This window comes from Erpetoichthys calabaricus, chromosome 5, assembly GCF_900747795.2.
Source record: "Erpetoichthys calabaricus chromosome 5, fErpCal1.3, whole genome shotgun sequence".
Taxonomy (NCBI): domain Eukaryota; kingdom Metazoa; phylum Chordata; class Cladistia; order Polypteriformes; family Polypteridae; genus Erpetoichthys; species Erpetoichthys calabaricus.
The window spans coordinates 47280124-47352212 of record NC_041398.2 but is presented as its reverse complement, the minus strand read 5'-3'; the positions used below and the strand labels follow the sequence as shown (position 1 = coordinate 47352212).

The following is a 72089-nucleotide window of genomic DNA, read 5'->3' as shown; positions in this document are numbered from 1 at the left end:
CAGAGTCATTCCCACCTTAATTTTATTCTACACTTGCTGCCAGGCTGCCCAGTCTTATGCAAGTTTGCCGCGTTTACCTCACCTGGTCACTAATTCACATTGTAAGAGCCACAGACCCCCACATCTTAAAATATAACTTGCCCTACAACCTATCTTGTACTACATCCACAGGACAAGTCCAAATTATAAATATTATTCTGCCTTTATGATCAGATACCCAGATTTCCTTGAACATAAATTTTGCCTTCCTTTCCTTCAGGCATGAAAGTTTTTCAGTTACTTTCTCATTAAACTGAGTCATGCCAAAAAAAATGTATCCTCATATTATTGTCTACATCAATTTTTCACAACCTTTTTTGCTCAACTGCCTGAAAGGGTGGGAGAAGCCAGTAAAAAAAGGAGCCCTGAGATCAGCATTTGCAGACATGGCACTTAGTGAGCTGCTTCACCCCTTTGCCCGCCAGGAGACACATCTGAAGTGCTATATCCTCCTCAGACAGGTCTCGACCACTTGCAGAACATGTGCGGGAGAAAGTCTGTGTGTGAGCTTGTCCTTGATCACTTGCCTGCTGCTGAATTCTTAAGTCAGGTTGGTCTGGTCGAAGCTTCTTTATCTTCTTTTTTTTCTTCAAGTGAACGATTTATGAAGGGATGTTTCATTAAAGAAATAACCAAATTTTCATTGATTTCTAAAGTTCCACTTGAAGTTGCCATCTCTCTAAAGTTGTGTTCGCACAGCTCTAGTTACATTAATGACGGGTGTGAACTTTGAACCATTGTCATGAACATGAAATAGTGTGTCAATGATTGTCCAATCACTTTAGATTAAAAAACCTAAAACAATACTAATTTGCTGCCAATAAATGTGGGAGTGTCCAGGACACAGACAACTTCGTCAAGGGAAAGCAACCAATTAAACAGCAGCCTTAGGTCACCTGCTTGCCAAAAGATATCCCTCCCTTTAGTCATTATTTTTGCTAAACAGAGAAGACTCTTCTTCTCTGCTGCCCAATCTTTAAAAGATGCAACCTTTTCCTGACTCAGAGATCCATTAGGTGTGTTTGAAACCCTACTGCTCTTCAGGCTTCCCTGATCACACAAGAATTGTCCATAGAGCCCCCACTTTTCCATTCAAGGGTAATGTTGCAGGCATTTACTAGTGGTGAGTTCTTGTGATTTTATAGCCCCTTTAAGTGGTCTCTCTGTAGTCATGCAGCCTGGGATTGATCAACTGGCCTGTAGTATCTTGCAAACATTACAGGTTTCCTCCCAGGCTGCTTTTATTTCAGAACCTCCTATATGTCTGTTGTATTTTCCAACAAACCAGCACTTAGGCAGGCTCCATCGACCATCATTGTGTATACCTTCTCAAACTGGCATTTCTATCTGATCCCAACCAGTAGGAGAATTCAAACATAACTTTCACCTCCTTGAGGGTGTTTGGAGGTACCTTTTCTGCACCCCTTCACATTTTTAATCAATCATTTTTCAGGTGCTTAAATGGCCAGTCATTATATACCGCTATTTTTGGAATAGGTTTAAGTACCGCAAACTTATCGTTTAGTTTGGATTTTATCATGTAACACATATCGACAGTGGGTATTTTTATAAATGGGTTACACAATATTGGTAACACATTGACAAGAAACACGTTGCTCTCCCTACAGCACTTGGTTTAAAGACTCATCTGGCACTGTTAGATAATTCTGAGTTATTTTTTTAAATTTCTGACTCATTTTAGAAAATAAAAAGATCAAAGTTTAAACTTGGTTTCAATGCCAAATTTTTAAAGGGGATTTTTGATTCGTCTGATTCAAAATTTGTACAGATTTCCAAAAACAAATGATATACAGTAACAAATTGGAAAGGAATGAATGCATAGCAATATAATATAGTAAGTACTGAGCTGTTCGATTTGTAAAGCAAAAGGTGGTAAGAGGTCCTCAAGTGAAACATTATGAATCTAAGTCAATCTGACCAGCTAGGTATATAAAATTGGAAACATTTGTGATGCATCATGGGATAGATTTTACATTGAAAAGATTTTATACAAATTATCATTTTGCAGCAGTATGACTATATGAATACTGGTGTAATAAAAACTGTCTCACTCTAAATGTAAAAAAGACCAAAGAAAAGATACAGTACTTGATTTCAAGAGACATAGGGAGGACGTAGAAATAGTGAATGAATATAAATACTTAAGAACTAACTTAGATGACAATCGTAACTGGAATGTAAAAAACTGGAAATAATCTCAACTGATGAGACATCCATTATATGTAGAACTTAACTTCATTAAATCAGGGAGGATAGTCACTTTGAAAATCCACACAAATCTCTCCAGAAATTCATTTTTTCCTAGTGCTGAAAAAATGATTTTTTAATATGGAATATTGGAGAAAATGATTATAGTTTGATATGTGTTATGTAACGATTTTTGTGTAAATATTACTATCAAACAGCATTACCTTGATCTGTCTTGTCTCTCTTTGTTTTGTTTCATTTTTTTCTGTCTTGTTATTAGATGCAGCTGAGAAGGGAAATTGCATGTTTTCTTGTGTAAACATGACTAAAGAAAGAAAAGCTGAACCTTAACGATAAACTGAAATGTAAGACTTGAGAAAAATCAGAGGACTAGTGATTGAATGATGTGGATTTATGAAATACAGTGGAAATGGCCATGGATTGGGCACTCTATTAGCAGAGGCAGAATAAGATTTGGATTGGACTTATGTTATTGATGTGTTATAGGACAGACAGAAGTCCATGTTATTGGAGGATTACGGAGGTGGATGTGCGGACATTATGGTGTGGGTTTTGGCAGAATAGAAAACTGGGTAAGTTGGCAGAGGATTGGGCAATTTAGAGACAGGTGTAGAATAAAATTAGGGGGCAGGTGCACCTGCTCCTTTCCACATCTATAGGGAAAGTTATGGGAAGAATAAGAGGACTGTGGGTGTCAAAGACTGCAGTTTTGAAGCATAGTAGAAATGGGAAAGCTGACATTAGATTGGGCAGCATGGTGGAAAGGGTAGAATACATTTTTGGATTTGTTCTATTGGTCTGGTACTGGACAGGCCAAGATATGCATTGACACTATGATAAGGACCACAAGAGCATCTGGAATGACCAGATAGATGTGAAAGGCACTATATATCTATCTGATAGATAACTGCTGCTTTTGTTTGTCCCCCTCGAAAACTGCACACCTGCCCAAATTTATTTCACCAGCTGCCATTGTATTTGGCTGGAGGTTTAAATAGAGACCTAGATGATTCATCATTGTAGTTTAAGTGGTAATATTATCCAGCGAATGAATAATTAAAGCCTGCTAACACAGCCCAATTCCTACTTGTTTTCTGAAATGCATCCCTCAGTAGTGTATTTTTCGGAGACAGTCTTGTGAACAGACAATACTGTAAGTAATCGCCTGGCGCACCAAAAATTCTAGAGCCGGCTCTGATTAAAAGGAGTCTGTGAGGAAATGTGTCACTGCCTGGAGGAATAGGGCAGGTTTGTGAAAGAAAGATATAGCAAGTGAGAATTGATTTTGAGCTGGGTAGGGGAATGCTGGGAAATCAAAACTTTAAGACCAACGTAGGCCCAGCGAGGCATCAGGGTTTTCATTTCCTTTTAATTTGTGCTCTCTCTTTTGCATATCTCGGTCTTGTATGCACAGTCAAATAAACACAACCTTTGTATACTTTTGGCCACATTGATGTTATTCTGGATGTGCAAGGCCACTTCGAAAAATTTCCATTTTTTATCTCATTCAGTGTTTTGGACTATTAAAACGCATTATATAAACACTATAAAGTCCATCCCTCTGTCATGTAATCCACTTGATCCAGCTTAATGTTAAAGTGAGCATCACAAAAAAACTTGTCAAAACATTCAAAATAAATCTGTATTGAATAAGTTATCTCTAGCATTAAAACAGTAGAAGTTTTCAAAGTAATGGTACAAGTGTCACATGTTCTTGAGAAAGAAAATATCAAGAATTAATATGTTTGCTCTAACTCATAAACGTCTGCAGCATAAGTAATCTAGAGTACCCCCTAGTTTGGAGTCATGCAGTCGGAGTGTTCCATGTGCTTTGTGGAAGTAACCCCCGAGGAAGACAGGAATAGTTCAAGCAATCAGTCTTTATTCAGTCACAGATGAGTACGTGGATTCATGCTTTGCAAAGCAGAAGAGCAAAATTTTCCGGTTTCAGTTGGCTTCCCCCTTACTTATGAAACAGCATCTTAGCATTTCCCCAAGTCGGCCAACCGTTTCTTTTTTATATACGATTTCAGGAGAGGCCCCAAAGATGGAAAGGTCATCTTTCCTGTGTCTAACGGATGCATTCCTTTAAAGGAAGTTAAAAAAGTTCAGCTTACTTCACCTGACCTTATGACAGATGCCTGTATGAATAACCTGCCATTATAATAAAACAGCTTTTAACACTTAGCGGCTTGCAAGCAGTTACATTTTCTTTCACAGCTTTTATTGTTACTGCCACACTGACCAAGTCCTGGTACTGCATGCTCTGTTTTTTTTTTCATTCTCTGATTTTTAGAATTCTTCAGCAGTTTTGACAACTTGTTTTTACTTGCCTGAAGGTGCTTACGTGTCATAATGTAATACAAATTTCAAAATACAACAACTTCTAGAACTGTAACTCAGACTGAAAACAGGAATCATAGCTGCCTTGTCTACATTGATACATAATTATCTTTAAAGGAATATGCCATCCAAAAATGATGTTTCTTTAAATGTTATCCAATATGGTTTGTTGTGAAGAAAAAAATGTTCATGAAAAATATCTCACTTTACTTATGTCACATAATCAACATCAAGTCATCCAATTGTGCAAAATGTGCAAACTGCATGTATTTTTTGCTAAAATATTATTACATAATTCCTCTGGTAAAACAAACGTAGCCAAAAGTCTTTTCACACAGGGCCGCAATTTTGAATTGAAGGCCTCTCTCGTTATGAACTGATGCTGATATTCCTTTAATTCTTTTACTCTTCTTTGTGACCTTCTGCATTGCCAAGCTACCTCTGCCCAAAAGAAGTGACATTAGACATTAGAGACTGGGAGCTTTATGGTTCAACAATAAAAGGAGCTAATCTGCTCTTTTATTTTTCAGTTGTTTTTCAGTTGGTCTAAGCAATCATAGTTTGATTGACTTTGTCTCTTATAGTCAAATGTGGAACACCCAGGTTTAATGTCTTCAGAACTGTTGCTGCTTAGACTTTTGGTTCTCCTCTCTTCTGTTGTCTACTGACCTTATCTCATACATATATAATATACAGTAAATGTACTTTACATTTTCATGATTTGTTTACATTAGCAATTTCAATTATTATTTTAAGGTATATTTAATGTAATTTGAGTGCATATAGACAGATAGATAGATAGATAGATAGATAGATAGATAGATAGATAGATAGATAGATAGAGTGTATAATTTACTGTTAACTCATTTGTAATTGTAGTTATGTGCCAAAGCACTGAGCTTGTGTAGTTTGGGAAGCATTGTTTCTATGAATTGTCCCACTGGGAAAACTCAATTCCCCTTCTTTGTCTCATGAATAATTAAAACTATGAATTAGTTTAAGTCTGCTTTTCTTTCCTGGCATCAGTTGCAGCTCCATTTTTCTTTTCTTGTAATACACAGTAACTACCTGGTTGGGGACCTGAAAACCTAAAAGAATGCAAAACAAACAGAAAAAAAATACCAGTAAAGTGCAACGTACACAATAGAAACATAATACTACAAACTCATTATATAACTTGAGAACCAGTAAAAGATGCCTTAACTGTTCATTTCTGCACTAAAAGAGTGTGTGCTTTTCTTTGTAGGACTGTTGCTCATACAAAACTGAAGGAAAACATAATACATAATTTACAGCTCTGTTCCTTTGGGGTGATGTAAATGATTAAGAAAAAAGAAAAATTCTGTTTTATAAATACATAGCTTTATTGAGAATGATTCCAGATTTGGCTTCAACCAGTTATACGTGTGCAAAGGTTGTGTGGAGATATTCCTGTAAGCAAATAAGATATTGTAAAGAATATTATTGTATCTCTAAATTATGATCAGAGTTATGTATTTTCAAGATAAACTGATTCTATCTAATAAGACATTGTCTAGCTGTGGTTAAACCGAAGGCACCCTGGAAAACTAGTGAGGCAAGTGTGGTGGATCAATCTAAATTGCGCTCAGATAGCGGCATAGTCTGTGAATGAGTTCTGGGATAGGTGGAAAGAGATTATTAAGTAAATACCGGGTTAAAGGTAGAAGGAAATGAGAAACTTTTTTGTGGATGTTTATGTGAATGTATTACTTCCAAAAATGAATCTGTTGATAAATAAACATGTGTATGATTGGCCAAGTGCAATGAACATTGAAAAAGAACATAATTGCTGAAAACTGTTATAGTTAAGTGAAGGATAAGAAAATGAAAGCAAAAGAAAAGCTCTTGAATGTATTTAGGCAATGAATTCCACAGACAAGGTGCAGCAGATGCAAAGGCCCTGTCCCCCTTAGTTTTACACTTAGTACGAGGGAAAACAAGAGACAACTGACTGGTAGATCTATCCTCTCTGGATGGCTGGTGTAAAAGACATCATTCAGACAAACAGACAGCAGCCTACCCATGTAATGATTTAAAACTAGCAACAAAATTTTAAAATCAATTCTGAAACTAACAGGCAGCCAGTGTAAAGAGGCTAAAATTGGAGAAACAGATTCAAATTTTCTTGCCCCAACCGAAAAATGAGCAGCAGCATTCCGGAACCGACTGCAACCTGCATATCAGGGATTTGCTAAAGCCATATTAAAATGAGTTGCAGTAATCAAGCTGATAAGAAATAAAAGCATGAGTAACTTTCTCAAGATCCCCTGGAGATAAAGAAGGCTTAACCTTGGCTAAAAGAAGGAGCTGGAAAAAACAACTCTTGACCATAGAATTAATCTGTTTCTCAAAAGAGAGGTTACTGCCAAAAGTAACCCCAAGATTACACACTTGAGGTTTGCTAAAATCCATGAAAGAGCCAAGAAGTTTAAAACCAATTTGAGCTTTGGCTGCAGGACCAGCTATCAACACTTACATTTTATTTTGATTAAAATCGATAAAATTTTCAGCCATCCAGGATCTTAGTTCTATAAGACAATTGTGCAGCCGATACATTGCAGAGTTACACACAGGAATACAAACCTGTGTGTCATCAGCATAACAGTGAAAGGAAATATTAAACTACCTAAAAATAGCTCCTATAGGATGAAGATATACAGTATAGAAAATAAAATAGAAGACCCAAAATGTTATCCCTGGGGAACACCACATTTAACAGGAGTTGTAGACGAAAAAGAGGAATTGAAAGTCAAAGTGTCTACCAGTAAGATATGACCTGAACCAATTAAGAGCAGCCCCTTTGAGCCCCACCAGATGCTCAAACCACAAAAGCAGGATCTCATGGTCAATAATGTCAAAAGCTGCAGAAAGTTCTAGGAGTCACCTTCAACTGAACTGTTTAAAACTAGACTGAAGACGCATTTCTATTCCCTTGCTTTCTGTGATTTTCAGTGATACTGATGGTTCCCTACTCTTAGTCATTTGTTTGTTTCAGTTTCCTTCTGATTGTATTGTGCTTTATGGTATTTAATTCTATTTATTTTATTAATGTTTATTGTATGCTTTATTGTAAAGCACTTTGGCTATAGCATTACTGATGTTGTTTTAAATGAACTTTATAATGGAGTTCAGCTTAAAGGCTTAAGTGGTGGTAATTCTCCGCCGAGACAGGATACAGCACTGTATGATAACACTCTCTCTTCTCCTCACTCTGCAGAAAGGAAGATTGACACCATTCCCTCTCCGACATTACTTATTGGGTTCTGTGCATCTAGACAGGCCTCTTCCTCCTAGAGTGCGTGAAATTGAGGAGCCGCCATCTTGGATAGTGTACCTAAGACGAAAGTAGGGACTACTCATTTTTGCACTATAACACATTTTTTTCCCATTCTATTGTTAAAATCATACGGGGTTGGCCGCAAGGTGCCCCAAAACTTTGACATTGTTCTGTTTATTCTTTACAGTGACAGAGTCAGCAGGATTCTTATGGGCGGAAAGAATGACTGAACCTCAGGACATACTGTAGTAGCAATCATCCAGACTATGGCCGCTGTGATCCATGCATTAAATGTCCAGGAGTGAAAGCAACAGACCCTACTCGCTGAAGCGGAAGTACGTGGACAAGCTCATGCTGCTCTCCAGTGGGACATCCAGATGGGACCATCCTAGGTTGTACTGCCACTCCAATCCCGATGCCAACATTGAGGTGTACCTGTTGGTATTTGAAAGAACTGCCACACGGCATCACTGGAAGGATTCAGAATGGGTGCATATACTTGTGCCGTTCTTGTGGGGATGGTAAAAAATGGGAAGCCTAGTCAGTAAGTGCCACTCCAGCAAGAAATATAAAGCCTGAGAACAAATTTGTTATAGCTGATGACATCTACAATTCAGGAAGCCCTAGTATGGTATCTCTAAGACAGTGTTTCCCAAACTTGGCCCTGGGGATCCCCTGTGGCTGCAGATTTTTGTTCCAACCAGATTCCTAATCAGTGACAACACCTGATAACACTGATCTCATTTAATTAGCTGGTATTTTTTTTTCTTTTATTTGACATTCAGAAAAGCACAGCAGCATGATTTTTACTTTTATAAGACATTTAGAAATACTTCTGCTTTTGCTATAAATTTAAATGCTTAACTCTCTTTTGTTGATTTCATTATACTTTTCCCTTTCTCTGTGCAATTTTTCCCCCCTCGTTGTATCTTATTAATGACAATTAAAACCTAGCAGAGCAGACATGCAGGCAAACAACACGGAATAATCAAAGGCTGCAAGTACTTTAGCGTTAGACCCACTAATTAGTAAATAACGGGTTAATTAAACAATTAGAACACCTTGAAAAGTAGAATGAAAATCAAGATGAAAATACTGTTAAACAGAAAAAAAATACATTATTCCTATATAACTGCTTGGTACATTTTAATATTTTTTTAGCAAACTTAGTTTTCTAATTTTTATATTGTTCCCTAAACACAGAACTTGGGAAATATCAATTCACTTAATTAGCCCAGGAGTCCAATTAAAAACAGAAGCTGGTTGGAACAAAAACCTGCAGCTACAGGGGGTTCCCAGGACCGAGTTTGGGAAACACTGCTCTAAGAGAAGCCACAGCTGTATGGGTAACATGGTCCTTTGAAAGGCTATTTTCCACTCTTGGAATCCCAAAATATTTGAAATTAGATAACAGAATCCATTTTAAGAAAAAAAACGTTTGTCAGAGCTTTGCAGTCATGAAGGACTATTCACTACTGCATGTGCCTTAAACAATGCATCAGAAGAAAGACCAACTGGACTAGTAAAAATATTGGATAGCTAAGAATGCTAAGGACGAACATTGTACAGTCAAACTCACTGAGTTATTAGCTACTGTTAATGATAGTCTGAGAAAAATGGGGCTTAGCCCAGCAGAAATATGTAATAAACCCTGTATATCTTTGGAGGATGGAAGAATATTTGATGAACCACACCAATGCCCTCTTAATGTAGGCAAAATTATCCAGCTGACCAATAACACCAAACAAGGAGACGAGGTGGTGAAACCCAAATATGACGTAAATAGATCAAGTAGATAAAATAATAGAGTGCAAATGAAAGAAAATGGCATCCAGGGGGTATCAAGACTTAAGAACTTTAGACAATAATGACATACCACAAATTGCACTTAATGGCAGATGAACTAGGAGACAGATAGCCATATATAGCACATCATAAGTTTAGGAGCTCTTGATAAAAACAGGGATGTAGGAAACCCATATATAAACATTTTGTGCTATGACATCATTCTCTTTGTAAAGCAACTAGATATGGCAGAAGTACTAAAATGTATGTATCAACAGAATAGTCAAAAGCAGGAACATAAAAACCGCTATCCATCCATTATCCAACCCACTATATCCTAACTACAGGGTCACGGGGGGTCTGCTGGAGCCAATCCCAGCCAACAACAGGGCGCAAGGCAAGAAACAAACCCTGGGCAGGGCGCCAGCCCACCACAGGGCACACTCACACACCAAGCACACACTAGGGACAATTTAGGATCGCCAATCCACCTAACCTGCATGTCTTTTGATTGTGGATTAGTACACTATATAAAGTATTATGTATTATTGAAGTGCATATTGTATTATGCATGGATCTACTACTTTTAGCCCCTGTAAAGCAGTTACAAAATAAACTATATGGGAGTGGCAATGGTAAAAATATCAAGTGCTTGGCTTAATTCCAAGTAAGGATGAAACATCCCCCACACCCTGTTTATTAAGTAAACAATGGTGTAAATGCAAGGGAAATGAGAAAGACTAATGGATCTTTGTTGGTCACAGAATACAGCCATAGTTAGTAGAAGGAAAAGTGTGTTACAGTAATCCCTCGCTATATCGCGCTTCGACTTTCGCGGCTTCACTCTATCGCGGATTTTATATGTAAGCATATTTAAATATATATCGCGGATTTTTTGCTGGTTCGCGGATTTCTGTGGACAATGGGTCTTTTAATTTCTGGTACATGCTTCCTCAGTTGGTTTGCCCAGTTGATTTCATACAAGGGACGCTATTGGCAGATGGCTGAGAAGCTACCCAACCAGAGCGCGTATTATGTATTAAATAAAACTCCTCAACTATATTGTGAGCACGGGGGCTGTTCGCACCCCTAGAGGATACGGCCGCTCCTCAAAAAATGTTGAAAGATTACCTTCACATTGCTCTCATCCTTGCTGGGCTTACATATGGCTACTTTGTCAAGCGATATGCTTCGCGCACTGTGCTTCACATACTTAAAAGATCAAACAGCACGTATTGATTTTTGATTGTTTGCTTTTCTCTCTCTCTCTCGCTCTGACATTCTCTGCTCCTGACGGAGGGGGTGTGAGCAGGGGGGCTGTTCGCACCCCTAGACGATACGGACACTCGTTTAAAAATGCTGAAAGATTACCTTCACGTTGCTCCCATCTGTGCAGCTGCTTTGTCAAGCGACATGCTTCCCGCACGGTGCTTCGCATACTTAAAAGCTCGAAGAGCACGTATTGATTTTTGATTGTTTGTTTTTCTCTGTCTCTCTCACTCTCTCTGACATTCTCTGCACCTGACGGAGGGGGTGTGAGCAGAGGGGCTGTTCGCACACTGGCCTAGAGGATACGGACGCTCCTCTAAAAAATGCTGAAAGACTACCTTTACATTGTACATCCTTGCAGCTGCTTTGTCCGGCAGTGCTTCGCATACTTAAAAGCCAAACAGCCCTATTGATTTTTGTTTGCTTTTTTCTCTCTCTCTCTCTGACATTCTCTGCTCCCGACGCGCACTCCTTTGAAGAGGAAGATATGTTTGCATTCTTTTAATTGTCAGACGGAACTGTCATCTCTGTCTTGTCATGGAGCACAGTTTAAACTTTTGAAAAAGAGACAAATGTTTGTTTGCAGTGTTTGAATAAAGTTCCTGTCTCTCTACAACCTCCTGTGTTTCTGTGCAAATCTGTGACCCAAGCATGACAATATAAAAATAACCATATAACCATATGGTTTCTACTTCATGGATTTTCACCTTTCGCGGGGGGTTCTGGAACGCAACCCCCGTGATCGAGGAGGGATTACTGTACTTGTTATTAAGTAAAAACCTATTTGATGCACAGATATTGTATTAAATCAGAATGAGTGTAGACGTCGGAGTGTAAGGTGAATTCAAACACGGGTAAAACACGTGTCAAAAAAAATTTCTCAGTCTAAAAGTTCGTTTAAAAATATTTAGTGAAAATTCAGAGCAAATAATCCACACAAGAATAAAGAAAAAAGGTGTTACACACGTAGAATAAAATGCAAAAAAAAAGGAAAAATGTGTGTTCCCTAAACTTGGCTTTTCTTGAAAAACTTTAGTCATTTCTGTACATAAAACTTCTTTACTTCTTCTTCTATACTTAAAGATTCTTAACTTCTTCTTCTTCTGTACACTTTAAACGTATAGCGCAGCACTTACAATTAAGCACCTTGTCTTACATGTTAGTTGACACACAAAACACGCACACAAGGTACGCAATTCTTAAAAGGTTCATAAGGCACGGTTTAAAACCATGTACCCTCTACACCTTACACATGGCAAGGCTGATCACTAACTGAGAATAATGTTTAGTCAGAGCAGATAGAAATAGCTAGAATATACCAATTCAATTAATAATAATAATAATAATTCTTTGCATTTATATAGCACTTTTCTCACTACTCAAAGCGCTCAGCAATTGCAGGTTAAGGGCCTTACTCAAGGGCCCAATAGAGTAGAGTCCCTTTTGGCACTTACGGGATTCGAACCGGCAACCTTCCGATTGCTGTGCAGATCCCTAGCCTCAAAGGCACCACTCCGCCTTTAATTGTATTTATAGGGGTTATAGGAACCTCCCATAGATTATACACTATCATTTAGTAAAACATTTATGAATCTTGTGTAGCTAGAAAATGACTCTTACAAGGAGAAAAAGAAAATAGTTCACATTCATGAGAGAAATACCTATCTGAGTAATGGGAAAAACAGCTATGTTCAGATCAAACAAATTAAATGGGTACCAAATATAATCAGACTTTCAGAGCTTTCTCTTTATGGGTCACTATTGCTGTATTTACCAGGAGTTAGGAGTAGTTACTAAATAGATGGTCTTTTTTTAAATGCAACTTAAATTGAAAGAATATAGGAGGAAAAAAGAAAGGCAACAAATTTTGTGAGTAAATCAGTATTATGGTGGAATGGCATAAACCAACAGGAATAAGGTTCAGAGTGGTTTTATTATTAAAAGCAATTACTATAATAATATATTTTTAAAGTCGCTCTCAGACCTTGGTGTTCAAAGATTTGTCAATCAGCTCACCCGCAAACAGGATTCTTTTAGCAATACTAACCATACTAATGGAAACCAAGAGCCAAAATTGGAAAGGAGAAGTTAAGAAAGAAAGAGAATAAAAGACCTGGGGCCTCATGTATAATGCTGTGTGTAGAATTCACACTAAAACATGATGTATGAACAAAACTGGAAATGTGCATATGCACAAAACAATTCAGATGCATAAAACTGTGCGTAAGCAAGGTTCCATGCACTTTCCTTTTATAAATCCCAATCAAAGTAAATTTTAATGCACATGCATTCACCTACAGCCCCACCCTGACTCCTCAATGAATTTCACATATTTGAATATGCAAATCAATATAAACTGCCCCTTCTGTTCAGTGTTTTGTTAAAAGACAGTGGCAAAAGCATGGAAAAAAGAAGAATTTCTGTGAATGCAAAGTGGAAGCAAGGAAAAACATTGTTGGCTTAAGCAGTGGTATAGGGTATAAGCAACAAATTAAAATTGATGGAGTGATACAACGTGGCAGAGACAAGTCACACAGTGCCCTAAATAAAATAAAGAAGTGGTCAGATATCAAAGTTGACATGAAAAGGCAAGTTACAGCCCACCTTCTGCTTATTCTGTTTCTGACAATACTACAAATGCTGACCCCTATGTGCTGGCTGCACACACACCTTTTCCTTGGAAACTTCAGGGCGACCATCTGGCCGTATGCTGTCGGACGCTGTTCTGGAGTCACAAAATGCAATAATGGATGCTTTAAGAGATGTGGCCAATGAACTAAGGAATATAAGGGCTGTACTATGTGATATTGACCACAAATTAAATGAATTGGTTTAAAAATAAATATTGCATCTGATTACCTTGTAATGTTGTCAGAATTGGCTCATCATTTGGTGGGTCAGGTTCATCCTACCGTGTCTCTTCAGGTACGGGCAAGCCAGGATTGTGAGCCACATTATGCAACAAACACATTACATTACACATTACACATTTCTGTGGACTATAAAGCAGCACATTGACAGAGTGGACATGTTTTCTATTTACATAAACATACTGTATTCATTCTCTGAAGGCATCTTTAGGGCTCGTTTATACTTTACACTCAGAACAAAAATGCGCATGCATCATGGCTGCCACGCGTTCCCAATGTTCATTTGATGCGTCCTCTGTGCACGTCCTCAGAAATTAACATGATGCGTGCACAAGCTGCAGTACCAGCAAAATGTCGGGGGGTGCAATGTGATAAAAGTCGGAATGTGACGTCAGAGTCTCTGTTTACTATCTACATATCACAGAAAGCTGCTATGCGGATCCTCCGGGATCGTTGTGTGTGCTTCCATGTTTGATGAACAGTTCAATGTTTTGAAGCAAAATGCCGACATACAAATGCATTCATGGTGCTTTTATATTCAAGCGTTCCCCAACGTAATGACATGATACATTTTAAAGATCTCACATACCATATTCTGTGCCATCTTTTTTTTGCACCTTCACAACATCATCAGAATGTATGGCAGCGTATTTGAGTCACAGAGAAAAAAATTAAGGGCATGGTGAAAAGGTCTATTTTGTGATTAAAGTGGAAATTTTGGTTTTAATCTCGAAATGTCCACTTTAACCTTGTAGTTTACTTTATCATTAAAGTAGACCGTCGTAAATATCAACTTAAAACCGACCTAGTTGTTAATCGCTACGTGCTTCTGGGGTTTCCTCCTGAACTGACAGCAGTAATTGCCACAAACAGAATGCATTATATTTATGATATTCCAGCTCTCTGCACATTTAGAATCCTTAGATTTATATTTGATGTCACTTTCGTGATGAAATGCATTAAAATATGTATGTTACATTTTACAGATAAGTCGTTAACTTCATTTAAATAATGAATACTGATAATAATGACACATGTTGTGGTGGCACGGTGGCAGAGCGGTAGCATTTTGCAGTTTGCATGTTTTCCTGGTTGGTTTCCACAGTGTGCTCTGGTTTCTTTCCAAAGACATGATGTTTTAGGGATTTGGTGAAGCTAAAATGATGCTAATGTATGTGTATGCTTGTGTTCACCTTGCGATGAGCTGATGCCCTGTCCAGGGATTTTATCTCTTTCTCGTGCCCGATGCTTGCTGGAATGGGCGCATCCCTAGATTGATGGCTGTAATCACTAAACATCCAGTGCTATCTCGCACTGCCACCTGGTGAAATCTTCCAGATTTACTTAAAGTATGCACGCAAGTATAAACAGTAAAATGCTTGTGTAGCAGTAGCGTCTGCTGGAGCATGCTTTGTGTCATGTGAAGTATAAACCTGGCCTTACAGTGTAGCATTGGCACGAAGCACCACAATGGCTAGATTCTCTGCTCTTTACACAGCAAGTTAACGCTTAAAAGCTCCCGTGGCTAAAAACCTGGTATAGTTTGGCCATTCCATGCACCATTATATTGTTACAAAATAATTACAATCAAGTGAATTAACTTTATAAATGATATGCAACTAATTTTGGTATATTTGATAAATCCAGCATCATGGATTAAAATCTTAAAAAGAAAGGGACACCGCACAGAAACAGTAGTACTGCTTAGATGCTGGGTGCCGACCGTTTGCAAAACCAAGCAGAAACTTGCGTATGTATGGTGAGGCTGCTGTGAAAATGTGCGTGGCTTTAGGCCAAGTTTAGTTTTTATACATCTCAAAGTGAGCGTGGCAAAGGGCATACACAACATTTTTGTGCGTATGCACCATTTAGAAATGAGGCCCGGAGCTAAAAAAGTACAAGCATTGTAAAGGTTAAAATTCTTAAAAGTACACAAGAGCAGTTAGCATAAAGATTAATTGTTCTGAGACTTTCTGACTGAACAAGGTAAACCAACATTTATGGAATTATTTAAGATATCAACTGACAGTAAAGGAACACATGACAAGAATTGCTATCTTCAGGGCAAGTACAGTAGTTGAAGTAGGGCGTTGAGTAGGTTTAAGGATTTTCTTTTCATTGGTTTGGTTAGTTAAAGTTTTACATTTGGTGGTAAAATGATAAAAATGAAAAGCAAAGTAATTATGTGTTAGGAATTGTAATCTGTGTTGTATAAAATCTATACCTTATGGTTTTATAATGAAGCAAGAGAAAAGTTGTGTTTAACAGAGGATAAAAAAAAATCATACTGAAAGAAAAATCACACATTGACACCATATAGAAGTGGGAACAGATTGAGAGGAAGCAGAAGAAAACTGGGTGAGAAAAGGTCTAAAATTAGGTCAAAATATACTTTGAAAGGATTTGTCTCCAACAATGTAAGTGGAAGTTTAACGTACAAATGACCCATTGGAGAATATGGGGCTGTAGAAAACATTGGAATTTATCCACATTGGACTCAGAAACAGGAAAATGATACTAAAATTACACTTACTGTGAAACAGAAGAATGTACCAAAGGAGAATACTGTTTAGTGCAGATTACAGAATATGCCAAATGGTATCCTGAGTGTTCCAGCCCATGGAGAACACGTCAAGAAAAAACACCATTCTAGCCCACCAAAAAAAGCTCAGGCTATGAACCAGATTAGGTCAGAAATGGACTAGAGGAACCCAGATATCAAAACACTGAAAAATTGAAAATTAAGTAATGAGCTGAACACGAGAATAAGGCTGTCAGTTAAAACCAGCTCCTCTGTCAAGTGTTGTGTAATAAATTAAATGTTTGAGCCATGTAGTTATCAAATGAAACAGTTTACATGTTAGTTAATCATAACAGGTTGGCACGGTGGTCCAGTGGTAGCACTGCTGCAATGCAGCAAGGAGACCAGGGTCCATAGTGTTATGGAGTTTGCATTCCTACAGTTTCCTCCCACAATCTAAAGGCACAAAGGTTGGCATTGTTAAATTGGCCCCAGTAAGTGTGTTCACCCTGTGATTAGGGCTGATGCCCTCTCCAGGTGTTGTTTCTGCCTTGTGCCTGATGCATGGATACACTTAACCAAAATGCATGCCTTTTTGCAAGCCTCTTTCATTATTGTCCCTGTCTCGCTTCTCACAAATGTACATCTTACTGGGCCATTCACTAAGGAATAGCTCAGGCACAGCCCCCCAAAACTTCACCTCAAGTAATTTTGTTTGCTTCAAACAAACAACCAAGAAAGGAAATGCAAGTCATTAAGCAATAAAACTACCCTCTCTGTCACGGGTGACCAGCAATTCAGTCATAAAAATCAGCATTGCTAAACTTTTGGAGGTAGAGAAAAACTGGTTTGTCCATTTTCCTTGCTCTTTAAACATTATAACAAGTAAAATTCTAATTCTACAAATAAAGACATACAAAATATTTACCAACTGTAACCAGCATGATGTACCACCAAGCCTCACAACTCAGACCCAATAATTTCCAACACAGTATGACCAATATACGGGGCATTGCAGCCTCCCAAACCTCAGACACCACCACACAAACACAAGTTCCATGTTCAAATAAGTGACTTTTTATTTTCAATTACCTTACAAAAAGGATTTTTTTACTACAGAACAACAAAAATCTTTTCTCTTTTCTTCCTCTCCTCCACACTTCCAGGCAAGCTTTGTTCTCCTTACTCCCAACTCCAACTTGCCTGGATGTGGCACAGTGGTTCCTTTTAGCTTGGACCTGGGAGTACTTTCAGTGCCAAGGCATAGTCCATAGGAAGCATTTCCAGGTGAAATGGAAGTTCCAAAGAATAGGGATCACATATCCCTGCAGCACACCCTGGTGGCACCTAGAGAACATGACAAGGCTACCCTAAAGGACTCCAGTTCCCAACATGCCTTGCAGGTGTCTACACTGGTAACGTTGCCCAGGGAGGCTGCCATCTATTGCTTTAAGGGGACCAGAAGCCTTGCCAGGGTGTCTCCACCTCTCCTTTCATCCTACTGGCCCCCTGGCCGGGTAAGGGATCAAAACCCATGCCCGGTCATGCGTGCTGTTCATCACAACAGTCACGGGTTCAAATAATGAATTTCTTAATCCAGCAAGCACTAAATATTATAAAGTACAGTGAGATGCAACCAATAAACATTTTCTTTTCTTTCCATCTCCAGTTCAGTGTTGCTTGCTGCCTAACCGTGGGGAGTCAGAGTCAGGCTCCTTTTATGCTGGACCCAGAATGGATTCTGGTGACTTGGCATTACTTGTGGGGATTACTTCCTGGTTGTTTGAGAACCAGGATAGTCCTCAAATAGACATATATAGATAGACGCCGCATTCACTGTGTTGCCCAGTCGACACGATACGTCAGCGCGTCTGCCATATTGCGAGTGGCAAAAGTGCCATTTAAACTAATACAGGTAGACGTGGAAACCGGGTTTTCTGATGAAAAAACAATAACGTTTAAAACAGTATCGTTTACATACAACAGATTTTGGTGAATCGTTTAAATGCAATTATTTATATCCATTTATATACTAATAATGGCAATTATTAAAGTAATAATAATAATAATTATTATTATTATTAAATAATTCCTTCCATATAAGTAACATTTCTCAGAACTGCCTTCTTCCATCTCTGGGACATTTCTAGACTTCGCCCTGTTCTTATGCAACACAGTATTGAAGTATTGGTTAATGCCCTAGTCACCTCACGTATAGATTACTATAATGCTATTCTATCTGGCATCCCACAAAAACTTATCCATCACTTACAACTTCTTCAAAATTCTCCTGCCAGGATAATAACCTGCTGTTCTAAATCCACTGAACATATTATACCTATTATCTCTCAACTTCACTGGCTCCCTATTAACTACAGAATACAATACAAAATACAGCTCTTAAAATTTAAAGCTCTCCACAGCCTTGCTCCCCCCTACCTCGCTGATCTCCTACAGACTTACACTCCCTCTCGCTCACTCAGATCTTCATCTGCAGCTCTACTTTCTGTACTGCACATCAAACTCTGTTCTATGGGAGCTCAAGCGTCAGTCGTAGTGCTCCTCAACTCTGGAATTCTCTTCCCTCTCATATACGTCAGCTCAATTCAATAACACATTTTAAAACTACCCTCAAAACTTATCTTTCAAACTGGCATACCAATTGTGAATTTTGCACTGTTACTGCCAGATATCTTTGTTTGTCTTTCTTTTAACAGAGAAATGATACACTCAATGACAAAAATAAACAATTTTATTGTATACAAATTGGCTTAATAATTTCTGAAAATATTTCACTCATTCCTCTCTCAATCTCTCTCTCACACACACACAATGTGGTTACTTAAATATATACAGGAAAGGATCTAAAATCCATGAAACAGAACTGTCTTTCATAGCTTTTTCCGTGTGTTGCCACTCTGTAATTTGAGAATTCAGTCTGGCAATATGGTGCAGCCTTAGTTTGTGGAAGACAGACACAACTGAAGACATGAGCATAAAATGATGGTTGTCAATTTCAAACTGTGTTTCCTCAATGTACTCCTTGAGAAAAAACACATCCTTCTGAACCAAACTCAGCCTGAACAAACTGATTGATCAAAGATACACTGACAGCTTGTCCTAATGTCGACTGTCGGATAACACGCTCAGCGACTTTGACCACCTTGACTATACCCTCAGAAGGAATCATCAAACCTCCTTTGTTTTTTAATGTGAGCAAGTGGTAGCTTTGATCATATGATGCTGGTACAGCATCTGTTACCAAACTAGCACAGCACACATCACAGGACAGCTTTCTCAAAATCCTGTCTAAGAGCTATCTCCCACTGCTTCCTGAGGTGGATTTCTTTGGGAAACCTTCAAAGTTTGAGAAAAGTTAACAGCTAACAACAATCTACATAGTGACTAAATACGTTTAGCCAAAACGTTGTTTGGAGGCTCACTTGAGCACATAAATGCATAGCTTTGCTATCTTAGCCTGGAGTAGCTAAAGTTAAGATTATAAAACGGGATTTTCTAATGGCCAAATATAACCAAAACAATTGTTCAGCCTTACCTATGAAATGTAATCCCCTGGGATCTGGTTTGGAGCGTACAGCGGTTTGTACAATCCCAAGCAGCACATGCGTGAGGCATCTTTATCCATTACTTCACTCCACAGCAGTGCCACTCGCAATATGGCGGCAACGTTGACGTACGATGCTGCTGGTCATGCGGCGTCTAGTAATTCTATGTCTATGAGTCCTCCCCTGACAGCGCCCCCTTGCAGCACACAGGAATCCCGACACGGCTGCACTTCTGGACAACAGTTCCCATGAACCCCTGCGGGTTTCTAAGCTGGGATGCCTTCGGCAAACCACTGCCACCTAATGTATGGGGGATGGAACAGCTCCTGGCCTCCAGCTTCTGCTTGTCCATTCCCTGGCACCTTTTACTTTGTCCAGAGGGCATGCTGTTTTCTAAATGGGATGCCCATCTGTTCTCTGTGACACTCACAACTTATATGCAGCATATCACTCCACCGCAAATGTACATTTTAATTATATGTGCTAAGGATTGGTAACACTTAAATATAGGTGCTGCAAAAATACATAATTTACTCATTTACTATTATGTAACAAGATCTTAACAAAGGCTTCATAACACAAACCATCAGTAAAGTGTTTATTCATATCTACAATGTGACCTACTAACACAACTTCACACTGGAGTGGTCTGAGGTGGCTTAACTGAGACATATTTGTCTTGATATGCCATATTTATAAGACCTGTGAATCTTTCATATTAACAAGTCATTTTACCAGCATGTCAATATGCCACTCTGCACAGAACTGAATAACCGATCTACTGGTGTTTTATAAGTGTTATGAAGACCAAAAGAAGCCTTTGTTAAGCGCTTGTTAAAGAGTAAATGAGTAATAGATGCATTTTTGCAGTAAATGAAAACTAAAGTGGTACCGAAGTTTTACAGCAGGGAAAGTACTTAGTGATACAAAGATTAAGTAAGATGTAGGAGTTTCCAGACACATTTAAGAATACATTTTTGATAAAAACTGAAATTTGAAAGAAGATCAAAAGGGAAGTCTGAATATGTGTTATTGCTGTTAAATTGTTTTGATATTAATATTAAAGAGAAAGGCAATTTCCAAAGCCATTCAGAATCAGACATCTCTTTGACAGGCCTTCCTTTTTCTGTTATGAATGTGCTGATTTCAAAGCGCAATTCAAAGCATCTCTTCAGCACTCGGCCTCTGCTCGGCCACCTCACTTCAGTATGATATGGTACCACACGTGTAAACGATTTCTTTGTCCGCAATTAGCTTTGAAAATTATGCCATTTACATTGTTACTTGTGCAAATTTTAAGAGGAAAATGTTCTTTGATAATTATAAAATACAAAGGGGACACTTTCTGTAAAGAATAATAATGCTGCAAGTTGTGGTGTGTGCTTCAGAATGGTTATTTTGTTTTCAAACTATAGATGTTCTTGTTTTATTTAAGTGCACATTACATGTAAAGTACGTATTGTGACAGAATAAGGAGCGCCAGCATGCCCCAAAACCTAGACACAGATAACACAAATGCAATCACAGATTCAAAAGAGAGATTTTTATTATCGAAATACCTCACAAAGGTTTCTTCTAAGGTTGCACAAACACAATAACAAGCAATTTATTTCTTCTTTCCTTCTCTTTCCTCTCTGTTCACCTCCCTCTAGTGAGTGTTGTCTTCACTCCTCCCGACTCTGACTCAACTGGAGGAGGATGGATAGTTTCCTTTTATGTCAGACCCAGGAGTCCTTCCAGTGCCAGGGCATAGCTCGATGGAAGCACTTTGGTGTTGAACGGAAACTCTAAGAAACAGGGATCATGAATCCCTGAAGCATCCTCTGACAGCACCCATGGTACCCAGCAGGGCTGACTCACAGCACTACAACTCTCATCATGTCCTGCAGGTATCCACATGGTTACTGAGGTTATGGAATGCTGCCATCTAGTGGATTGGGGATAAATACATTCCAAGAGCCTTCTCCCAATGCTCCACTGTTTTATCCTCCTGTCCAGGTAAAGGTCCCATACCCATCCCGAATGGGATGACAGTCCATCACTGTCTTTCCATTCTGGCTGCTCTTCTCGGCATGGGTTCCTCTTTACTCCAGGGCATGATGCTGGATAATACTGCCTGGTGCTTACAGTATAAAGACACTGTTTAATTGACTAAATTTTAGATACATTTTTTAGGAGTCAGATTAATGTTATAGAGTAGATATACTGTGAATGCATAGATATAGTGCTGGGTAATTTGACAAAAGGTTTAACATGTTGTAAAATTTGGAATGAAAGGTGGTAAGGGACACAGTGAATAGCGCTGTTACCTTACAATAAGAAAGTTTAAGTTTGAATATTTCTGTGTAGAGTTTGCATATTCTCCCCGTGTCTGTGTGGGTTCTCCAGGTGCTGGATTGGCTCTGGGGCGTGTTTGTGTGCTCATTCTGTGATGCAATGGCCTCCAGTCTAGGTATTGTTCCGTAACGAGAAATGCTGTGCCAATAAGAATATTGAATAAATAATGTAAGAGAAATTTTTTAATCAACAAAAAAGTAGACTCTGCTTTTTCTACAGAACACTCTGAAAAAAATGCAAGGAAAAATTTCAGATATTAATGAAAAAGCTTGCATGAACAACTAGCCTTAACAAGAAGTTATAGGTAAAGAAATCAATGTTGTTAAGCATATATACATTTTATATACTGTATTAGAATATTTTCTTAGTTTAAAGAACTGTACTGGTTAACTGACAAAGGAACAGAATCTCCATTCTAAATATGTAATAGTGTGATGCACTAACTATTCTGAAGGCATTCTGAATACAAATAAGATTTTGAATTATAAAGCATTTAATGCATGTATTGATATATTGATTTCTTTATCCATTCACTCATTCTATTATAATTAATTTGTACATTTTAACTATGAAATAGAATAGAATGTTAACATTTGCATGACTGCACATCTGATGGAAAGTTTTAGTTTTATTATAATTTGATGTTCTAATGAAACATTCTGGGCAATTAGTTAAAATGCTAAAGCCCAAGATAGAAATGTATGTGTTAATTAATTAGTAAAAAAATAATAGCTTAAAGAAACTGTTTCAACTTTCAGATGACATGTTAAAAGATGTTAATGGATATATTTCAAAATAATGTATTCTGATCTAAATAACCTTTGAAATAATTAAAGGGATTTTATGTAGGAAAAGATGATACTATATTTTGTATGAACTACCTTTTTCCCTTAGACACAATGAAATATCTGTCACTTTTGTAAAAGATTTAAAAGCGGAGACTGAAATACAAGGGCAGCAAGGTGGCGCAGTTGGCAGCACTGCTGCCTTGCAGTTAGGAGACCTGGGTTCGCTTCCCAGGGTCCTCCCTGCGTGGAGTTTGCATGTTCTCCCTGTGTCTGCGTGGTTTTCCTCCGGATACTCCGGTTTCCTCCCACAGTCCAAAGACATGCAGGTTAGGTGCATTGGTGATTCTAAATTGTGCTTTGTGTGTGTGTGTGCGCCCTGCCCGGGGTTTGTTTCCTGCCTTGTGCTTGTGTTGGCTGGGTTTTGCTCCAGCAGACCCCCGTGAACCTGTAGTTAGGATGTAGCGGGTTGGATGAGGGATGGACTAAAATACAAATAAAAAGGTGCACGTACCTGACCAATACTATACAATTATAAAAATGGAAAATGGGAATGCAGAGCCTAACTGTTCTAAAACTGATTAGACAGCGGATTAGTTCCTTGACTTCTACTTCTTCTGCTGACTGAAAGATATTTTCTGGAGGTGCTACACTGCCTTCCATTAACTCCTAGCTCCCTGGCCTGCATTCACTGCCCATTTCTCATCTTCAAAGGGTGCACTGAACATAAAGACAAACATATTTGTAATTTAGAATAATGGACTAGAATCTCCCTAATTTCTACAGGAGCCACCATAGAACACGGCTCTTTACCTAAAAACCTCCACATGCCTGCCTTCTCTTTTCTTTTGATCTTTACTTCTAACCTTGAATATATTTGTTATCTCTAGGTGAGTTATAACATTTGGCTCTTATCAACCGTTACATTAATGGGACTGGTCTCAGGGTTTTCCCTGCCCAATACACTCTTGCTCCCCATTCAGTCTAATAAGATACAGCAAAATTGACACAGGTGTGAGAAAGGGGGGTGGTTGATTTAATTGAGCCTTTGTGTTATAGCAAGTGAATTTTAGGTTACAAAATTACTTTTATTGCAGCAAAGGTTATGTGCCAACTGTCTGAATATTGTGAGACCAACTTGAATGCCTCTTCCCTTGGTATATATTCAGATTGACTTTATTTTACATTGTGTTTATTTACTTGTTGTGATGGATATTGAGTACAGTCCACAACAACAGCTAAATTGATACAACTACAGGTGCTGGTCATAAAATTAGAATATCATGACAAAGTTGATTTATTTCAGTAATTCCATTCAAAAAGTGAAACTTGTATATTAGATTCATTCATTACACACAGACTGATGTATTTCAAATGTTTATTTCTTTTAATGTTGATGATTATAACTGACAACTAATGAAAGTCCCAAATTCAGTATCTCGGAAAATTAGAATATCAATTAAGACCAATGCAAAAAAAGGATTTTTAGAAATGTTGGCCAACTGAAAGGTATGAACATGAAAAGTATGAGCATGTACAGCACTCAATACTTAGTTGGGGCTCCTTTGGCCTGGATTACTGCAGCAATGCGGCGTGGCATGGAGTCGATCAGTCTGTGGCACTGCTCAGGTGTTATGAGAGCTCATGTTGCTCTGATAGTGGCCTTCAGCTCTTCTGAATTGTTGGGTCTGGCGTATTGCATCTTCCTCTTCACAATACCCCATAGATTTTCTATGGGGTTAAGGTCAGGCGAGTTTGCTGGCCAATCAAGAACAGGGATACCATGGTCCTTAAACCAGGTACTGGTAGCTTTGGCACTGTGTGCAGGTGCCAGGTCCTGTTGGAAAATGAAATCTGCATCTCCATAAAGTTCGTCAGCAGCAGGAAGCATGAAGTGCTCTAAAACTTCCTGGTAGACGGCTGCGTTGACCTTGGACCAACACCAGCAGATGACATGGCACCCCAAACCATCACTGACTGTGGAAACTTTACACTGGACCTCACACAACGTGGATTCTGTGCCTCTCCTCTCTTCCTTCAGACTCTGGGACCTTGATTTCCAAAGGAAATGCTAAATTTACTTTCATCAGAGAACATAACTATGGACCACTCAGCAGCAGTCCAGTCCTTTTTGTCTTTAGCCCAGGTGAGACGCTTCTGACGCTGTCTCTTGTTCAAGAGTGGCTTGACACAAGGAATGCGACAGCTGAAACCCATGTCTTGCATACATCTGTGTGTGGTGGTTCTTGAAGCACTGACTCCAGCTGCAGTCCACTCTTTATGAATCTCCCCCACATTTTTGAATGGGTTTTGTTTCACAATCCTTTCCAGGGTGCGGTTATCCCCATTGCTTGTACACTTTTTCCTACATCTTGTCCTTCCCTTCGCCTCTCTATTAATGTGCTTGGACACAGAGCTCTGTGAACAGCCAGCCTCTTTAGCAATGACCTTTTGTGTCTTGCCCTCCTTGTGCAAGGTGTCAGTGGTCGTCTTTTGGACAACTGTCAAGTCAGCAGTCTTCCCCATGATTGTGTAGCCTACAGAACTAGACTGAGAGACCATTTAAAGGCTTTTGCAGGTGTTTTGAGTTAATTAGCTGATTAGAGTGTGGCACCAGGTGTCTTCAATATTGAACCTTTTCACAATATTCTAATTTTCCGAGATACTGATTTGGGACTTTCATTAGTTGTCAGTTATCATCATCAACATTAAAAGAAATAAACATTTGAAATACATCAGTCTGTGTGTAATGAATAAATCTAATATACAAGTTTCACTTTTTGAATGGAATTACTGAAATAAATCAACTTTGTCATGATATTCTAATTTTATGACCAGCACCTGTATAGATGATAAGTTTTTATTGAAGGATCTGTTTTGAACACAAGAAATAAAATACAAAATTAAAGTAAACTTGTACATTGCTTTTACCACCTACACAATTCACTTTGACTATTAAAAACCAATTGGCCAAGATACTTTCCGAAACTGGATTAAAACGACCATCTGCCTTACTGCTGGTGTCATTGTTAATAATGGGATGTCCCCAGTGAAACAGGCCTAATACCTCCTGAAATATTAAGGGCAGACCAGCACAATGGCTGACATCTTCTCCTCCTTTATGGGATCCCAAAGAAACTTACAGATGGAAGTATTGCAGCACTGACTAAATATTGAGCAAAACTCTTAAGTCTTTATACCTGCAGGTAAAAGCTGCTCCTCCTAAGCCCATCAGCGATAACAGCAGTTCAGTTTGAACCCAGAGATTGAGCCGTAATAAAAGTATGCAAACAAAGAAACATTTTGACTCCATGGAGAAATAAGTCATACCAGAAGGGGGATCAAGCCATGGATCAGACCATCGACCGATTGACTACTGAACTTTTGTTTGTTGCAACGTATTCAAGTTCCAGTTAAAGGGATCATGGGTTCCTAATGCAAACAAGTCAACTAAAAGTTTAATGTGTTTTGTGCCAGTAACAAAGTAAATAATCTCCATGGTCCCAAATTGTAGAAGGCATCAATCTACATCAGGTCTCAAGTTTTACATATTAATATCCTCAGAGTAACAAGGATAGACAGGATTAAGAATGAGTATATTAGAGGGACAACATGGGTATGACAGTTTGGTGACAAAGTGAGAGAGGCAAGATTGGGCATGTGCAGAGGAGAGATGAGGGGTACATCTGGAAAAGAATGTTGAGATTGGCACTGCCAGGCAAGAGGAAAAGAGAAAGGCTAAAGAGGAGGATAACGGATGTGGCAAGGTAGGACATGAAGGCAGTTGGTGACCGAAAATAAAGCAAAACACAGGAATAGATAGATAGATAGATAGATAGATAGATAGATAGATAGATAGATAGATAGATAGATAGATAGATAGATAGATAGATAGATAGATAGATAGATAGATAGATAGATAGATAGATAGATAGATAGATAGATAGATACTTTATTAATCCCAATGGGAAATTCACAATAGATAGATGGAGACAGATGATCCACTTGATGACACCTACATGGGAGCAGCCAAAAGAAGAGGCTTTGAGTTATTGGACTCCAAGACCAGACTATCACATCATATTAAAATCCCCCACTAATATCTATTTTTTGTAGTATCGTGTTTCAAAGGGAATTTGAACTGTAAGGTGATATAGGAGGAAAAGGTAATTATTTGCAAGCACAACAGCAAATGAACTCACTAGCAACATGTATTTATTGAATATTTGTAACTGTTGTTTTTATTAATAGAAATAGTGCATGGTTATTCTCAATGTAATTTTTTTATTCAATTTGTACAAAAATGTGAATAATTAATAGTAAATAGTTTAGAAAATGTGATTAGTATATAGTTAGCACCTAGTGTAAAAACAACATTTAAGAATAAAGATTTTTAAAATGATATAATTCTGAGGCCTATTGATACTTGATGTGAGAGAACAATAGTTAGGTTTAATGGTTGTATGTAATCTGGTCTGTAACCACTACAATCCTCCTACGTACTTAATCAGAATCTAACACATGACAGCTACTGCTGTATATTTAGTACTACATTAGCTCTTACAGCATTACTAGATAAAATCAGTCCAATTAAAGCATTATTGGTTATTGATTTTTTTTAATAATAGAATGTACTGTATAGTATAGGGTTTAACATTGGGGGAAATTTGTTAAATGAGAGGAATGATAGTACTGTACACTTAAGGGATGGAATACAACAAGTGTTTAAAGAATAGGGAAGCTATTATTAGTATAGATCTATATATATATATATAAGTATGGATCCCAGCTGGTGGCTGAAGATTTTTAACATCAGTAAGAAGATTGGGTATAGCTCTCACAATTCAAATGTATCCCTGAAAAGGGCCAGTAACTCGCATTAATGAGAGCAGTGATGACATCTTTCGAAGGGAGAATGGACACCAACTACCAGCACGTTTACTGCCTATCTTCTATAGAAAGCAAGGTAGGAACGTAGTATAGAGCACAAGTGGATACAAATCAGGGCGACTTTTTGGATATGCACATGACAATGTGATTTTTCAATTGCTTAATGAATGACTCTATCTCTGGTCATTGTTGGACATGTCATTGGTAACTTAAACTAGTAACTTTTGAAGTTTTCTAAGTAAATACTTGTGCTGTCTGTGCCACTATCAACACTTCTATTAAATGATTAGATTGCACACAAAATACAAGGCTATATACATTTTTGTAAATTAATTTAGCTAATAATTATTGAATAAGAAAAAATGACATTGATCAAGCAGTTGTTGACAATGTTTAATCATCATATTCAGATGTTAAGTTATGGGACACATTTCTGATATTTTCAGAAGGGAAAAACATAATTAATACTACTATCAGACACATGCTTTATACAATTAGAAACAGACCCGTTTAAAGTAGAAAAACTAGGTCAACTCCAAATTAAAGTGGAATGGTGACTGTGTTTAGATTTAGAGCCTATAAGCCATCATCTGCAGGAAGGCCATTGACTGGTGACAAAGCAACTGGGGGATGAATTGTACATGAATTGTGTTGGTCTAAAGGATGGCTGTTTATGATTGGTTTTGAATTGGAGACCATTCTGTATTATGATGCCCCATTGGTTTGTGTTTTGTTGTAAGAATGGCCTAAAGTTGGTTACCCCTTCTTAACCTCTCTCTCTCTCTCTCTCTCTCTCTCTAACCTGCCATGAAGAGAATACTGTTGGCATGTAGCCTGTTTCAATACTCCATTCAAAGACTATGTGGTAGCAAAGCAAGCTAGACTGAAAATAAGCTGAGAGTCGCTTATGGACACAAAATGCACTGCTACTTAGGCAGTAAGGGAATGGTGTCAATATGCACATAGAATTCTGCTTATTTAATATTTTTGGGCATTTTTATCAATAATACATAATTAAATGAGTAATTTAACTCCTGCCTGATTCTTTACTCTGTCTAATTGATGTAGATATAGAAGGGAATAGGGAAGGAAGTGCTAAAGCACCTGATCACAGAGTGGTAAGTGTAAGGGATTTTAGGCATTTTATTAAGATCTACACAATAAAGTAGTAGTTTTTTATTGTCATTTTAACCATATACAGTTAGCACAGTAGACAGTGAAATGAAACAATATATCTCTGGGACCACATTGCTACATGGAACAAAGGACTACAGAAAAAACTACGCATTTTAACCTAAAATGCATGTGTGCAAACATGTGTAAACATTGTAGGACAGACAGACAGCAGTACAAACGAAGGCAGTGTAGCACTGACCAGTACGCAATTATGATATGTACTAGTATAGAAGTTAGCAGGTTGTGCCAAAATGTGACAATTTCTTAATAGAAAGAACAGATGAAAACATGACACTGGAAGTAGAAGGAAAGTAACAGTACGATAATAAATATAATAATACTATAAAGACATGATCTGGTGGGAATGTGTGTATGTCAAGGTTATTATAGTTTTGCCTTTTTGTATTAGTTTTTATTTCTATATTTTTTCTGACCTTACTTGGAAATTCAGTTTAGTTTTAGTTTTCCTTCACCGTGTATTTTTAGTTTAGTTTTTATTTCACAAAAACATTTCTATTTTATTTTTATATATATTAGTTTCAGTTTTAGTAATTATGGCATAGAGCGCCTACGGAGTTAGTTTTGTGTCACAATCAGACAGAACTGTACACTTAACAGATTTGGATATGAGTTTAATGTTAGTTGAAGCTTACTACACTGCCTGGTTTACTATCTGGTTTTGTTTTTGTCTGATAAAAACAAGCATAATCAAAACTAGACACTGAATATGAACAATTTTACACAATTTTATAATTTATAAAATATTTTCTCATGAAAATCACAGGGACTTAGGAAGAACAGGGCTGTTTGACTTGAATGAGTGTGCAGACCCCACCTAGCTGTATTGAGGGAAACAAAAGAACAACAAGCATGTAGTGTCAAGGTTAGGGGCAGTAAGTCTTGAATAGACCACCATAAAGGACAGTAAACCAATAATGAGCAGAGCAAGAGCAGGTAATAGGAGTACAGACAGGCATAATACAACAGAGACAGCATCTGAGATTAAGAACAACATATACATTACCTAAACCTGTTTATCCAGAGTAGGATTGCAGGAAATCTGGAGCCTACTGCAGCAGGTTTGGATGCAAGGCAGGAAAAATCCCTGGTATGCAATATGTATGGTAAGGCTGATGTTAAGAACAAAAAGAATATGATATTTCAACTATCTATTTTGAGAAAGAGAAAAACATTGAAAAAAGCAGACAAATATTTTAAAATATAATTCTGTTAATGGATTACTGTCACAATATCAGGTATTTTGCGTTGTGAATATGAACTAAAAAAGATAAATTAATAAATATGGAATAAATACAAAAACCCATTAGTATGCTTAGTTTTTTATCACTTGTCAGATTCTCTACCTTTGTTTGTATCGCTTCGTTGTTAAACAATGTTTTTAAAGCAAAAGTGATTGGTCAGCAACAATATGCTGATCTTGTATGATGACCTGGTCAGTCTCTCGATCAGTGCCATTTTATTTTCAAAAACCGGGAGTGCTCTCCCCTCAGTATACTCAGATATGGGGATGGATATTTGAGGAGTAAACCGCAAGACAATGATTATATTTTTATATTATGTACATTAAGGAACCATCAACAACAAATCAAATTAATAATATATTGAACAATTATTATAAAAGTAAAGTTGAATAAATCGGACTCTGCAGCTGTATAAATAAATTTAAAAAAATCGAGTATGTGTTCAGGTAAAGTACCACTTCCTGATGATGGATTTGGCCCAAAAGTTAATACATATCTAGAATTGTGGTGTAACAACCACATGCCAAATTTCATTCATCTATCTAGTTGTGTTTTTGAGTTATCGTGTTTATACACACACACCCACGCGTACACACACAATTCCAAAAAACAGTATTGTTGGACACTGGTTAGTCTATAAGGTCAAGATTCATCAAAATATTGAGGTCAAATTTTTTCATGATTACTAAACGATTTCTCCTGTGCGAAGTGGCAGGTGAATTGCTGTCAACAAAAAGCAGACACCTGAGAAATAAACTGAAACATTACTCAATGATTTTTCTGTCCATATGGTAAATGTTTTGTTGACCAGCACATTCTGATTCCAGCCGTTTGAATTACATCTTGATATACAACAAGCGCAAAGAAAGTCGGCAAGTAAATTGCTTTCTATTTCACAGGCTTTACGCACCCTTACTCAGCTTGCTCTGTCGCAAATGCTGTGTGAACAGCCATCCTCCGTCACCAGCCGCCATTCACAGGATGAATATATGCGGGTGGCTCGTGGTGGATGACTTTCTGTTTTACAGAAAACTTACCAGGGTTAAAGACTAACGGCAAGACTATTCATTCAAAAACGAAAACTAAAAATATTTTAGTAAATTATTATTTTATTTCAGTTAGTCTTTCCAGCTACTTTAATAGTTTCATTTAGTTTTAGTTTTTCATTTCAGTTTTGTTAATTATTTTATCAGTTTACGAAAATGTTTTTTTAATAATAGTTTCAGTTTTGAATTTAGTTTTCGTTAACTATAATAACCTTGGTGTATGTGTTATCAGTTTAGTGCCAGAGTGTTTAGGAGTCTTATGGATTGAGGGAAGAAACTATTACAAATTCTGCTAGTGATGACCCAAATGCTTTGGTACCTTTTTCCAGACGGGAGGAGAGTGAATAGTTTATGTGAGGGGTGTGTCACAGCCTCCACAATGCTGGTGGCTTTGCAGATGCAGTGTGTAGTTTAAATGTCGATGATGGAGGGAAGAGAGATTCTGATGATCTTCTCAGCTGTCCTTACTATACTCTGCAGGGTTTTGTTATCCATGACAGTGCAATTCCCAAACCAGACAGTGATGCAGATGCACAAGATGTTCTCAATAGTTCCATTGTAGAAAGTGGTGAACATGGGTGATGCTGCTGGGCTTTCCTTGGCTATGGAGTTGGTGTTGACGGACCAGGTGAGGTTCTCCGCCAGATGAACACCAAGAAATTTGATGTTCTTCACGCTTGAGCTGTCGATATATAGAGGAGAGTGGTCGCTTGTATATCTTCCAAAGTGAACAACCATCTGCTTTGTTTTGTCTATGATCAGAGACAGTTTGTTGGCTTTGCACGAGTCTGTTAACCTCTGCACCTCATCTCGGTATGCTGATTCATCATTCTTGCTGATGAGGCCCACCACAGCTGTGTTGCCAGCAAACCTGATGATGTGGTTCGAACTGTGCGTTGCTGCACAGTCGTGAGTCAGTAAAATGAATTGCAGTGGACTAAGTCTAGGATCCAATTACAGAAGAAGGTGTTCTGGCCCAGCAGGCTTAGCTTTCCAGTCAGGTGCTGAGGAATGAGTGTGATCAATGCTAAACTAAAGTCTATGAACACCATAAAGAGTATAAAAGGGAAAAATACGGTGACAATAGTACCTTACCTGATAAAACATAACTGCACTGTCTATGTGGAATTTGCATATCCTCAACATGCCCATGTGTGTTCCAGGTTCTTCAGTTTTTGTTGTCTGGAAGCTTTAAAATGTGAGTGACCATGAATATGTGATTGTCCCCTGCAACTGACTGAAGCCCGGTCTATGGTTGGCTTCCAAATGTAACCAAGGCAAGTTCCAAGCTCTCTATCTATCTGATCTGGATTAAGCTAGTTCAGAAAATGTACGGAAAAAAGAACGATTCTTTGCACATGTCATCGGAGTTCTTAAAAATAAACATTGAATTTCATGCCAATATTTTATGTTGGGTGTTCACCTTTTCATTCCAACAAACTTCTGCTCTTAAAGTAACATGACAGTATTTAGAATTAGAAAACGTGTCAGCTAAAATCATACTAGAACAACAAGCTACTAACATGCAAGTATGATAATTAAATAACTATCTTTGTTTTGACCAATTAATGCCTTAAAGAGTGTAGTTTCTCCCTCACTTTAAGGAACCTGAGCCTAGATTCATCTGTCTACCATTACTCTCAGAATTTAAATTAAATCTATTACTGTATTTTAAAAATGTTCTCCATTTGATACAGCTACTGCTGAGGCTGATCATGTTACTCATCATTTACTTCATTTTGTTCAAATCATCCCAAATAATGAGCAGATGTGCCATTGTGTGAGCTGTCATGTATTCAAAATCTTATCTTTATATATCAATACTATATCTTTTCTGTGTTCCACCATACCTTGATAACTGAAAATTTTCAACTAGAATTTACTTATTACTTTACCTTTGCCATTTATTAGCTTTTGTTTGCATGTATTAACAGCATAGGCGTTGGAAAAGGAAAGAAAGGGAAGAAAGGAAAAGGGAATAAAACAAAAAAACTGCAGACGTTTTGTGTATATTTCAATTTGCAATCATATTCTTGTTACAATTAATTTTAGCATTTTTGCAATGGTGCATATTAGGCTAGGACTTGAACACCCCTGATGTTGATTAAAATATAAACGATATATTCACCTTTACCAAACTAATAAACTCTGTACCAGTTTTAATGGAAGTAATCACACAAAACTATAAAAACAAAGGAAACACATTCTCTGCATATTGTTTGAGCGTACAGATAGCAAACACCGTAGGGTTTTTTTTTTTGTTTTTTTTTGAGAACTATATCAACTGAATCAAGTCCTCACTGCTTTCACCGGACTTATTTATGAGAATATTGTAAATTGGAAGTTAACATAAAGCATGTCACAGAACCAAAACATATCTTAGAAATTTACTGGTACATTGCTGGGTGGACAGTATTGATGCACAAATTAAGTGTCAAGTATTCTAGGAAACCAGACCTTCTCATTTCCCAAATCAACAATTTGCATAACTCCCATCAAATTCTTGGTTTTGCTTATGATGAAATAAAACCATATAGATACAAGTAAGTTTACAGTACCACTAAAGTTTTCAAATACAACCTCAGAATTAAGCCTGATCTGTCTGGAAAGTTTAGATGTCTAAAAATTGAGAGTAGCTCATAATCTATTCAAGTCAAGCCAAAGAGCAAAATGTTAGTTTTCAATTATTATCATTTATCTGACATCAGAAACCTTTTCTGTAACTTTAACTGGGACTACTTCCTGAATATTACTGACCCTGGAAACCAAGGGCTGTTATGGTAAGCCTCTGTAACATGAAGGTGAGGCCAAATCTGAAAGACTGCATGCAGTTCTAGTAACCATGGTAAAGTATTAGAAGCTGTACTAACTAAGAAGAAATAGATACAGTATGTATTCCAGGACAGACGGTGAAGTCCTACTCTGATGGTCAAATGGAAAGCAGATCAGGCTGTTCTTCAAAATGGTCTAAGGCATCAAGAAAGATTATCTATTTTTTTTCGAACAGTAAATCAGGTACTCAAGGATGCTGGTGGATAGTAAGGGGAATTGCATGTAAGCCGATAGTCAGGAAGCACATTAACACAACACTTCTTCACAAAAAGGTTTGTGGGAATCTATAAAAAAAAAATGTAAATTCACACAACTAAAGTGGAAACCTTTAACGACTTAAAAATATCTTTAAAAAAAGTAGTAAATAAGTATAAATGTGTAAATCCTAGTAAATTCTGAGGACAGGTGACCCAGGAATGTCCTGGATTCTACACAATGGGTCTTGCCTTTACACATTGAGACTGATATGCATAATTTTATTGCTCACAACAAAAAGGTCAAAACACAATCTGTGCACATCACAAGCAGTATTTGGTTGTCAGATGCATAGACAGAGCCGGAAACACTGGAACTAGGGTTTTCCAATACATCATTAAAATTTAAGCATTGCTTTTCTGCGGAAAAGATTTAAAAATTTCAATGCACAATAAAAAATCATTATGGGAACACATTTTGAATTTAGGCTGTTCTATACTATGTCACATAACATTAGCTTTGTTATCATGCTTGAAGCAGGAATTAAAAATGTAAATCACCTTATACAAAGACAACAATTCTGACAATTCCAAAGTAGCTATGGGTAATTCAGGAAGTGTTTAACAAACAATCATCAAATTATGATAAAATATGGAAATTTAAAATCTTAATCATGTGCAAGAATGTCATACCTGTAAACAATTACAGTAAAATTACACAATTTTGCAATACGCTCAGGAACAAGAAATTCTCTACTTTTTTTAAAACCAAAACACTCATAAAGTTTCTGTGCCTCATACTGGACAACAGATGTCTTCAGTATGACAGTAGGGTATCCATTTTCACGAGCAAACTGTAACACCGTCCTACAGAGGGTTTTTGCAATTCCACGACCTCTATAATTCTTTATCACAGACATGCGCTTTAACTCCAAAGTACCTGGCTCCTCTTTAGAGGGAAACGTTGACACAGTGGCAACCACATTCCCATCACATTCCGCTATCCAGAAACTTGAATCTTTACTTTGCATATAGGATTTGTTAATGTCAAGTAAATCTTCATTTAGACTTCTTTCAATATACGCTCTGAAGTTGATATTCACCACTTGACGTGCTGCAGCCAGTAGAAAGGTAACAGCCATGACAGGAAGAAGAAAGGACTTAGAGCTCAGAAGAAGTGCACAAAATACACACATTAGTGATAGCTGCATGACAGGCTGTTTCAAACAATGCGTAAAGCAGGCAGGAATATGTTCACTCATTCCAATTGCAAATATATCTCGCACTGCATCATAATCTTTATCTTCATATTTTCGTATATGGTAGTTGGCCATGATGGGCTAAGGAAAAAAAAAGAAAAATAATATGTCCTTGTATATATGTATCAGAATTTTGATGACTGGGTGATGCAGCAGTAATTTTCACAAGAAGTGAATTTTCCAATTCTAAATCCATTCACTATCTAATCTTTTTCTTTTCAAATACAAATCTACATTATGACTAAACCTAATTTGATTACTGGGGTGGCAGGTCAGTCACACTTCAAAAAATTGAATCCTGCATCCATAAACCAAAAATTGCGACTCTTCAATTCCACCCAGGGGAGTAAACGTTAACATTATTCAAAGTTATTGTCTGTCTGTATACCTGCATTGTTATCACTCTTTAATTTAATATTTTCTTTATCAGTATGCTGCTGCTGGTGTATGCGAATTTCCCCTTGGGATTAATAATCTATCTATCTATCTATCTATCTAAACCTTTTAGCCACACCATCCCATTCTCACAGGATAATAATGAAACACTTTTCCACATATAAGCCTGGTTTAGTGAGTGGTTGTATGTCTTCTCTTGACTTGATGCCAGAGGCTGCTGTGAAAGTTTTTCATGTTTAGCTTAGATGGGTAAATCAGTTATGTTTTTGGCCTCTGACATAAGTACTTGCACTGCAGAAACTTTCCCCAAGATTTCAGTTTTAACCAAATTCCGAAACAAAATTTGGTATAGTTAGTCTCTAGTTTGACCACTGATGTTTTTAAGATGGTGGGCAAGAAGAAAACTAGCATGAATACCTGCTTTAAATAAAGCTCATAAGCACATCTTTTACAACTTTACACACTTTTCAATATGTTTTACCAACTTAATGTTAACTCAGCAGTAGTGGGACTATATCATACTGTATTATACTTAGAGAAGAAAGAAAAGTCAGAAGAACAGGCACTGTCTCAACTATCCAAAAAATACTTGAATTCAGTATCTTTAGCCAGTCAAGCAAGACACGTTTATTTAAGCATAACAAAAAATATGATATAACTTTTAGAAATCAGTTATGAATACTTAAAAATTTATTAATATATAATCTTTAAATTGGTATAACAAATCTGAAAACAAACTGCATAAAAATATACAAATGTGAGGTTCTAAAATGACACCTCCTACTGATTACATTTGGAATTACAAATAAACATTTCAGATAAATATACTTTAAATAACACAAAAATAATTACTGAAATAGGTGAATTAAGGATAGTGCATAAAAAATATAATCAAGCATATAAAAATGACTGCATGATCCCTGCATTTTAAATAGTTAAATTATGAACTTACCAAATAATCAGTCAACACAAATTGCTTTCAATTAAATGTAACAACAATGTTACACATAGCTATGAAATCAAAAAAGAAATGCAATATGATTAAATACCAATAGTATTTCACAGGTTTAAAGACACACTGTTAAAAATTACAGGTTAAAAGACACACTGGTCAGTTATTAATTCTCTAACCTGGTATATTTTAGTAATGTGTACAAAGATATAATTTTATATTACAGGGCTGGCACTTTGCTTACCTGTGAATGTGGACTTCCTCTCCAAGCAGGAATGTGAAAAAGTCTTTTGTATACTTTTAGGTAAATTTCTCCTATCATGATAATGGAAATAAATTAGGAAATGGGGTTAATAAAAAAAATTACATTAGTTATAATTACACTGAGAATAGTAGTAGTAATAGTGATTTCAGAGGACATTTTTCTAATCTTAGTTACAGGAGCCTACCTCTGTGGTTTGAACCACGATGTTTTACATTTGCTTAAGATAACAAACAAAAATTATTAATGCTTAAGCTATGCACTGAGACAAGACACCACTGCAACTTAAGCATTCATTTTGTTTCATAGTTTTTTATTGCCTTGGTCAGCACAATCTCTTTCAGTGACAATATGGTTGCCCATCTCCTTTTCCTGGCAGGTTTCTTGAAGAAGGGAAACTTTACTCACATCACTAGTGATGCAGCCTCACTGAAGTATTTATAGTGCTGATGACATGACACAAGCAGGTTGAATGTACACTGTTAGGCATAATCCCTTTTAAAACTTCCTGGAATGCTTTCAGACAGTATGATGCATTGTCTGTAACCACCGCTAAAGTGTCATTAAGATTCAGCTAGTTGTTGTGATAGGGACTGAAGTGCTGCCTGTGAATAGGTGGAAAAGTTGCAGCTCTCCATAAAGATAACATCTGCCAAAACGTACTGGTCTTCAGTACCTATAATTGTAATTATGTAAATTATTTATAATGATTCTTAAATCTTAAATGTTTACAAACTAAAAACATTCATCATTGCATCTGTAGCTTCATCTACTGCATATCTGAAAATAATTAATTACAAAGCAAAAGTCAACTAATCTGAAAGACGCTAAATCCGGGAATTAAACAGAACAAAAGTGACATGCTTTTAAGGGCTTGTTGTATCTGAGGAGAAGCCTGCTCTTCTGCCCAGGTTTGTTGGTGATGAGTTTATAATGGAAGAGTCAAATGTGGACCTTGCGTGTTTTGTCACCACAAGACAAAAAAGATTTATTAAATCCAGAAACATCACTGTTAATTTTTAAAAGGGAACGCGTTAACAATAAATATAATTTCATGTTCAATTAAAACTGCTTACATAAAAGAATTACCATACAGCCAAATGTTTACTCATGTATCACTATGTTGAGAACTATGTGGTCTTGGCTATCAGTGGTTCCATCAACTACAACATAAATTTTCTTGCCACAAATCTTTCGAAGAACGGCGTCCATATGTTGTTCAAAGACATGGGACAAAGGAGTCAGACGAAAACTGCTCTCATTTTCTGGCAGTGCGCCTCCTTGTTTACAGTGTTTAATAATGAAAGGATGAATCTTCATCATTTTTTCGAGCGGTATGTCTGACTCACATGGCCACAAAGTCCTCCACAAACTGGCATCTTGCATCTGACGATTTTGTTGTTTCCTCTATTGTTACCTAAAGAAGAACAGTTTTTGAACTTAACTTCTCCTTGTTCATGAGATGGGTTTTAGATTTGATATGGTCATTGCAAGTATCTTTTCATCTCCAGTCTATGGTATGCTGGCAAAACTTGCAGAAAAGTTGTTGTCCAGATTCGTAAAAGTCACCGGGATATTGTTGTGCCTTCAATTTTGCAGTTAAGCGCGCGTTTCTTAGTTTTTTCGACGTAGTTAGGGTATCTGATACTGCTTGCTTCGACATTTCTGTCTCATGCGGCTACCTAATTAGTGTGCCTTTAACATTAGTATTCCTGAAGCATACGAAAAAACTCGTAATCCTGGCCCACCTTAAATCCATTTGCACCTCTCCATCAGCGTCTTTTGTTTTGTATATGTGTCGATTAGCACAAGCAGCAAGCACCCTGTTATCCCATCCCCCCACTGCCAGAGCTCATCTCGGGCAAAAAGCTCTCCCAGCTCAAGCCAAGGCTCCTTATCTGCATGTGTGGTGCCTGGAGTTGTATAGGGTAAACAATATATTTGGAATACGGTAATCCCTCACTTATCGCGGGAGATAGGTTCCAAGGCCGACCGCGATAACTGAATTTCCGCGAAGTAGGGATACCATATTTATTTAATTATTTAACGTGTATTTGGACGTTTTTAAACCCTCCCTGTATTGTTTACAACCCACCCTTTACTCTATTAATAACAGGGACAACTGCTAAGCAATATGAAATCGGTAGATAAGTTTACACTTACTGTATAGCGAAGTACACATAGCTATATATGACGTGATGATGGTGATGAATATGCTGCGCAGTAAAAATGATGACACTTGCCTAACGCCTGACTTTATTGAAAAGAAACTAAACTTGCAGTGCCGCTATTCAATGACACTTGCCTAACGCCTGACTTTATTGAAAAGAAACTAAACTTGCAGCGCCGCTATTCAATTACACTTGCCTAACGCCTCTCCTAAGGGGAGATACTGTGGGATCTAGGCATCAGTCAAAGCACCAATCACAGGCCCGATTAGAAAGCGGGAAGCTGTGATTTGTTGTCTCCCTCCCATGTAACAATCACAGCCCGTGTTACAACACACTTAGTCACCGAACTTGTTTTGTTGTTCTTAGACTAGGAAATACTACTACTATATTTAAAAACCCGCGAAGTCATGAATCCGCGAAAAGTGAACCGCGAAGTAGCGAGGGATTACTGTACATACATTTCATGTGTGTTCCGTGTCTACAACGATCTGTGAAATTTGTAGAATGAAGTGCGAGTCAGGAATCGTTGAACATATAACTATGCAATAATTGACAAAATGTAGACATGAAGTGTATAATGTGTGAAGACTGAAGTCCAAATATCAAGTAAACACTTTCACAAAAGGTATAAGTATAGCAAAACAAGTGCGCTTTTATTCAAGAATATAACCATAGAAAAAGAAATCGGTTTAAGGTACAATGCTGACACGACAGCTTTGGTGGTGCTGCATTAATATATGACAGCTTTGGTGGTGCTGCATTAAGATACGGCAGCTTTGGTGGTGCAGCAGTAAGAACTGCTGACTGATAATCAAAAGGTCACTGGTTCAATATCGAGTGCGCCTGATTTGAGTAGTGAGCTGCTCTAATTCTTACTATTATACAATAAAAACATACATTTGATTTGAGTCTGTAACAGCCGGTGTAAATTTACGGTACTTGTAATAAAAGTTTTTTTTTTATTCAGTTTTATTCTCTCTGTCACGTTCACGCTCTCCTCAATCTGACACTGCTGTTTTCAAATAAAGATGTGCTATAACGGAGGTGAACTCAGATGATGATGAGGGTTCTACATTGGAGAAAGAGAACAGAAGCCCTCCTCACAAGAAATGTCCACTCACACATAAGAACAACGCAGCTGTACCAGGCGTAAAGGTGAAAGATGACACAGTTTGGATGCAGCAAGATGTTGGGCGTCATCCTGCCAGTCAGTCTGCCCCACACATGTCCTTCAAAGAAAAAAAGCAGGGCTTACAGAGCTCACCAAGGTATCATGCGAAGTCCTGTTTGTGATTATGTTTTGTTATGGTCTTTATATGAAAAGCACATGTTACTTATCTAAAAGCCACATCAAATGTTATTTACCTTGATTTATTTACTTATCTTCCTACAGCGTGAAGTCAAAAGTAGACTGCAGAGCTTCCTGGGTCATTGGTCCAAATTATAACTTTTTTGCTTCATTTTGTAATTGAATATACAGTACTTATGTGTTTTCGATTAACTTGAAAACACCTGTGTTACTGGAATTCAAAAGCTTGGAATTACCCAGAATTTTCTGTGTTTTTGACAAAATTTGATACTTTCATATCATGGTACCATTCAATTTAATTAAATTTAAATATTCTGTGCGATTCCAAACTTTTAAAAGCTAGTAAATTTATGAAAAATTTTTTAAAAGAAACTTTCTGAAAACGTTATTATTACATAATAATCCATTCACTGTAATATAGACAGCAGAAGTAAATCCCTTTGTTCACATTTCTTCACAAACATATGAAGAGCATAAAAGTATTTTAGAGACAGGAAATGAGACACACATTATAATAAAAGTTTAATTTCAGATAATAAATGAAGACTAATGTCTAACAGCCCTCTTTCTATTCAATTGCACTTGCACATTCTCTCAACCTCTCTCCCCATCACAAAAGATCTGAACATTTGAAAATGTGATGTTGAACAAAGCTACTCTATAGAAAACTCTGAAACCAAATTTCCAGCCAGTCTGTCTATGCTGTTTATGCAATGTAAAAATTCTGATATCTCACAGTCCCTAAGTATAGGCTTTCAGAAAATGTAATAACTATTCAGTATTCTGGCATTCATATTTTTTCTGTCTCTTTATGCTTGGTTCTGGTTTGCAAGTTATTTGAGTTGGCAGGCACTTGAATTTCTTGCTTAAAAAGGCAAACTCATTCTCTTCTTTGTAACATATTTTCAAAGCAACTTAATATTTTCAAAATTTTCTAGATTTACAGTACTGCTAAGTTTTTAACACAGTACTGTCTATAATTACTGCACTTATTTCTATGAATTAATATTTACTAAGTAAAAAAATTAATTATGCACTCTACAAGAATAAACCTCCTGTTGTTAAACAAAACATGGAATGTTTTAGTATCTAGACTGGCGTTGCCCAGTGCAGTAGTACAGTGATTAGTGCTGCTGCTATACAGATCCAGCATCCTGGGTTTAAATCCACAACCTGGTTGCTGCCCTTATTAAATCTGCATATTCTTCATGTGTCTGTGTGAGGTTTTTCTCCCAGATCTCTAAAGACACAGGGATTAGGTTAACTGGTGACACTAAATTGACCCAGTGTGGCTGTGATCGTCCGTGGAAACTGTGTTGGACTCATGTCCTGTCTAGGGCAGTTTCCTGCCTTGCACACAAAGCTGCCAGAAAGTTTGCAACTGCTATATTTTGTAGACCGGCCTGTCTTTAGCAAGGGTATCTACAAAGGGAGAAAAGCACCTTTAAAGCATAACAGAGACAACTCATTGAAATACTAAAAAAAATCATGAGACTATAAAAATGGCAAAATGAAAAATATAGCATTTTGGTGTTTCCCAAAACGGCTGCTTTCCTGATTATTCAAGATATATACTCTATGAAATAATTGAAAGAGTCCTCACTACATCAGTATATTCTGTATGATTAATTAAAATAAAATTAAAAGTATTTTATAAGTACAAGCAAAAACTTGTATTTCATTTCCTTTGTTTTTCCAACTGGCGCATAGTCAGGTGAAGTAATTCCTGCCAGTACCAGGATTTGAAAACCACAACCCGAAGGTATGAAGGCTAAAGTCTTAACCGCTAGCTACAGCCCACTGTGTTTTGCCTTTTAATCACATCGACTGCTGGTGGTGGTTAGCCCTGGCTCTCCATACACTGTGCAAAAAAATAAAATATAAATAAAAATAAAGGGAGTGCTTACAAAAAGGAATCCCTCCATGGCACTATCATTAATTAGTGCGCTAGTTCATTTCGAAGAAAGCAGTTTTGAAAACACGTTAATGTTTCAAGCATGGACAACCAAAATCATTTAGGAATGCTTTTTAAAGAATTGTCCATTTAACAATCAGATTAAATAACAAGATCATTACTTAAAAATCTTGCAAAGCTTCAGATCTGACTCGGAGATGTCTTCCTTTGTCAAAAGGTCAAACCTGCCTCTACTGTTAATTCGAATCTTGACAGATGAGCTGGAAGCTGGTCCATTAACTTTTAACCACTGAACTATGATTATATATTACTGTATTTATATGGTGCAGTAGCTGTGTATATCAAAGCGTTCTCGATGCTTGCTTTAAATTGTATAAGGCGATAGATGGTACTAAAGTCTGTAACCCATAAATATTGTCAATCTATTAAAAACCTTTATAAGCAAATTTCAATGTACTGTATTGCACAAATACCAGGTCAAAATAACGCGAATCACACAATTCGTGCTCTACCACCGAGTAAAAGAAATGCGCTGATTTACATATTGGCAAAACGTTGTGCTTTTTGCTATTATTTATAATCCACTAAACAATAGAACTATCTAACATTTGCAATTTTCCGTTATTCTTATTTTAATATTATTTGACGAAAAAAAAAGAAAAACTTCTTTAGTAGTCCCTCGTAAGCCTTTTTAAAAATATTATTCATAAAAACACAGTTTCGGGATATATAACATGAACAACTTACTTGTCCCCTAATGTCCAGCACTAACATCATGTCAGCGAACCGGAAAAAAAAACACTTGCCAAGTGGTTGTTTTAATATCGCGAGAAAACGCTTCGGCTATAATCCTTGGAAAAAGCAAATTCAACAAATCTTTATTGTCACGGCACACCATTGGTGAAATGCAGTGTACAATGCGCTGGGAAATGAAGATGTACTACTTTACTGTTATCTAATGTAAATATGTAAAATATGGATACGTGTGTAATACACTTGTTAGCGGCAGCGTATATCAGCGATGACTATGTTCTTTTGTTTCTGAAAGTCGAATCCTATGGGAATTATTACCATTGTGGATGACGTTTGTTAGCCGTTCAAGATCATCGCAAAAGCCATAAATATTACCGCGTTTCAGATTTGAATAAATAGCTATATTCATTGAGTTCATGCTTTGCATATTTTAAAAAATATTACATGTAAATGCACGTTTCGGGCACATTTCTCATTTAAAAGCGAAGTTATACTGCTTTGATTCGCCTTCTGAAATCCTTTGCTGTATTATGACAATACTGCAGTAAATAAAACACTGAGACTCTACACACCTCCTTGATAAGGCAAGTGCCATAGAGGAGACTGTCAGAAACCCAAAACTATTTCGAGGAGGATCTTGATTATGATATATCATTCCGATAAAATAGCATTTTCAAGAAGAACTGCCTGTTGTGTTAACGGCCACAAATAGGATAGCTTCACATTAAATTAACAAATGGATCTGGATATCAAGGCAGGCTCAGTGCATCAAACTTTAGTCACACTAGTGGTGCTGTCACACAAATCCAAGATAAAGGATTTAAATTTAAACATTTAATATTTATTGTGAGCAACCTGGAAGGTACGTGGGAATATTATGCTAGCTAAAAAACAGCTTCATTAGGTTTATTTACAAGCCGTCAATAGATTTCTGACATTGATTGAGGTGTACATGACAGGTAACCCAACTAAACTTGGCACAAAAGAATAGGCAGCTCGTGATGCTCAGTCTCACTGTACATCATTATGCATGCAGAAAAACTGGAAGATGGAATGCTTCTGAAAAAAAGTGTCAGACAATGTGATTGTCACCTTTAAAATATTCTTCACTTCTATTTGTAAGGAACTACTAAATAGAAAAATATAAATACGGTGGGGACAATAACAAAGGAAAAGACAGAACCTCTCAGTCACATTTTAAGTAAATAAGAAAAATAAATACCCTTTGACATATTTCACACCGTTGTGTCCTACCGCAAAAAAAAATGTACTCAGAAATGTGTTCAGAACTTTTACCTCTATGCACACTTTGTGAAGTAGGTTTACTTTTAAATAGATAAACGCCATTTTTCACCATCAATGTGATTTTTAAATAACAAAGTGAAAATATATTTTCAGAAAAGTCTGCAAATTTATTAAAAAGCAAAAACTGAAATCTAATTTGCGTAAGTATTCAATTTGTGGTCAGATGCATCTGGTTTGCGTTAATCATCCTTGAGATTCTGTGACTCAATGGGAGCCCACCTGTGGCAAACTAAATTGATTTCACATACATACATGGCATACAAAGGCATACATGTTCCCTTGTGTATACAATAAGTTCCCACAAATCACACTACAGTACATATCAGAAGAAAAACCAACCAGTAAGTCCAAGGAATACTGTAGACCTCCATGATCAAATTATCGTGAGGCATTGATCAGTGCAAGAGTGTAAAACTATTTCTAAAGCTTCAAGTAGTCCCAGGAGCACAGTAGCCTCAATAAATGGCTCTTCCTAGTCTTGGCCAACTGGCCAAGCTGAGTAACTGAGGAAGAAGGGCATCCATCAGGGATGTGACCAAGAGCCCAATGTCACTTTAACAGAGCTTCAGGTGCTGACCTTTTGATGGGCAGTGGCACAAAAGGGGAGAAGGGGCACCTTATATAACAAAATGTGTTGCTTTTTAATCATGGACAAAATAGCAACTTACTGCTATTTTTTTATTTCACAGGAAATTTGTGTGGAATGTAAGGAGCATTGTAATGTTTCAAAACTTGGTAAAAATGTTTGTATACGATAATCTGACATGCTTTATACTGCTTTTAAGTTGTAAGCATGTTGTGCTTTAAAATTGCAACGATTTTGGAAATGTTTTTTTAGTTTTATTAATTTCAGGCAATTGCAAAGAGATATAAAACAGTTTGTTCATACCACACAAGTTTAGAATGTAAATAATGTAAAAGACCAAACATGTTACCAAAAGCTTTGACCATTGCAGCCAGTCCAAACTTATGTCAAGTGAGGAGTTACAGCCTCTTAAAGTAATAAGATTAACCCCTTCACAGCATCATGCTGTTAAGATAGTTATCTTAAAGATCCTTCTCAGTAAAGGGTGCTTTTTTTAAAATTAAAAAAATATATATACCTACTGTATTGTGTCCCTTCAGTAGAGCCTACTCTGTAATATCCCATCCTGGACTGCATGGCAGTTCATTGGAGATGTAAAGATTGCCACACACCTCAAAAGGAGTTTGAAAGCCAGTCTTTTTTAAATAGGCACCATGAAGATTATAGACTGCATTTGTCACAATGGCCTCTAGTTCTGCCTTCACGCTTTTCAAACACTTTTAGCAAGTCTATGCCAATTTTTGTAATTAAGCTTGCCCTCTTGCCAGGTTTAGTCTGACATTTAGTGTCCCGGCAGACCATTAAGATGAAAGAAAAGGTTTTCAGCTTCTTCATGTAATTAGTATATTTAATTTGTATGATTATGTGATGTAATTAAAAAGGTTGCTGAAGTATGAGAGTGTGATTCAGAACCAAGTTAGGGTTATGGTTAGGGTTAACCAAGTTATTTCTAACATCCATCCATCCATCCATTTTCCAACCCGCTGAATCCGAACACAGGGTCACGGGGGTCTGCTGGAGCCAATCCCAGCCAACACAGGGCACAAGGCAGGAAGTAATCCTGGGCAGGGTGCCAACCCACCGCAGTATTTCTAACATCAATTACTGAAATACGACAACTCTTTCAATATTCAAAGAAAGTCGAATAAGTCTTTATGTGTTTAAAAGCTCAGCTTTGGTGGCAGGAGTAAATTTTATCCCAGTTACTTGGGGAACCCCTGTTTCCCATTTATTTGTTTATTTTCTGACCTTGTACGCATATTTTCCTGTACATGGTGGTACAAACACTCCTGTCAACACTGGGTCCAAGGTAGGGGTAAACTGGGGATGGGATACCAGTTTATTGCGAGACCATACCTTCCATTCATCTTTTTTCAACTTTCCCCTTACATGAGAATGAGGAGTCAAGAATTCAGGATTTATCACAGGGTGCATTTACTCACACATCCACAAACAGCCATAATAGACCAGATTACGGTCGGGTCAAGTCAGGTTGGGGAGCATGCACTGGTACAGTGCGTTGCTGCACCCACCACGTGACAAGACAGCTCAGGATCTCGGTTGGCAACCCCCCAGGTAGATACGTGGTCTAGTCCCACCCTTCCGGAAATGGTTATCTATCTGCCGCAGCCAGGTGTTATGTGGGTGTCCCCTTGGCCTGGTCTAGCTGCTTTGGTCCTCAACAATGAGAATTCTGTGAACTTTATCACCCTCAGAGAATTGTGACACATGACCGTAGTGCTGTAACTGACGCTCCCTCACCATGCAGGTAATGTGCCTCATTCAGAACTCCGTGAACAACCTCTCATTCGACACAAAGTCAAACCAGTGGTACCCAAGGATTCTTTGAAGAGACACAGTACCAAAGGACTCCAAGTTCAAGTAATAAAATAACCTAACATGCCCAAGCTCCTGCCTCACTGGGTCACATGTTTTGGGCCTGCACTAAACTAACATCATTTTGAACAAAAATTTTTAAGTGCCTCTCAGACAGCCTTGGTATCACAATCCCTCCTAACCCATTAACAGCTGTGTTCGGTGTTCTTCCAGATGGACTTGAATTGGAGAAGGACAAGCAAACTGTGATTGCATTCACTACACTTTTGGCACGCAGACTTATTTTGTTAAATTGGAAGAATCCTAATTCTCCTCTTATAAGTAAGTGGGAAACCGATGTTTTATATTATTTGAAATTGGAAAAAATCAAATTTTCAGTTAGAGGATCTGTACAACATTTTTTCAAAACATGGCAGGATTTAATCAATATTATTTTAGAATAAGAGAAATAATTATTATTGCATTTAACTCCCTTCTCCATCTCTTATTTACATAGATATTTACTTCTCCCTTTCTTTTGTTTAATGTTGCCTTATTAAAAAGCCTAAAGCAATTTTCCTTTAGCTAATCTCTCCTTCTCAGGGGTGGGGTTTGATTAGTCTTCAAATTTGTTGGGTTATAAATTGATCTCTTTGTATGGAATGATTACAATGAAAATTACTAAAATAAAAATATTAAAAAAAAAATAAATAAATAACCTAACATGCACATATTTGAGAGATACAAGGAAACCAGAGATCCTATAAAATGTAAATAGGAGGACCTGAACCACAGTGCCGAGTACCATACCGTCAATCCATCTCCTGTTTAAAATTTGTTTGCCACTTACTAGTTGAGCAACAGAATGTTTAGAAAACCTGTAAAAACTGACTTTTACAAAACTAATAATTCACAATTACACTCAATTACAGTTTCTTGACTGACTGGAAAATGGTAGTATAAACCTGCAAGCTGAAAAAAAACTTCTAAACACTAGACACAATTCTTTCTAACTGAAGCAGTAAGATAAATAATAAACCAAAAAAAAAAAAGTCAAGTGCATAAATAAGTAATACATACTCTAATTAAGATTATATATTGCATACATTTTGCATAAATAAGTAGTACATAATTTAATTAAGATTATCTTTATAAAATGGCATAAAAATCTTAGACTATTCAGAGGTATGTTGTGATGTCCAATGGTAAAGATGACCTCTGATGCACTGTGGTGGCATAATCCTGGTGGTGAAGAAGGTGTTCTACAGGTTTAAGAGGGTTTTTTGCAGAGAGTGTGAGGCTTTGTTCATGATAGCCAGCAGCTTATCCAACATCCATCTCTCTGCTTCTGCCTTCAGAGGACAGTTCCTTGAGGAGACCCTGTGTGGCTGACCACCTATAACCTCATAAATTGTGGTTTGCCTGTAAGGCACTCAGAAATCCAATAAATTTGCCTTCATTAACCTTAGGTTATCTCCAAGGAGTAGAAAATGTGTAGTGTTAAAAGGCACTATACAAGTCCAAACACATTATGCCTGCCTATATAACAGTGTTTCCCCTGATTGTCAGACTGCTGGGACTCCAGTGCTGTTTTCATATATGCTAAAAATAATTAGATTAGATAAACTTTATTAATCTTATGTGGAAATTCAAAATGAAAGTTCTATATGCAAAGAAGGAAACACTGAAGTACAATAAAATGATTTTATTAGTATTTCCATTTAACATTTAAAACCCTTGACTTGCAAGAGTCTATGAATGCCAGCATTTTTATATCACTATGCTTACATAGTTAATATGCTATTAACCAACCACCAACAATAAAAGAAAAACATTTATCCAATTTGAAACTAGTGACTGCAAGGTCTACATATTAAAGCCTTGTTATAGAGTCTATCAATCTAGAGGTGTGCATGTTTCACTTACTACATAATGTAACACATATGCTTTGTGTAATGCCAACATTCTTATTTTCTTTCATAAAACTGATTTCATTTTTGCAGTTCAAATATATAAAGACAAAAATGACTATTCTACTGCCCTTAGCAAAACCATAAATAAAGGGAATATAAAAATAGTCATTCTAAGACCAGAAAATGTATTGTGTTGTCTGATTCTTCCTTATCCTGGAAGCTAGTGATCGGGACTAAGTTCTCTAATATCATTGTCTTCACCTTGCCAGTATGACATTTAAAAGGGTCCACAGCATGAAGGAAAAAAATCTAGGGAATTGGAGTTTGCTTTCACAACACATTAAATGAGACTTCAGAAGATGCTGAATTACTGGGGAATTTAAATTGAGCTCTTTATCTTTTGTTGTGTCTTTTTAAAAGGTGTATCAATATATCTCATATATATTTTTTAAAGAAATTAACCTCAGGCACATTACTGTTCAGTAAAAGTCAAATTATCCATCCATCCATTTTCCAACCCGCTGAATCCGAACACAGGGTCACGGGGGTCTGCTGGAGCCAATCCCAGCCAACACAGGGCACAAGGCAGGAAACAATCCTGGGCAGGGTGCCAACCCACCGCAGAAGTCAAATTATATATGTATATCCATCCATCCATTTTCCAACCCGCTGAATCCGAACACAGGGTCACGGGGGTCTGCTGGAGCCAATCCCAGCCAACACAGGGCACAAGGCAGGAACCAATCCTGGGCAGGGTGCCAACCCACCGCAGATATATGTATATTATATATTTAAACTTTGCATTAAATTATGCCAAAGTTAAATTAGGTATATAAAATAAATCTAGTCTGCTTCTGAATTAAGACTGTGGCTGGGCTGCCTGAATAAAATTCCAGACATCCAGATCAGGAAACAGGATTGCACAGAAAATTGATGGATCTATAGTATAGACAGAATATTACATTTTGTGTGAATATAACAGATTAAGCTTTTTCCATGCTGACAAATTAAGAAACTACTTATCTGTTTCCTACCTTTGTCTTAATTTAAGGGAGAAGTCAACCAAAATAACACATTTTATTGTCTAACTAAAAAGATTAAAATATACAAGCTTTAGAGGCACCTCAGGCCCCTTCCTCAGGCAAGATGTATATATTACATCTTTCTTATAGAAAGTCAGTAATTTACATTATTTCCACATCACTTTCACTTTAACAGACAAAGGAATTAAAATGTTATAGTTTTTTAAATGGCATGGTAGAATTTTTCTGTTGAAAGTAAAGTAACCTTTATCTACTGCTGTGAGCTGGGGAGAAAGTCAAAGAGTCTAATGATTGGTGTATTCTCTGTTTTAACACACTGTATGTTTAGCATTTCTGTAAATTGTTACACTCACATTTAAAAAGCAGACTGCCACATACACTGGTGTTCTTTACAGCCCAACTCATCACCTGGCACCCTTGTCCTGTAACGCTTATTTCCCAAACACTCCCCAGACTGATAATTACTTGATTATGTTGACCTCCATTGTAAGTCACTTTGGACAAAAATGTCTGCTAAGCAAATAAATCTCATCTTTACTTTTGGCTCAGTCTGCAGTTTGCCATTTTTTGTTGTTATAGATTCATGCTGGGACGTAGACTTTAAAAAGCGCTGTGTCAGTGCTGATTACGAAAAAGCCACCTATTCATTTTTTAATGAACCCTCTTAGACCAGGTCTTTCCTATCACAGCAGCACTGGGTGCAAAGCAGGAAGAAATTCTGATTAGAGATCTAGCCTTTGAAAGATGCTACATAAACCAAAAACGAATTAAGAGTGAAACAGTTGAGGAATTTTAGCTTAATTTGAGTGGAAAGTATACTTCATTTTTAAGTCTGTTCATAAAATGATTTGATCAGAATTTTACATATCTCAACTTGACATTTAACTTTGGAACTTATTTTGGTTTTTGGGATTTCAGTCTATAATCAAGTAGGTAGATTTTAATTATCAGATTATAAACCCCCTTCTCATAACCACTATACCCAGGCTGTATTATAGTGTTACAGATCTACTGTCTCATCTTGGTTGGTCTATTGCCTGCGGCTACGGTTGTAGGCTTTGGTGCTGGCACGTAATTTGCGCATGCGGAGCTGACGCAGCCTCAGCATCAAGTCCTTGGGAATTTTGCCTCCCTTTGCCAAAATCTCGCGCAGCCTCTGCTTGGGTCTCTTAGTGAGAATGAAGTTGCAAATGGTGGCATGAGGGTCATAGTCAACTCGGCACATCTTAGATGATGGAAAGTATCCTTCTGCTTTAACAGTGATCTCATATTCTCCAGGATTTAAGAGTCGCCAGTAATCTCCATCAATAGCTGAGGACAGAGAAAAATTAGAGATGAAACTAATTAACTGCATATGCCAGCATTCCAAATAAAGAAATCAGGAATGAGAGATGCATATATGATAAGTGGGATTTGTTTGCAAGCTATTTTATGAAGGTAACTATGTACATGATACACACAGGTATTGCAGCAACAATTTTGTTGTAATGGCACAAGTCATTACCATTTAAAACACAACATGAAAGAATCCCACCTAAAAGTCAGAGCCCTTGCTTACCTGTTCTAATATCATGATTAATACCATCAACAGCTATAATGGCATCGGGAATTCCTTCATCTGTATCCTTGTCATGTACCACTCCCTTTATACCTCTATGGACCTAAGAAACCGAATAGGACAAAAAGACAAAATGATTTTTAGAAAAAAAATCAAAGCAACTGTATAGCGAAACATGGTTATTCTTCAGGCAAACAAAGGCACTCAATGCATATGTACAGCACATATTCAGTAAGTATATGTGAAGCGGCCGTGCTGTAAAAGCAACACAATAAATTCATCTATCTATTCATTATCATTGCTCATGTGTCCAATTCATTAACAAAAAGGGCTAAAGCTGTCTTTTTACACTGGATGCCAGACCTGTACTGAATACTGCACATGCAAACATAGCCACACAAATGTATGTTTGGAGCAATACAAAGTAAATTATCAGTACAAACACTTTATATATAATCTGTTTAATCCAGTTCAGGGTCATTTAGAAGTCATCTAATTTCCCAGGCTGCACACCAGTGCGTAATGAAGGAACCAGCTCTGTTCTGAGCACCAGTAAAAGACAAATATCTGCCTATGAATTTGTTTCATTGTACCATCAATGTACAAACAAAAACAAAAATCACAGAACTAGAATTAGAACCTTTAGTAAGCGTTGGGAACAAAACTAGGAATTCAAAATTATAAGCACAAATTACAAAAGCTGAAATCAAAAACAACACGGTGCCAAAGCTGTTGATTCCTGTTCAGCTTCGGCTAAAGTACTGCTGTGCCAGTATCCCAGATACCTAATTAAGTGGCCCCCACCTCCTTAGGTTTCAAATACAAGAGGCAAGGCAGATAAAATAAAAACAGTATATATTTAACATAAAAGAAAACAGAAAAACTAATAAATAACATTACATTAATAAAATTCAAATCACATAAATACAAAGACAAAGCAAAACCAAAAACAGAATTAACTTAAAATAAAAAGTATATTTAAATAACAAAAAATTATTAAATAACCAAAATGTAACTATGTGCCAGAGTAACAACCTTGGGTGTCTCCTAACACAGTTATATTTAGCATTAACAATAATCCTCCTATTAAATTATTTGCATTTTGTAATATTTTATTTATAGTGGCAAGACAAATTATGTGATCCCTTTGGATTTGCATGGTTTCCTGAAATAATTGGTCATAAACTGTGATTTGATTTTCATCTAAGTCATAACTATAGACAAAAATAATATGCTTAAGCTACTAACACAAAATTATAATTCTTCTTGTCTTTATTGAACATACCCATCAAACATTCACAGTGTGTTGTAGAAAAAGTATGCAAACCTTTGGATTTAACAACAGGTTGAACCTCCTTTGGCAGAAGTAATCTCTCACAAGTGTTTCCTGTAGGTGCAGATCAGACCTGCACAATGTTCAGGGGGAATTTTGAACCTCTCTTCATTAGACCACTGCTTCTGCTCTGCTATATTTATAGGATGTCTGGTGTGAACGACTCCCTTGAGGAGTCTGTGCTCTGACTTGGTCACTCCAAAATACAGATTTTTATTTGAAGCCATTCTTTAGTAGATTTACTTTTGATGTTTATGGTCATTGTCCTGCTACATCACCTAACTTCTAATATCTTCAGCTAGCAGAACCACCCTGACGTTATCCTGTAGGTTATCCTCGATAAACTGGGGAATTTTTTAAATCTCGATGATGCTCCAGAATCAGCAAAACAGGCCCAAATCATGATGCTCTCCTCTATAGCTCACTGTTGGTATGATGTTTTTATGCTGGTATGCAGTGCCCTTTCAACACTGTATGTACTGCTGCATATTCTTCTTGAACAATTCAATCTTAGTCCCATCAGTCCACAAAACATTTTCCTAATTGTCATTGCTAAATTTCAGGGATCCAGTGATGGTTCTTTGGAGAACAGTGGCTTCCTCTTTGGCGTCCTGGTTTGGACATCACACCTGTTCAATGTTTTGTGTATGGCTGACTCATGAATAAAGGTATTAACTTGTTCCAGCAATTCCTTCATGCTTTTAGGTGTTACTCTAGGGTTCTTTTTTAACCTCATTGAGCATTCTCCATTGTGCCTTTTGAGTCATCATGGCTGCACACCCACTTCCATACACAGTTTATCTAAATGTAAACTGATGGATATATTCTTTTTTTTTTTAATTAGTTTGTAACCCATTCCAGCAATTCTTGAATCACAGATCTTTTGAAATCTGCTTTTTGCAAAGCAGATGCTTCTCTTGAATAGCAAACTCTAAATATTTGAGTCTTTTTTATAGGTTAACGTTTCCCTAAACCACACCTCCAATCTTGTTTCATTTTGTGGACTCCTCCCATCTCTAAATATCTTTGGTTGAAGTCATCAGCCTAGAAGTCCAAATATTTTTTTCCAACCTACACCTCAGAATGTTTGAATGATACAGTATATTCAATATGTACAGGACTAATAGAATAATTTGTGTGTTTGTTAAAACAGGTTTTATTTGTTCATTATTGTAACTTAGATAAAGATCAGACCATATTTTAAGACATATTATTACATAAATGTAGTTACTTCCAAATATTTCACATTCTCACATACGTTTTTCTTGACACTATATGTAGCATCTTTCTCTTGCACAAAGTTCTTTACAAATAAAAATTGTACACTGTTATATATATTTTTTACAGCTGGAGCACAGTCAAGTTAAGTGATTATTTCAATGAGTCAAAGGTGGAGATTTAGCCAGCAACTTTCTGAAGCTCTAGCCACTAGGCTACATTACCCATAAAATGAATTGCTTCAATGAGATTAAACAATAAATGGGTGAAAATGGCTTATTCTTATACTCAAAAATACCAATTTGTTTTATTTGCTAAAGATATGACAGATAGGAGTGTTTTTCTGTCAAGTGAAAATTTGAAATACTTTGCGTAAAAAATATTTTAACTGTTTTGTGTAAGACATTAATTCACTGTCAAAATGAAACATGATTGATGCATTTATAATGACTAAACATGATATTTTTATTCCTTGTTTCATTTATTGACAAACCCCAAAGTGATTGTCCAAGATAAAACCTGACATTTTATCACAAAAATACTGTTTTTTAGATACTAACCTGCTCCATGTAAACAAGTAAGGATTCCTTATTATTCTCCCACTCAACTGGTAACTCACTCTCATGCGGATACTTGTCACATGACAGCTCAACCGTCACCTCGAAGCAGTTGGTGTGCAGATAACTGAAATCATTCATACCTGACAAGAATTAAATTGATTCTTAGTAATTAATTATTTTAGAATAAATGTATTTAGTTAAAGAGCATACACTGTTTTTGTTTTGTCTCTACATATAACACAGTTAAAACTGTTTGAAAACCCTTCCAAGTGAATTAATATGTTGTGAGAGTGATTAGGACTTACATGCTGGATATTTCACATGCTACCAGACTCTCTTTGCTTTAGATAGATAGATAGATAGATAGATAGATAGATAGATAGATAGATAGATAGATAGATAGATAGATAGATAGATAGATAGATAGATACTTTATTAATCCCAAGGGGAAATTCACATACTCCAGCAGCAGCATATTGATAAAAAACAATATTAAATTAAAGAGTGATAAAAATGTAGGTATAACAGGCAGTAACTTTGTATAATATTAATGTTTACCCCCCCCGCCCCCCGAGTGGAACTGAAGATTCACATAGTGTGGGGGAGGGATGATCTCCTCAGTCTGTCAGTGGAGCAGGAAAGTGACAGCAGTCTGTCGCTGAATCTGCTCCTCTGTCTGGAGATGACACTGTTTAGTGGATGCAGTGGATTCTCCATGATTGACAGGAGCCTGCTCAGTGCCCGTCGCTCTGCCACAGATGTCAAACTGTCCAGCAACGTGCCAACAATAAATCCTGCCTTCCTCACCAGTTTGTACAACACAGAAATCCAGCATTTTACTTTCCTTTACTTAGCTCTCCAAAGGGGTTTAGTTCTATATTCTTCTTTCCTTTTGGTATGGCTTGCATTGGGACCTTCCCTTGTTTCATAAACCTGTCACATCTATATGTTTTCTAAGTCTACTTTTACAGTTACAGGGTTGAAGGTGGCTTCAGCCTAACCAGGACGGGATGCCAGAGTATCAAAGAGCTCATCCATCCCCATCCCTACACTCAATCATACTGCAATAAATATGTAAGAAATGTAGTTGATCCAGGAAACTTAGCAAATTTTAAAAATTGTCTGTTGTCAATCAAAAGAGCTTGGTTTAATTAGTCTATTCACACTTTGTTAAACTTCATATGTTCTTATGTTTGGTCGTCACCACTGACTTGAGCACATGACTTTCATATGATGGCGCTAAAGATTTGGCAAATCTTATACTATGCACTTGAATTGGAATCTTAATTTGGATAAATTTGAAAACACCATGGGAGGTCTGAAGATCAAACATACACCTTATGAGAAGGATTTAGGAGTCATAGTGGACTTATCGCTATCAACTGCCAGACAGTGATCAGAAGCCATTAAGAAGGCAAACCAAATGTTAGGTTATATAGTGCCATGATGTGTGGAGTACAAGTCCAAGAAGGTTATGCTCAAGCTTTATAATGCACTGGTGAGGCCTCATCTTGAATACTGTGTGCAGTTTTGGTCTCCAGGCTACAAAAAGGACATAGCAGTGCTAGAAAAGGTCCAGTGATGAGTGGCTAGGCTCATTCCAGGGCTACAGGGGATGAAGTAAGATGAATGATTAAAAGAGCTGAGCCTTTTCAGTTTAAGCAAAAGAAGATTAAGAGGATACATGAATGAAGTGTTTACAATGTGAAGGGAATTAGCACAGTGGATCAAGACTGTTATTTTAAAATGAGTTCATCAAGAACATGGGGACACAGTTGGAAACAGCAGCCTTTACAGGGTAAATTCCGCAGAAAAATTAGTAAGATTTTCTTTACACAGAGAACTACAGACACATAAGCAACCAAGAATTGTGGTAGACAGTAGGACTGTAGAGAATTTCAAAACTAGATATGATGTTATTTTGAAAGAATTAAGTGGCTAAGACTGGCAAGCTTTGTTGGGCTAAATGGCCTGTTATCATCTAGATTGTCCTAATGTTGTAAAATGTGTCACATAAATACACACGTATTTGTAACATGATAAATTGTGAGACAACACTGTAATGAGCAACTATTAATTTAAATAAATCACAATATGTATGTCAATAAAGAACAGCAAACACAAAAAAAAAACAAGCGGAGTGTTAAGCTCTAGCAGTTTTCACAGTTTCTCTCACTCTTCTTATTAATTTGATAATCAAGTTGTGTTCAATCTCTAAGTTCAACATTCATTTCATAGGGGTATATTAAATGTCTTCGAAGGATGGCTTAGCACAATATTTGCAGAAATGCCTAACTTCATCAAAAGAAAATGCTACAAAATTGTGAGTTTATGAACAGAAATTAAAAAAATGAATATCTGCAGACAGGGGTACATCAGTACTTTTCCTGCACCTGCTTTTTTCATTTTTTGGACATATCTCGTATGCACTGGGGTGTAGTGATGAATGTGGTTGTTAAAAAAAGGGTCTGCAAATCATTGACTCTCTGGATCGGGATAAAGGCCCATCTGTGAAGATCCTCTTGTGGTAGTTGTTGAAAATACTGCAGATGGTGTGTAATATCAGCAAATATGGAAGGTCAAGTGCATTTTGATGCAATGCAGTTGTCGATATAAATTTTCTAGACATCAGATTCAATATGAGGCTTTTGGCTGTTCCTGGCTGTTCAGAAGACAAGGAGGCTACTAGCTGCTGAAACTGCAGACCTTTCACATTTTGCATTTCATGCAAACCGCAGTTAATAGACAATTTTGATTATTGCTAAATTTTCAAATACATGCTTTTGAAGTGTAAATGGATTGGGGGGAATTAGCGGTTCTTTGGTGCATACAAGCCACAACAGTTGGCTTGCCTTGATTCCATATAAATGTGCGTCACCTTTTTTTCATTATTGTTGTCCTGAACAGTGTAAATTTCTTTTTATGTATGTTAAACAATATCAATCAGCACAGCTAATATTTTGGAAAAAAGGTTAAAAAAGTTAATACTTACTTCCTGGTACAGTGTGCCAGTTGGCTCCATTGATTATGTTGTTTTCTCTCATGAAGTCTTCATTGTGGCAGGGCCTGCGATCGGGGTCTAACATGACTCGATTTGTTGTTGCGTACACTGTTGCCAGCCAACGGAAGAAGCTGTCATCTGGTGTGGGTGTCAGCTCTTTTGGAGCCCAGTCCCTAGTCATATCGTATGGGTAGGTGACCACTAACTCCCCACCATGCAAGTTGGCACTAAGGACAAATGGGATTTCTTGCATCCAGTTTATCACTGCTCGTGTCTCTAATGCAACCTGATGAATGGGAAAAGAAAATTTAGCTTGAAGTTACAGGAGGTGATCCCTCTGGAATTTGGAGTGTTCCTTAACACTTTTGCTACAGAAACAAACATCAAGCTTGCAGTAAGATGTGTTCTTTGTCTTACCTACTTGACCTCACTTGCAGTATTGTGAGATCAACCACCAGAAGGGAGGATCTGGACATGGACACAACAGGATCCTAGTCCAGCACAATTCCAGTTAAATTACTAGGATCAATACATGAAACGAGCTGAAAATTCACCACAAGTATGTAATACAAACAAAAATACCTGTTGGAAAGTGACTTTTGCCTTTGCCTAGAGGGTTAGTTTGGTGCTTAAGCTAAATAATATTTTTTAAGGATTTATTTTTTGTCTTGCCTTTATTTATAAGGAGCTGTTATTATAGATACTCTAGTTTGTTATTCCAGTTAAATTACTGTACTAAACTCAAAGCACAGTAAACAGTACAGAAGTTTAAAGAATTCACACTTAATTAATGCAGTCATTGTCCAACCCGCTATATCCTAACACAGGGTCACGGGGGTCTGCTGGAGCCAATCCCAGCCAGCACAGGGCACAAGGCAATCCAGAAAAATTCCTAATTAATCAATAAACATGCAAATCTTCTTATCTGATTATTTTACTTTCACTAAATAAGCTCATGTTATCTTTGATGCTCAAGGAGCTGTTTGTAAATAGCTTCATTATTATCTTCTGTGCAAATTCATATGTGACTGCCACCAGTGCTGTCCAAAGGGTTTCCATTCAATATCAGGAAAACCCTGCTCATGATATCATTGTGACATAGAATTCCTTACCTTTCTAGTTTAACCTTGCTGAAATGCATCATGAATACTGAAACGCATGGGCATATGAGGATCTCCCACCGAACTCTGTTGAAGTGTGCACTACCAGTATTGGGTAAGAGGGGGTGCCCATGCTAACTGCATTATCTCTTCCTTCAGAACTGACAAAACCACCCAACAAGAGCAACTGAGTCCCACCCAGTAGCTCCACTCCTTCCTGTCCTGCACTATAAATATCAACGTCACTGGAAGGAATGGTGTCATACTAGGAGCAGTGTCCCCGCATGTCGGATATCCCTGAACCTGATCTTCTCAACAGGGAAATATCATTAGAGAATCCAAATAGGTTAGTGATGCAGTGTTGATGCCTCTTTTCTGATTTCGCACCTACGAGTACTATTTTCAGTTCCCTTGTTTGGACTCTAACATTAAACAAGGTGGCCCAGTAGGTCTCCCAACTTTTTCTGAGGACTCCTCTGCTCTTTTGTACCTTCACAGTACATTATTATTTTCTTTATTATTTATGAAAACACTTCACGTGGGCACCAGAAAAAGAGTTGAGCTCACGATACTCTAGAATTGTAAAACTCTGAAGGAAAGCTTTCCTACAGTCAGGTAATTTGACATTCCCTGTGATGGGATGAACAACGGCATTTGTCAAGTATGACATCCCCTCTGACTAGTGGTCGTGTAATGTGGCATTGGCTTTAAGCACATCAGAAATATTCCCCCACACTTTTCTGTCCAGGGCTCAACGTTTCAGAGGTTTTAGGGTGCTAGAATATTGAATAACATTTCTCAATCCTTATCCTTAACTTTTTTTGATTGTTCCATTAAAACTTAAGAGCAATAGCACCTTACCAGAGCATCTTCAGAGGTATAATATTCAGGAATGGGGATGTAGTGATTAGGAACCTTTTTCTCATCCCCTTCTCTCTCCTGTGCATCCCACATCACAGAATTCAGATCAGCAAAATTGTGGTTCATGTCAATTCCTTCATAACTGTAGCGTCCAAGTGCCCAACCGGAGAGTTCAGATCCCTATGTAGAAAATAACAACAGACAGAGCTGTGGGTGAACATACAAATAGGAAGACAGATAAAAACATATACTTATCTGGATGAGACAACAAAGTGATTTTATATGAAAATTCAGGCTTTTGTCTGAACCTTGTATGAAAATGTGAAGTCCTCAAGGTCTCAATGTGAAATAAAGTTCTGCAGACTCTGACGATAATAACTTAAACTCAATACATTTAGCTGCTGTCGTCTAGTAAAACTAGGTCCCAGAAAGCACTCCACTGTCAGACAGAATAATCAGCAGTGTAATAAAGTTTCCGCTCTAATTTCTTGGTCAATGCTGATGATGGTGAAAACTTCACATTAGCAATTTGTGCACATATTAAGTCTTTCATTAAATCTTAAAAGCATCTTTGCCAAGTGTCCATATTAAAGATTTCTGAATCACTGTGGTTCAATTTTAAAGCCAGTTTTACTGAAATAAGCAGATTTAGAAAATGGAATGCATGTATGTTTCCATTTAACATTTTTTAGCATTTTGCAAATATTCTTGTTTTATATTGCTCACACATGCCTTATTTCAAAACAATGATATTTAATGATTAAATGTTTTACTTTATATAATAAAATTCTTTCTGTTTTCCAAGTAAATGTATTTGAAATCAAAACCTTTAAAGTTCTCACATGGTGAAAGTACATTAAGTATTTCATAAAATGTATGTTTATAATGATGATAATCATAGACATCTCTTGCCAAGAATAACTGGATTCCTACTTCAGGGCACGCAGGGTGAGGCGACAAGGCACGCCTTAGGAGGATTTCAGTAAGGGTGGCATTTTCACATAACTTTTTCTTTTTTTTAACATTACAAAATAATAATACAAAACCTTAAGAATTAAATACAAATCCAGTGACTTTCACATATATACTATATGAAAAATTGAAAGAAATATTTACATTTTTAAAGTTTCAAATTTTACATAATGCAGTTTTCTATATATACCTCAACACACTATGAGCGTTCAAGAATCAAAATGGCAAATGCACATTTTGAAGCCACACATTGGTCCGTTCGCGTTCATTTTCCTGATTTTTACATATCTGCAGAAGCTCTATTGATCAATTCTGGAACAATGATAGAGTAAAGTCATAATGGTAAAAATGATTTGGGAAGCCCATACCGCCTGTGATTGACTCTGTATGTTGCTACAGCATACTGAGGCTACAATCAGACTGCAGTTGAATGTGTTCCAATTCCATTTCTTGGATCATATATAATTTTTTTCTTTGACTATTCAAATATGTTTTGCAAGTGATTCAAATGTGATATGAATCTGCAAAATGAATAAAAATGTATTAATCAGACAGGTACAACCTAATAAACAAATATGAGCTACATGCTTACTTCTAATTGCGTACAGTACAGGATGTGTTTGAGCATTTGAGGCAAGACATTGCAGAAAACATGTAGCAACTGCAAATGTTCCTTCTTATTTTCTCTTTTTCATTTCACATTTCTTTAAAAAGATCAAATCTGTATCATATGAGTGAAAAATATATTAAATTTGAACAATAACATAAAAAATCTCTTTTAGAGTGGCTGTCAATTTAACCCACCAACCTACAAAGTAGCTTACAATGATGGTGACAGTACATTTATAATTCTGTATGCAGCCCCTTAAACAATAATTATAAAGATTACAATTAGACCCTTGTACTAAACTGGCTAGCATATCATAAACACAATATTCAATGAAATAGACATATAATGATTATTTTTAAACATTTAGTCCACTCTGAAGTTCTCCCTGTGCCACATGCCAAACTAAGTAATACTGTGGATATTAGCAGGCCTAACACATGGCTCAAATCTTGTGTAGGACAGAATATTATAGGTTTATGAGGCATTGGGAGAAATGGGACCTGTTCTACCGTGACGAGTTACATTTGAACCAGAGAGGCAACAATGTGTTTGGAAGACATATGAGTAGGTTAGCTGAGGATTGTTTAAACTTGGGAATATTGTCGGCAGGGAGTTTAAGACAGGCCAGGTTTAGAACTGTACATGATGAGATGAACTATAGTGTAAAAACAAATATGCAAAGTATGCATAGTAATACAAATCCTAACCCAAAGTTTAAGAGGAAAAGTAAAATAAGTAACACATAAAATAGCTTAGAATTATAAAAAAAAACAAGTGAGTTGGATTAGCATAATTGTGTTATTATAGCAATAACAGAAACCTGGCTAAATAACAAAGATGGCGATGAGTACAACATAGATAGGTACACATTTTTAGCAAGGAGAGAAAGAAAAGAAAAGAAGGAGCGTTGCTGTTTATGTAAAACAGAATTAAATGCAAGTGTTCTTCAGTTGGAGGATGAATCACATCTTAGTGAGGACATTTGGATTCGTCTGCAAAGCATTAGGGAAAGAGGCCTTATTTTAGGAATGTGCCATAGACCCCCCAATACAGATGTTAATTTCAATGAACATCTTTTTAATAATATTAAAAAAGCAAGTTTACAAGGGGATATTATAGTCATGGGGGAATTAAACTAACTGAAAATTAACTGAGCTAAGTTTTTAGACCTATTCGGCAACTGTTTTTTAAAACAGTATGTTAAAGCACCAATGTGGGGAAAAGCCTGTCTAGATTTAGTATTTTCTAATAACCAGGATAGAATTCCAGGTGTAGAGGTGATTGAACTGCTAGAGTCAAGTGACCATAATATAATTCAATTCTCAGTGTTTTGGCAGGGTGCGGAAAGAAAGACTAAAACTGTTTTTAATTTTAGTAAGGCACATTTTGAACAGGTGTTTTAAAGTCTTAAAGAGATACACTGGGATAAGCTTGTAAGTATAAAAACTGTCAAGGAGCAATAGATTAGGTTTAAAAATGTTTCATAATGCAGGACAGGTACATCCCATAATTTGGACTTAGTAGGAAATAAAAAAAAATCTGAAGTGGGTAAGTAAGGAGATAAAAGAGAAACTGAAAAGTTAAAAACAGTTGTATAAAGAGTATAAGACTAATAACTGTAATGAGAATTATAGAGGACAACCATTAAGAAGGATATTAGAGATGCTGAAAAGAATATAGCAAGTAAGCTGAAAGATGACTAAAGAGATTCTTTTAGTATTTTAGTAGTAAAATAAAAGTCAAGCAGGAGGTGAAGTACAGCAGGAATTGTATAGGGGAACTAAAATGTACAAACAATGAAATAGCAGATACTCTAAACTTGCATTTTCTGAGGTCTTCACATGTGAAACAGTGGATAACCTCCCAGCAGTATCAGGGACTACTAAGGAGGTACTGAGGGATTTGAAGATTGTAGAGGGAGAAGTACTACTTACATTAAATAGGCTAAGATCAAACAAATCACCAAGAACATATCATATTTATCCTTGAGTGCTTAAGGAGATAAGTGAATACATATATAAACCCTTGAAGCATATTTTTAGGAAGTCATTGTGCACTGGGAAACTTCTGAAGGACTATAAAATGTTAAATATTACTCATTATATAAAAAAGATGTTTTGACAGATCCATGTAACTATAGGCCTGTAAGCTTAAAGTGCATCATAGGTAAATCAATGGACACAATTATTAAGGATAAGATTGATCAACACATGGCAAGAACATTTTTACTGACTTTTACTGAACAGCCAGTGTGGGTGTAGATAAGTGAAGTCATGTTTCACCAACATACTGGAATTCCATAAGGAATCAACAAAAAGATATGACCAGAGTAGTCCATATGATATTATTTATCTTGACTTTCAAAAGAGTATGAAAGTTGGGTATCAAACTATAAGAAGTGAGAGTTTAGGGTGTAGTGTGTAGACTGGTGCAGAATTGGCTAAAACGTAGGTAGCAGTGTGTTATAGTGCAAGGAACCTTATTATTAACTGGGTTATATTAAGAGTGGTGACCCACAGGGGTCAATGGTAGGGCCGCTGCTATTTATAATATATATTAATGATAGGATACAAATAAAAATAACAGGCAAGTTAAGTTTTCAGATGATACCAAACTAGGTGGACTGATAGATAATCTAGATTCCGTTGAATCAATACAGAGGGACTTGGACAGCATACAGGGTTGGGCAGATTTCTGGCAGATGAAATTTAATGTAAGTAAATGTGAAGAATTACAGTGCATCCGGAAAGTATTCACAGCGCATCACTTTTTCCACATTTTGTTATGTTACAGCCTTAGTCCAAAATGGATTAAATTCATTTTTTTCCTCAGAATTCTACACACAACACCCCATAATGACAACGTGAAAAAAGTTTACTTGAGATTTTTGCAAATTTATTAAAAATAAAAAAATTGAGAAAGCACATGTACATAAGTATTCACAGCCTTTGCCGTGAAGCTGAAAATTGAGCTCAGGTGCATCCTGTTTCCCCTGATCATCCTTGAGATGTTTCTGCAGCTTAATTGGAGTTCACCTGTGGTAAATTCAGTTGATTGGACATGATTTGGAAAGGCACACACCTGTCTATATAAGGTCCCACAGTTGACAGTTCATGTCAGAGCACAAACCAAGCATGAACTCAAAGGAATTGTCTGTAGACCTCCGGGACAGGATTGTCTCGAGGCACAGATCTGGGGAAGGTTACAGAAAAATATCTGCTGCTTTGAAGGTCCCAATGAGCATAGTGGCCTCCATCATCCATAAGTGGAAGAAGTTAGAAACCACCAGGACTCTTCCTAGAGCTGGCCAGCCATCTAAACTGAGCGATCGGGGGAGAAGGGCCTTAGTCAGGAAGGTGACCAAGAACCCGATGGTCACTCTGTCAGAGCTCCAGAGGACCTCTGTCGAGAGAGGAGAACCTTTCAGAAGGACAACCATCTCTGCAGCAATCCACCAATCAGGCCTGTATGGTAGAGTGGCCAGACGGAAGCCACTCCTTAGTAAAAGGCACATGGCAGCCCACCTGGAGTTTGCCAAAAGGCACCTGAAGGACTCTCAGACCATGAGAAAGAAAATTTTCTGGTCTGATGAGACAAAGATTGAACTCTTTGGTGTGAATGCCTGGCATCACGTTTGGAGGAAACCAGGCACCGCTCATCACCAGGCCAATACCATCCCTACAGTGAAGCATGGTGGTGGCAGCATCATGCTGTGGAGATGTTTTTCAGCAGCAGGGACTGGGAGGCTAGTCAGGATAAAGAGAAAGATGACTGCAGCAATGCACAGAGACATCCTGGATGAAAACCTGCTCCAGAGCGCTCTTGACCTCAGAGTGGGGCGACGGTTCATCTTTCAGCAGGACAACGACCCTAAGCACACAGCCAAGATATCAAAGGAGTGGCTTCAGGACAACTCTGTGAATGTCCTTGAGTGGCCCAGCCAGAGCCCAGACTTGAATCCGATTGAACATCTCTGGAGAGATCTTAAAATAGCTGTGCACTGACGCTTCCCATCCAACCTGATGGAGCTTGAGAGGTGCTGCAAAGAGGAATGGGCGAAACTGGCCAAGGATAGGTGTGCCAAGCCTTGTGGCATCATATTCAAAAAGAATTGAGGCTGTAATTGCTGCCAAATGTGCATCGACAAAGTATTGAGCAAAGGCTGTGAATACTTATGTACATGGGATTTCTCAGTTTTTTTATTTTTGATAAATTTGCAAAAACCTCAAGTAAACTTTTTTCACGTTGTCATTATGGGGTGTTGTGTGTAGAATTCTGAGGAAACAAATGAATTTAATCCGTTTTGGAATAAGGCTGTAACATAACAAAATGTGGAAAAAGTGATGCGCTGTGAATACTTTCCGGATGCACTGTATATGTAGGAAGTGAAAATGTTAGATGTGAATACACAATGGAAGGTCTTAAACTTGAAAGTACACATTATGAGAAGGACCTAGTAATAGTAGTATACTCATCACTATCAACTTCCAGTCAGTGTCCACAATTCATTAAGAAGGCTAACAGAATGTCAGGTTATATAGCACAATATGCAGAGTACAAGTCAAAGGAGGTTGTACTTAAGCTTTAAAACACACTGGTGAGGTGACATGATTGAAGTGTTTAAAATTATGAAGAGAATTAGTACAGTGGATTGAGACTGTTACATTAAAATGAGTTCAACAACAAAAAGGGGACACAGAATCTTGTTAAGGGTGAATTTCTCACAAACATTACGAAAAGTTTTTCTTCACACAGAGAACCATAGACACATGGAATAAGTCACCAAATAGTGTAAAAAATAATAGGTGTTTAGGGACTATTAAAACTAGGCTTGATGTTATTTTGGAGAAGTGGGCAGTACTGGAAAGCGTCGTTGGGCTGAATGGCCTGTTCTCAAGTAAAATTTTTCTAATGTTCTACTGTTTACCCATGATTCCTGTTTACTATATCGCCACTAATGGATGCAAATAATTAATCACTATCCAATCAATGCACAGCATCAGTTTTTCCAGTGAAACTATGAAGAACCTTTTTCACATTCCAAGAGCAAGTCATTGATGGTGGTGAGCAACAGAGTAGAACAGTTGTGGAGTTTTATCAGAAGTTTTAATGTAAACTCATCTGAGCTATATCTGTGCTCATAGTTTGAACTAAATCTGTCTCTAACTATGGATTCAAAGTCTACAGTTGCAGTCCTTTGGCCGTGTTTATCATTGATTTTTTCTTTGCTACATCTGCATCTCCTATGCTATGCCAGTTTAAGAATTATTATTATTGGATTATTATCTATGTTGTAGCCTAGAGTTTTTTGCCCCTTCCCCAGTGTTTATGATGGGTCTGTGCCCATATATATTGCATTGTATATACTCTATACTGATTGCATTATTTTGTAAAATTTTATTGCCGGTAATTTCTAGAATCTATTTAAGGCATTAGTCACACTGTCTTAGATAGATAGATAGATAGATAGATAGATAGATAGATAGATAGATAGATAGATAGATAGATAGATAGATAGATACTTTATTAATCCTAAGGGGAAATTCACACCACCATCAATATAAATATAAATATAAACGTACAGTATCTCATATTTACGCCATGCATTATAAATAGCAGCACCTTTTAGCTTGCAAGACAAAATTTCAAACAGAAGAGTTAATTTAGAGAAGTGTGCAGGAGGAGAGATACAGTTGGGTATCATTTCACATTCACTTTCCATTTATACATTTACATAGTTTTAAATGCATATTTTGTGTTTTATTGGGTTCAAGGTTTTTTTTTACTAAAGTAATATCTTCTTATATAATACGGTACCGTGGTTGTCCATTTGTCTGTCCAGGATTTTAAATCACCTGTAGCTCGCAAACCATTTGAACTATTGACCTGAAATTTGGTACACATATACTATGTGACCTCTATTGTCCGCTTACGGGGTGATGATTTTTATTACTCTTTTTATTTTTATTTTATTTTATTGTAGAATTTACTCTCAGCAGCAGCCAGCAGGGGAGCGCATGCATATGGGCGCCGTTCTCATTCCCTACCACCGTCACTTCCTCTACCTCTCATATCTTAAATCATTCTTAAGGCAGATTAAACACTTAAGTGCCATCTTAAGTGAAAAATTAAGGAAAATGTACTAAGTAATTGCAACACAAACACTGACTTAATCAGTTTTAACGTGAAAAGATGCCAACGAAAGAAGAGAAGAAGCGGGCCGCTAGGGTGGAGACAAGAAGAGCTGCTCAGGAAGCAGCAAGCGCATCAACCTCTGAGCAAATGAATGCTAAATGTAAAAAGAAAGAGGATGAAAACTAGGAATGCTCAAGTCAAGTGTATTCACTGCACGTTATAGTACAATAAGCCGTTACTGGTATATATATATTTTGTCTGGTATTCAGAGAATGTACTATATTGTTACGGCTGTATAGCAATATGTATTGTATGTAAATTAAGTGTATCATCTCATGCCTAATAGGGATACGTGCTGAGTGGGTTTTTGGTACAGCCACTTAAAATGTATCTTGCCTCAGACTGCATTATTTAACATGATGTCATCTATAAATAACACAAATATCTAACTAGATAAACAGTTAGGACATAATCCCCAAAGTAAGGCTCACTTTACTTTTTTGTATGCCTGCTCATATCCATCAGGGTTCATGGATGGCAAGAGGTGAATTCGTGTTTCTTCCACCAGCCTGACGATGCGGGGGTTTCCATTCTTGTATTCCCGGCACATGTACTGCATTAGGTTCAACAGGAGCTCCCGGCCAACAACCTCATTACCATGCATTCCAGCTACATACCGAAACTCCGGCTCTCCTGGATTAAAAACAGGACATAAAAAGCAAGGTGATTAATAAAGAAGGATGAATAATTTTTTAAAACAAGAAAACTGCAGTCTAGATCCAGTTTCTGCTGTAAATATTTAAATCCAAATTTCTAAAATTTGTACAAATTTGTAGAACTGACCCTTCAGCTATTTTTCAGTTTTCAATGGAGGTTCAACTAACTCTTTAGATTTTTACAGAAAAGGAGAGAATGTGATAGGAAAGCTGGATTATTCAACAAAAACTACACATTTCACCAGTTTGTAGGCAGTGTCCTTCATTCTCTAAAGCATTAAACATCGTATTGTGAAATTTTCTAAAACAGAAGTGGAAGTCCGTGGGTAATATAATTTTAAAAAGCATTGTGGGCAACTACCTGAAAACCAAAGTAGTACGCAATATACGGTATTTGCTGCCTGAAACTAACAAACCACTTTAGCTTCAAATATAATCTTTTAAGTGAAAAAAATCAGTTAGCTGCTTATCACATTGCATGTTCCTTTTACATATTCGTTAGGCATGCAAACTGTTTTGAATTTTGTGTTTCAGTAACATTACTGATTGTTTCTTTGGCTGTTAAGTGTTTGTGGATTAAGAAGGATCATCACTGAAATTCAAAGTTACATACTGTATAATGTTCACAGCATAAGAGCCCAGATGTCTGCATGTTTACTCCAACTGAATCCACTCAAACCTGAATTACTATTCACTAGAACTCTTGACCACTTATGAAACTTTCCCATCTTCCTCTGTGATTGACCCTAGACTCATGCTTTGAATCTCACGTTTGTGCTGTAATTAAAACTTTATTTAGTCATCTATAGAGCATCAGGAGTTTGGGACTTAGACTCTAGAAGCAATGTCTTGAAAGATTTTTGCATGCATTAATCATTTACTGTGTGGACTACTGAGATTCCCTATTTCACGGTTTTCCTACATAAAAATTCAACAGGTCACAATAGGTTCAGAATGCTGCTGCAATGGTCTTCACTCAAGATAAACCGATGTGAGCACATTAACCCTCAGCTGGATTTTCCACTCTGCCTTAATGACCATTAATAGATGATCTTTAGTACCCTATTACTGACTTAGAAATTTGTTACTTGATTAACCCCAGAAAACATGCCTGTTATGCACCAATTAGACAATTGAGATTAGGTCACGCTGGCCTTCTTACTGTCATAAAACTCTGTTTCACAAGTCAGTCAAGTCTATTTCAGGGTCACTGTCTGTTTTTGACATACAAATCCAGCTTGAAAGCATGACTGCCCCCACTGATTTTTAAATTGTTAACTTAAACTTAATTTATGGACTTATTTGTTTTGATTTCTTTGTATGTGTGGTTTACTTGGGTTGTTACCGACATCTAGTGTAGGTTTCATGTCAATAGCCCCATTAGAAATATATTTACTGAGAAAAACGTTGATGCATTCAATACTTATTTTCCCTGCTTTTGTTGATGCACCACAAAGTATCCACAACTGAACACTCTCAAAACCAAAATAGAGGCCAACCCATCTATGGATAACAAATACATTTCAAAGCACTGATATGACATGTTCTTGATCCTCCACCAACTTTAATAAACACTTTCATGAGATAATCTATTTTTTTTGCCCATAAAAATATTTTATAAAGGAAAGAAGTTGCAAAGTGACAGAAGTCATTAATTTAAGTCAATTTCCGAACCTGCTTATTTCATTTTTGTGTTGTGCAGCCAGGAATCCAACCTGGCAGCCTTTGGGTAAAGACATGAAGCAATTTACTGTGGGGCACATTTACTGTACACATCACTCATGGCGGGACAAATTGAAGTTTACCACTCAACATGACAGGTCTGTGTTTAGGATATGGGAGAAAACTGGGTAGCCCAAAAAAAAGTACACAAACATGAAGAGAATGAGTAAATGCTGCTATGATGGTAATTAGGTCAGAGTCCAAATTCAGGAAATTGGAATTGTGAGGGAGGTGAACTAACCATATTGCTACCATGTTCCTCTTATTTAAGTCATTCATTTATATAGAGGTTAATTGGTAATCATCGTGTAAAACTAATGCAGAGAATGACTTTTTCATTCTGCACAAACAATATTTATTTACCTCGTTCTCTCCAAATACTGATGTGCCTCTTCCCTGTTTAATGTTTGCCTACTTCCATATTACTCCATACTGTATGTTCTCTGTCTAATCAGAATTTAATTTTGCTTTTATAACTTCTCAAATAACTTGTGTGTTTGCCTTCAGCCTTCCCTGTTGCTCTGGATACATTTACTGTTGCTGTCAATCTTCTTCAATGCCAAGTGGGCTGGTAGTAATTATTTGAGGGAAAGCTAAAGTGATACTGTATGTCACTGTTCACTCTGCATGGAGACAGCGCACTAGTGTTCAAGTATGTTTTTGTTTCTTTGAAAGCCTTCAACTATGTAATCCCACTGCCAAGATCAAGTTTGACATTGGCGGCCACAGTTTATCAAGCAGCAAAGCAATGCTACCCAAAACAAAGTGTTGCCAGCTCTTACGCTGTTCATCAAGGGGGCAAAGTCACAGTCTACACTGGATAATATTAAGCATTGTATCTCAAGGATCACAGCAGATATCAATATGACTATCTGGGATCACAGAGAGAACAGAATGAAGAATGAAACAAGCAGAAAACAAATAAAATGAAAAAATGATGGGTGCAAAACAATCATTTTTTGCATTACACTTGTGTTGTTTTAAAACCAGTTTGGAAAATTTGCTTGGAATGTCATTCTCTATATTACCTCAAGGTAGAGGATTGATAAAATCTTAAAACCTGTTAGAAACAGGTTATAATGGACACACATCTATCTATCTATCTATCTATCTATCTATCTATCTATCTATCTATCTATCTATCTATCTATCTATCTATCTATCTATCTATCTATCTATCTATCTATCTATCTATCTATCTATCTATCTATCTATCTATCTATCTATCTATCTATCTATCTATCTATCTATCTATCTATCTATCTGTCTAAAAGCAAGCCCTAAAGGAACTGCTCAAGAGGTTGCTTGGCCCAACAAGGTTACTACAACCTGCTACTTCCCGTTAGGTGACTTCTACTGTACCATATAAAAGGAGCTAAGCTCAAAGGTAGTTGATTTATGACTGCAAGGAAAAGAGAATAGCCATTGAAGGCACAAAGTTTGAAAAAAAGGACCCTAGCCCTGCAAACTTAGTCTTGAGCTAAGACACCTTTTTAACGCTGAATCTGGACAAAGTTTTATTTCTAAAGAGTCTCATTCTGTTAACTGAAGAAGTATGAGGAAAGACTCATATATACATACATATATATATATATATATATATATATATATATATATATATATATATATATATATATATATATATATATATATATACTAGACATTAAGCCCGTTACAATAACGGACGCTAGAACAGTAGTGCATAAACATTAGCAGGAACAGTCTATATTAAATGGCAAGGGACCTTGACCTCATTCTGTTTCTTGTTTTAATTTTTTTTGTCAAAAATATTTTTGCAAGAAGCCTAAAGTAAAATAATAATAAAAATAAAATAGAAACGTATATGACAATACAGTAAGTATAATTAATATTACATTTATCCTCTCCTCTGTGGCTGTTGATTGATGTGTTGTGTCTGTTTGAAGATCTCCTATCCTGCCTCTCTTTATTTTAGCCTGCTGTGGTGTCTCTCCAGCAAGTATCTTAATCTGTGCTGGTGTGCAACTGATTATTGTATGTGTGGTGTCTCCCCAGCAACGGATTTTATGTGCGCGAAAATAAATCTACTTTTAAAAGTCATCCTATTGTAATATCATGACAATTCGTATATTTAGGAAAACCCCTTCAACAACTGACACTTTACACTTTACTGGGCCAAGCTTCTTAATCGCAAATCTGACAT

The 72089-nt window shown here is 37.0% G+C and overlaps 2 protein-coding genes across 4 annotated transcripts in view; both read right to left on the bottom strand.

The window, feature by feature from the left end:
* Positions 1-34703: 34703 nt before the first annotated feature.
* On the bottom strand, positions 34704-43590 carry LOC114651658 (probable N-acetyltransferase camello). 3 transcript variants are annotated; one of them, XM_028801494.2, is made up of 4 exons: positions 43454-43590; positions 37294-37364; positions 37050-37108; positions 34704-35782 (listed from the first exon to the last, which is right to left on the bottom strand). In XM_028801494.2, exon 4 carries the CDS (start codon positions 35774-35776, stop codon positions 35111-35113), a length of 666 nt encoding a protein of 221 aa, XP_028657327.1. In that variant the 5' UTR covers positions 35777-35782; positions 37050-37108; positions 37294-37364; positions 43454-43590; the 3' UTR covers positions 34704-35110. The 3 variants fall into 3 exon arrangements, with proteins under 3 accessions (XP_028657327.1, XP_028657329.1, XP_051784444.1); XM_028801496.2 differs by lacking the exon at positions 37050-37108; XM_051928484.1 differs by lacking the exons at positions 37050-37108; positions 43454-43590 and having other exon boundaries at positions 37294-37912.
* Positions 43591-49832: 6242 nt separating this feature from the next.
* Positions 49833-72089, bottom strand: part of LOC114651657 (probable carboxypeptidase X1) — a 115331-nt gene continuing 93074 nt past the window's right edge. Inside the window, exons 8-13 of the mRNA XM_028801492.2 lie at positions 67966-68162; positions 59753-59932; positions 57783-58077; positions 54791-54930; positions 51680-51782; positions 49833-51432 (exon numbers count right to left, since the gene is read on the bottom strand). Coding sequence (XP_028657325.2) covers positions 51152-51432; positions 51680-51782; positions 54791-54930; positions 57783-58077; positions 59753-59932; positions 67966-68162 — 1196 coding nt within the window. The 3' untranslated portion in view covers positions 49833-51151. The remainder of the gene's footprint in view (positions 51433-51679; positions 51783-54790; positions 54931-57782; positions 58078-59752; positions 59933-67965; positions 68163-72089) is intronic.

What these genes read in the sequence shown, in the direction of transcription:
- LOC114651658 (XM_051928484.1), bottom strand. Translation starts at nt 37,371, where the DNA reads ATGATAGGAGAAATTTACCTAAAAGTATACAAAAGACTTTTTCACATT. An exon ending in GAGGAAGTCCACATTCACAG is followed by an intron (nt 35,783 to 37,293) that starts GTAAGCAAAGTG and finishes TTTTTTCCTTAG; the next exon opens with CCCATCATGGCCAACTACCA.